The 53,778-nt window shown below is 42.2% G+C and overlaps 1 protein-coding gene across 3 annotated transcripts; it reads left to right on the top strand.

The window, feature by feature from the left end:
- Nucleotides 1–1,022: 1,022 nt before the first annotated feature.
- LOC117142849 (Down syndrome cell adhesion molecule-like protein Dscam2) lies at nt 1,023–36,838 on the top strand. Of its 3 annotated transcripts, none has more exons than XM_033307084.1 (35): nt 1,023–1,090; nt 2,478–2,621; nt 12,835–13,117; nt 13,794–14,013; nt 17,172–17,314; nt 18,771–18,932; nt 19,189–19,338; nt 19,496–19,616; nt 20,969–21,086; nt 21,501–21,724; nt 23,316–23,443; nt 23,542–23,642; nt 23,959–24,163; nt 26,056–26,187; nt 26,260–26,409; nt 26,504–26,649; nt 26,998–27,133; nt 27,447–27,566; nt 27,941–28,093; nt 28,158–28,680; nt 29,073–29,283; nt 29,431–29,686; nt 29,776–29,919; nt 30,667–30,975; nt 31,052–31,207; nt 31,549–31,728; nt 31,977–32,351; nt 32,781–32,906; nt 33,672–33,987; nt 34,528–34,691; nt 34,869–35,117; nt 35,301–35,528; nt 35,659–35,923; nt 36,224–36,487; nt 36,562–36,838. In XM_033307084.1, exons 3-35 carry the CDS (start codon nt 13,078–13,080, stop codon nt 36,581–36,583), a joined length of 6,237 nt encoding a protein of 2,078 aa, XP_033162975.1. In that variant the 5' UTR covers nt 1,023–1,090; nt 2,478–2,621; nt 12,835–13,077; the 3' UTR covers nt 36,584–36,838. The 3 variants fall into 3 exon arrangements, with proteins under 3 accessions (XP_033162975.1, XP_033162974.1, XP_033162976.1); XM_033307083.1 differs by having other exon boundaries at nt 36,651–36,838; XM_033307085.1 differs by lacking the exon at nt 36,562–36,838 and having other exon boundaries at nt 26,056–26,409; nt 35,659–35,932; nt 36,224–36,312.
- The last annotated feature ends 16,940 nt before the right edge of the window (nt 36,839–53,778 follow it).

The following is a 53,778-nucleotide window of genomic DNA, read 5'->3' on the forward strand; positions in this document are numbered from 1 at the left end:
GTGATTTATGATGTCACATGTCGCCGCAGAGGTGATGAAGTGCCCATTGCAGTCGGAATGCAGTAAAAGCGGATTTAGCATTCAATGGGAATTCAGCGAGATACAACAATATTGAAGACTGGTGTTTATACCAGATATACGAGTTTAGAAGCTGTGTTTATTTTATTTCCTCGCTAATGCCAGGCTGAAAGGTTTTAAATCAAATTTTGCTGTCAAAGCGCGGAATCAAATGTTGCGGTTACGTATTTATTATACTTCCACATCGCAACAATTCAGGCTTGATCTAAATATAAACCTTTAACGTTCTTTAAAAATCTTACAATATATGCTAACAAGAATTTATTTTGCAAAATATTAAAATTATGTTTATAACCAAATAAATAAAAGGTACGAAAATATATTATATATCTAAGTTATTTATATTCGTACTTTTTTCAATAACCATGCATACTAAATTCCATGTCATTTACTAAATCTCGCTCTGCATTCAATAAAAATCTTTCCTTTTTCAATGGCGTTTTTGATGTTGTAGAATGAATTAAAAGAAGACATGGATATCCCTGGACTTTTGTCATTTACAGAAATGTCAACAACCGCAGAGCAACAACAAGTGAAAGCCACCCACCATCCCCTCCTAGTGTTCTCTTTTATTTCTCTTTGTACTTTATTTTTCTCTTTTTATTTTCCCGAGGGACATTGCCAGACAGATAGCAAAGAGAATGAAGGTCCTGCGAGAGAAGAGAAATGCCGAAGGATGCGCTGACGCCGGCGCAGTGCCGACTGCTCAGCCGGCGTCGCAGTCGGCGTCGTTCGATTGTGGGCCACGAGTGGCAACAGTTGCAGTAACGGCCCCAAAAGTGGGAGGCGCTGGGTGGACGGGTGGCTGCTCGGTCAATAAAGTGGGGCGATGTGTGTGTGAAACGATTACGCTGACAGAGATAAGCCCAAGCGACAGGATGAGGGCAGCGCTGCGACGCCGCAGCGACGTCGTCAGCGAAGGACGATTTCAGGATTCAGTCATTGCCGGCGTTTCGAACTGTTTGGACGTGTCAAGCGGATGAAATCGGGATAGCGTCAATAGTAGCCAGCGGTAGTGTTTTAGTATTGGTTAAGCATCGACTCACACACACACACACACACACGCAACTACAAAGAACAGGATGAACTATCCGCCGGGTGTGCGTGTGTGTTAGGCACTATTTGGGGATTTAATGGAAAAAGCATTAATGGATGCTGCCTCGGGGAATGACTATAGTGCCAACGGTGATAGTGGCCAGTGCACGAGTGTGTGGGCGAGAATGTGTGGGCATAAAGGGATAAGTACACAGAAAGAAAGCATTCATTCAACTTTAAGATAAGAACCCAAAAAACTATTTGTTTCAGAACTAAAACCAACTAATATAAATTTTAGTTTTTAGTTGTTAGTACAAATGCCGACAAATAAATCTGTGAAATTCGGGCACTTAAATCAATTTCATATTTGTATAAGCGAATGTTGTTTTAAATCTATTTTGACTTACGCGCAAGTGGACTATCTACATATGACCCAAACATTCTCTCAGTGCACACGTCAATGCTTCGGCAACTGTGAGATTTTGATGTGTATTTGTGGCGCTGCCTAAAACTATGCAGCGCAATTTTGAAGCTGACATTTTGTTTGTTCGCTCCTACGAGTATTCGTGCGTGTGTGTTGGTGTGAGTGGTGTTTGGTTTTATCGTGGATTTTACTGACTTCACGGGTTATTTGTCCGCACGAATGTGTTCATAAAAAATGTAACAAAAGTGGATTTTCACTGGGCCGGCCGAAACGCTTACGCTTTTGTGTGCACGCGGGCTTCGAACTTCCCAACCGGAACCGGAAACGGAAGCTGCTGGTGCATACACACACATACACACAAGCACAAGCCCAAACCGAAAAAGGACCCCCCGGGCAAGTGGATAAAGTAAATTGAATAAAAGGTGAAATAATTTGAGCGCTAAGCAGGCCGAATGCTGGCTAATGGAAAAGTGTGAAAAAGGTTGGCCAAGTGAACCTCGATAAAAAGCGAGCGAAAAAGAAGACCGGGAAAACACCGGCGAATATTCTCGTTGGGAAAAATGCAAATGTAGCGGTGACTTTTTGTGGAAATTTATGGAGCGGCAAATTGAATCGAATGGCCACCGAGCTGTCAGCGATGACGTGCCGTGAAGCATGTGCCTTGCGATTATCAAAGTGTGATAAAAGTGCGGCAACAATGGCCGAAAGGAGGGGCGGAAAAACGCTCGAATTGGGAAGGGGGATGGAGAAACGAGTCCAAAATCGCTACCCAGTCACAAGTCCATAAAAATTTACCGTCTATGCACTGCGTATAATTTATGGCCGCGATTCGTTCTCCTTTCTCCAGCGAATGCCTTCTTCCTTTTTTTTGCGGACCACCTTTTGGCAATTGTTGAATGCAGCCGCAAAATCTGCCATGATGTTTTTTTCCGCCATCTAGCATGTGTAAGCTGCCAGACATATGTGTTAGTGTTCCGGGCAAGCTGCCAAAAATAATAAAATCACCATCCTATGTCAGACGACTTCATATGAGCGAGGGATCCTGCAGCCAGGACGAAGGATTTCAGAACTGCAAGATAACGAGGTAATTTCACTGAATGATTCGCAGTTTTCGCCGCTTGTTTTGTTGCTTAGTCTAAGCAAATTGAGTTGCTCGCTTGGCCAACGAGAATTGGTTTGCTTTTTCGGCCATGCTTTCTCGCATTTTTCGTTTTCTGGTTTGGTTTTTGCTTCTGGGATCCGCAAGCTGTTGAATTATGCATTGCCCGGAGATAAGCTGGAAATGTTGCACAAGGCTGCCAATTTCTGTTCGACCGGCCATCGGAGACCTTGGCTGTGGCTTTGTCGGTGGGGTGTCCATTAAATTTTAATCTCGGAAAATATTTGTATGCAGCGGGTGCGACTGTGAAGCCAATCTTGAAGAGTTATCCGGCATAGCGGGTGCACAAAGGCAAAGGAATGTGGTCAAGGGAAAAATTTACATTTTATTGGAAATTCTAATCGATTCGGTTGAGTTTCACAAAAAAAAAACCACACCTTTTTTTTGCCATTCTTCTGAGTGCGCTACTGCATTCTGCAATTCTGTTTGATGCCAGTTGGGTTTCTAGCTTTTATTAAAGGGCTTAAAACGGATAAAAGTAGCATATCTTAAAAGGTTTGGATTCGTGGATGAGTCAGCTTTTCACTTTCCATCCAGTCCACTGAACTTCCTAGAAGATATAATCGTCGCTGTCATTACAGCTGCATTTAGCGGTCTCATTACGTCTTTATGTCTTCCACATTCACGCCAAATTACTTCCTCATTCGACACCTCCAACTGCTATCAAGCGGAAAATTTTAAAGAGTTGCGAACAGGGTAAGCTGGCAGCGGTTGTACCAATTAAATTTATTTGTCAGACGAGCCAGCGATGTCACCGCCATGGCCAACGTCCTCGCAATACACTCAAGTCAACTTTATTCATAATAACAACAAGTACCCCGTGCTGCACGACAGCAGCCAGGGTGCACTGAAAAAATAAGGGACTAAAAAAATTCTATAAAATGTAAAATTTAACTAAAAACAGATTACCTGGATATGTTTTAAGGAAGGCTTATTTAATTTCTCATGGCAAATACCTAAATGTTAAAGAGAATAGTCATATGCAAATCTGAATTAGTTACTGTGCATCCAACAGCGACTAAACAAAGGCACTCGAAAACGCCAGAGGGCCAAGAACAAAGATAGAGGGACACAGCACAGAAAGCTCGGGGGCTTGTCAATGTGACAATGCAGCATCGCTGAACCGCTGGAGCCGTTGGAACCATCGCAGATATACTATGTATCTGTAGAATCCGGATCCCAAAGGGACGGTTGCAGCGCCAGACGGCGAACAATAGAAAGTTGCCATGGCAGAAAAAATATGCGCGCCCATTACATTTTGCTGTTGCCGTGCCTCATTTTTCTTGTTGCCCTTCTAGACAACCGCTGTTGTGCCCGAATTGATGTTATATAAAAGGTGGCCAAACATTTGTAGGGACACGCGATATCGGGGACGGAAGCGGGATGAAGCGGGGGCGTTCTCCATGGGTCGGCGAGGGCGCAATGTTATTAGGTGGCTCGTCGCCTTTGCATTTCCGGTGGCCCATCCCCAAGCACATTGAAAAAAATTGTAATTAATTTGTAAAAAAAAAAACCGGCTTTAAATTATATTTTCGTTTTTGTTTGCCAATATAATTACATTTTCTTAGAAGCTAATTAAAAGTTATTTTTTTGTGTATACATACAATTTACATTTGCTTACTGGACTGCTGGCACTTCAATAATTAAAAAACGATTTTATAATAGAAAAATTCACCATAGCTGTTAATTGAATAAGCTGAACAAAAAGTGTTACACAAAATATGTAAGCTTTTTAATGAATTTTATTTTGTATCACATCTATTAAGCATTGCACTTTTCAAACCAGCCAGTGGAATAGCTCGCATCAGTCTGTTACATTGCTTTAAGTGTAGTCTTAGCCTCATTTCAGTTCATCCTGAACTATTGTCCAGGTTGGGAGCACGTTGTTCCAGAGTCCGTTTTGTTTCGCAGCCGTACTTGGAGCCATAGCCCGGCCATTTACTAGGGCCGTGGTCCGCGACGGATGCTCTTTGACTTGCGGCCAAGAGCCTTTGTTGGCTATAACCAAAGAGTTGCACTTCAGTCTCGGCGAGTGCAAATGGATCCATTGTTCCGGGCATTTCGCATTAGGCCGCAGCACGGGGATCCAACCGTGGGTGCTGGCAACAGGAAATTGCTGGCGCTGCGAGGAGGGGCACGGCTTTAAGTCACCTTTAAACCACCGGCTGGCAGGAAGTCGGGCATATAAATTGCCAAGCTGTCAACCTGCGCTAAACGCAAACACATCCGCCCCAAAGTGCTGCGAATATGTACTCTACTTATACATGACCGTACATATATGCAACACCTTATGCATGCAAGAACAAAAAGAAGGCAAACAGTGTAGGTGACGAGCATTAAAACGATTCAACAGCTCCGTCTCAAAGCAAGAAAAATTATATTGCTTAACGCCTGCACCACCGCCAACCATCAGACCACCACTTGCCCCCCACTTTCCAGTTGCAAGGACCAACACTCACTCCTTTCACCGGATAAGGGCGTGGCAGCGGCGGATGCAGCAACGTTTAACCTCAGCTAGGACATGAGAGCTGCACTGAAAAAAATCAATGCAGTCAATAGATACAATCGCTAATTAATGTATGTTTCTTGTTCATATACCAAAATTAACAAACTTTGAAAGCCAGTTTTGTATTAAATACTGTGCCTATATGCGCTTTGATTTTCCTCAGTGTTCTTGGGATCAGGGGGTGATTTTCGCTCGACTGCCTCGGCAACACATGAAGGCATGGCCATGTTGCCTTTGAATTGTTGCCGTCGCTATTGCTTTTGCTGTTTGTTGTGGCGTTCCGCACTTAAAGCCTTTCACGCCACACAAATCCTGGAGTGGGAAACAGGAGGTGTGAAATGAAAAATGAAAACATCCACTCGTGAGCTCAAGGTGCATGCTGAGCAAAGGACTCCCAAGGAGTATCCGTTGCATTGGCGAGCTGCAGCAATGGCAAGTGCCCTGTTTTCGGGGATTCCATTGTGCAGGATTGATTGCCTGCTACGAATTGTTTCCACGTTGGCGAAGATGAACCTAATGTTCCTAATGGATAAGCCCAGTACGAGGGGAATAAGGAGCTTTATATCAACTTATTAGGGAGGGAAAAGAAAAATGTCAGCACCTTTCGGCATTAAAATCAACACTGCTAAATAAAGCTTTCCCTTAGGCACTTTTTTTTTTTTTTTTTTTTTTTTTTAATTTTTTATTATTTATTGAATCTTCCCTTTGTGTTAAGAGACTAACAATAAGTGTTCAAATCTTAATCTAACTTAATTAACTTTCACTTAGTGATAGTTTTTTTTTTTTTTTTTTTTTTTCATTAATGCCCTAATAAGTTTATTGCTGGGCTGGGAGGTCGTTGCGGTGCAGCCGGCTTTGACTGCATACTCGGATTAGTTTTCTTGCGAGGGGATTTGTATGGGTGGTCAGCTTTTCGTTATACTTCGTTTTTTTCTCAGCTATTACTTCGATTACTAATTTGATTTTTAGGTCTCTGTGTATGTTTTCGTTTCGAAGGTACCACGGCGCTCCAGTGATAATTCTCAGAATTCTTGACTGTGCTCGCTGAATAATGTCTATGTTACTTCTGGATGCGTTGCCCCACAGCTCGGAGCCATAAGTCCAGATAGGTTTTAAGACGGAGTTGTATAGAAGAGCTTTGAACTCCAGACTAAGTGGAGAGCGAGCATTTATGAGCCAGTGGAGGTTCCTTGCTTTAAGTTTAAGATGTTTCGATTTGGCTTCTATATGTTTGCGCCAAGTGAGCCGCCTGTCCAGATGAACTCCCAGATATGTTACCTCGTCGGCTTGTGGAATGCATATGTTATTCAAGACCAGTGGTGGGCATGTTTGTTTGTTTAAGGTAAAGGTAACCTGCTTGCATTTTTGAACATTTATTGAAATTCTCCAGTCGGCAAGCCATCGTTCTACAGATGTTAAGTGTCGGGATAGGAGTGCCGTGGCTTTTATTGGGCATTTCGAGCGACTGAGTATCGCGGTATCATCAGCGAACGTGGAGGTTGTTAGATTGTAGTCTATGGGGAAATCCGCCGTATACAGGGTGTATAAGATTGGACCCAGTACACTGCCTTGCGGCACTCCAGCTTCGATTGCGCAATCGCGTGAAGTGCTTGTATCGCATCTTATTGCAAACACTCTGTTATATAGGTATGACTTCAGTAGCTTATGTGTGTTTTGGGGCAACAGCTTGATTATTTTAAACAAAAGTCCATCGAGCCACACTCTGTCAAATGCCTGCGCGACGTCTAGGAAAATGGCTGTGCAGTATTCTCGATGTTCAAAAGCAGTACGAATTTCTGACGTGATTCTGTTGACCTGTTCGATGGTTCCATGTTTTTCTCTAAAGCCAAATTGATGTGTTGGAAGTGTGTTGTTTATTCTAAGATGAGGGCTAATCCGAAGGAGTAGCATTTTTTCAAACAGCTTTGAAAGACATGTTAGTAAGCTTATCGGTCTATATGATGATGGCTGCGTTTTATCTTTTCCTGGCTTTGGAATCATTACTATGGTCGACTTTTTCCATTTTTGAGGGAAGTATCCAAGCTTGGCGATTGCGTTGAACAACAGGCAGATGTGAAGAATAGCACACTTTGGGAGTTCAATGAGCATTCTTGGAGTTATTAGGTCGTAGCCAGGCGATTTTCTTGGGTTCAGTTGCTCTTTGATAACCTTTGCTAGTTCACATGGTCGGAATTCAAAGGGTTCTTGAGGATCTAGATTGGCTGCTATTAAAGGAGGGAGAATAAATGTGTTGGTAGAGGGATTTGGTCGGAATACATTTTGTAAATGGTCAGCGAAAGCACTGGCTCTTTCTTCATCACTTCGAAACCAGGTGCCAGAGGGACTTCGGAGTGGCATAATTGGCGCTATTGGAGTCTTTAGGTTTCTGTGAGCTCTCCAAAGAGGGTACTTAGTGCTGGTGGGAGAGAGTTGCTCGATATATGAACGTTGGCTGTTTTTTTCCTCTTGTTTGAGAGCATTGGTAAGCCTGCGTGTGGCTATCTTAAGCATGTGCTTAGTAATTGGTGATCTATTAGACTGCCAATCCCTTCGTAGGCGTCGTTTATCTAATACCAGCCGCTCGATTTCGCGATTAGTTTTGATGTAGTTTGGTTTTGCATACGTCACTGGCGGGGTTGAAGCCTTTGCAGCCGAAACTAAAATGTTTTCAAGAGTTTCCGTTGACTTGTCTATATCCTCCTTTGTAGATAATGCCGTCGTTAGTTCTATGTGTGAACAGACATACTTTTGATACCTTGGCCAGTTTGTTCTAAAATTTGTGAGTCTATACGGTGGGTCGACGATGTGGGGGCGAGTTAGCATATTTAGAAAAACAGGTGAGTGATCTGATGATAAATCTGCTAGTGCTTCGGCGGTGACCATGTTGCGGGGGACATGTTTAGTAATTGCAAAATCGATCAGGTCTGGGATTTTTCTCGGGTCTGCTGGCCAGTATGTAGGCTTACCCGGGGATACATAGTCTAGCTTGTTTTCTGGCTTCGTAAGCGCATTGTACAATTGCTTACCCTTTGGCGACACAAGTCGAGATCCCCAATGGGTGTGCTTGGCGTTATAGTCACCCGCTGCGATGAACCTGTCACCTAGTGTGTTAAAGAATTCCATGAATTGATCCTCAGAGATTGGAAAGCGCGGTGGGCAGTAGACTGCGGCTAGAGTCGTTGAACCATTGTTGAGTTGTAAGGCTATGGACGTAGATTGTAAGTAGTTTTTGTCAAAATTGTTTAAGTGGTGGTGTTTTATGCGATTTCTGATGAGTATTCCAGTGCCTCCATGAGCTTTACCATCTGGATGATTTGTACCATAGAACAAGTATCCTGGTATATGAAAATTGTTTTTATTTGTGAGGTGCGTTTCTGATAGTAGCATTACGTCGATGTTTTTTTCGTAAATGAACTGTGTGAGCTCTTGTGTATGCCGTGAAACGCCATTTGCGTTCCACAGAGATATCCGTAGGGAAGCCATTATGGGGATTTTGAAGATACAAGAAGTTGAATCAGGATATTTTGGTTTTTCATGAGCTCTTGCAAAGTATTTTGCATGAACGTCATGAAGTCTTTCATGCTTTGCTGTAGGGATAGCATCATAGCTTCGATGCCACTTTGTTGTGTTTGTTGGATGTTTGTCGGTGTATGTTCGGAATGAGCAGTTCTTGTCGGTGGGGCGGGCACTTCTAGTCCGGATTTTAGGGCGCTAGCGAAAGAAATTGTTGGAGTAGTGCTTGGGACAGTTAGGGGTGGTTGAAAAATCGGTTGCGGAGAGTAGAAATTGACTTTGTTGTATGTATGTGCTGTGGCAATACGTTTGTTTAGGCGGCTCTTCAATTCTTTGTACACCACACAGCCTCTGTAGTTTGCAGTATGTTTTTCCCCGCAGTTACTGCATTTCTTCACAGACTTATCGTCCTTGTTTTTGGGGCAGTTTGCGGTAGTATGAGGTTCGCTACAGACAACACATACGGACTTAAGGGTGCAGTATGCCTTGGTGTGGCCGTATTCTTGGCAATTAGTACATTGAACTGGATTGATACGTTTGTGCGGCTCCTCCACGGTGATCCTCCGATGTAGCAAGTACTGTAAATTGTATATTGGGTGCACTTCGTTTTTCTTTAGTGCCTGGAGCTCTGGTTCGAGTTCTATTTTGAATAGTGGCTGCGGAACTTTGTCTTTGTTTAAAATATTAATAGCTGTCTTTGCAGAAAAGTTTTTGGCCTTCAGAGCCTCAATTATCTCAGCTGGTGTCACTGTTGCTTCAATGCCCTTAAGTACTACCTGTAGCCCTTTGCAACTTTTTAATTGGTATGTGTAGTAGTTTTTACCAGCATCATTTAGGTATTTAGTCACTATACGGTGGTCTGCTTCTGTTTGGATCTGTAGTTTTATTTCATGAATATTTCCTTTTTTAAGTGGGATAATGTGGAACTTGCTGTCACCAATCAAAGCAACGAGTTTATTTACAAGTGCATTTGTACTTTGTTCTCGTATGAAAATTGGTGGAGGCCTGGTCTTTTTTGGCTCCCCTACCGTTTTTTCGTTGGGTTGTTCGGTCGCAGAATCAGCCAAGATAGCATATCGGTTTGAATTATTTACTGCAGAGTTTTCATTGCCGTTGTTGGTTCGATTGATTTTGGGTTGATTACCTGCCTTATTGTTTTGAGGGCTGAGCTTTCTCTTGATTTGGATGTAGCGATCCATGCCAGTCTGCACAGTCGAAATCGACTTCTGCTTTTGTTTTGATTCTTCTTTACGTGCATTATTGTTGTTGCAAACGGTCAGTGCTGCTGAATTATTTACAGCTGGCACAGCGATAATTAGTTGGGCCGCTGACGAAGTTGATGTTGTGGCAGTTGCCAGTGAGGTCACTGCACTCGTTATTGCAGTGTTACAGTTACCCGGGACGGTCGTTTGGCGCTGCGAGAGGAGCGGGGTAGGAGAGGCGGTCTCTTCGCTCCACGACTTGTGAGCCGAAGCAGGCAGAGAGGGAGAGCAAGAACGCGGTCTGTCGTTCGCTGAGGGCAAAAGTTTCGAGTTAGTTGAAGGTGAGGGTGCTCGATCTCCGATTTGCGGTGAGACGAAAGAAAAGTATGCATTGTTGCGTTGTAAAGAGAGCCGGCGCTCGTCTTGTTCACATTGTCGCTGAGAACGTATGTCGTTTTGATTCATTGTTCTAAGTCCACATATAACAATTACCAGAACAATATGGAATAATTATTTATTTTAGTAAATAATTACTATAGTCAATAATTGTTAGTTGTGCAAACTGCACTTTACACTTTGTGTTTAACTTTCACTATACTGTTGTAGTTTTTAGAACTTGCTATTCGTAGCTTGAAAGAAACACGTCTCCACCCGAAGACTGTGGAAAATAAAACTCCTTAGGCACTTAGGCACTTTTGATTTCATAATATTAGTTGGTTCAATTTGACAGATATCTTTTTAGATTGAATTAAAAACTTCGTCTTGCCAATGTAAGCTTCATGTATTTACATTTACTCAACTGATACTCGATGAAAAAAGAATTCAAGCATTTTTAATTTTTTTTGTTCAGCGGATTTAGTGTTATGCGAAAAAATCGCGAAACAGGAATACTATTAAGCTTAAAAAGTTAGATTCAAAATGTTTTATTCATTGTCAATTAGCAAAATGCTGGTAGCAACCAACACGCAACTGCACAACCGCCGAATTCCCATAACTGGATTATCAAAACAAATAAACAGACTTATAATAATGCCACACATCACACCGAAGTAAAATAAACAAGAGCTCAACTGCGCCAAACGGCAACACCCAGTTACAAAAAGCTTATATAATCCAGAGTGACACAACTAAAGCGCCGTCCACATATTTAGTGTCAAATTTGCTGACAGTTAGCAGTTATGACACCCGACACACAAGCCAAAGTAATCGCTTTGCGAGGGCGCCGGATGAAGGACGCAGGACGAAGGGTGCAGGATGTGGGGCGGATGCGGCTTGTATCCTGTCAGCTGAAGCTGGTCCACCTCCGCCGGCACAGGGATCCCGAAGTCAGACAGTTGGACGGCACAAAGGCGTGGAAAATAAAAACTCATTAAAAATAAAGAGCTAACACCAGCACACACACACACACACCACAGTCTTTTCCCGGCTGTGCGTGTGTGTGTTTGTGCTTTGCAAGGACTCGGAGAGAAGGATGCCGTCCAAGTGCTGAGCAAAGAAACGAATTGCTCGTGGCAAATCGCTCAACAAAAGACGCTGCCAGAATAAACAAATCATTTCAAATTCTCAATTAAATGCAAACAGATCCGCTTCCTCCGCCCATATGTGCCGTCTAAAAAGGTGTCAAGTTGCAAACATTCAAAGAACTCTTCAGTATGACCCTCACGCCTACTTTCCCGCCCCTCTGATGTCCCGAGCGCACACCATCCACGAAATTACACAGAAAATTAAGATTTGTGATTACTTTTATCGGTAATTTAACATTACAGGTTCTGAATTTACAGATCTTCGAATCTATAAGTGCCCAAACAAAACTATCTGAACTGAATTCTCTAGCTCCAGTTAAATAGATACATTTTGATAATACAAAAATGAATTTCAATGCATTATTAATTCTTGAAATTCTTGGCATATTCTTGCACTGTAAAACCCAATGCCTGTCGATTGTGTGTAATGGGTGTCATGATGATGTTTATTTAGTCGCTAAGCTAAGTGCCCGACTGGCTAAGGAAACAGGAAAATCGAGATGGGTGGCGGCAAAGGATTCTGCTCCCCGGCTGTTGAACCCCTGCTTCTCGACCTCAAAACATGTTTATGTCTTCTTCATTGTAGTCGGCAGCTCGTGCGAGGGGAAACTTGGGCCGGGGCATTCGAAATAAAATTTAATGATGGCAAAAGTCATTCATTTCGTATGCTCGCTCATAAATACACGTTAAATGTATTTGCCAAGAGCTCTACAGCAATGCAAACGCAGGATTTCCCTCCATTTATGTATGTGTTTTTCGGATGTGTGTGATGTGTGTATGTTTTCCGTATGCGAAGGTTGCTTCTGTTGGGCGCATTGCGAGGATAGGAGCTCCCCAATTCACAGGACTCGTGTTGATTTCTCGCCTCTGCCGTCATGTGTTTTCCACTTTCGGCATATTTATATAGCACTTTGTGTATGCTGTACGTCGAATTGTTGTAATTGTCCTTTGCATTGTTTACAAAGCTTTAGTGGGGAATTGTTGAACGGCGAACCTATGCGTCGAAAATCATTTGAACTTGACATGCAGGGTTTAGACGAAGCCTTAAAATTTAAATTTAAAACTGTTTAGTTCAATTCAAATGTGCAATTCATTGGAATTCATATTTTATTCTTTTGTAGACATCATATTACATTTTGTTGAAAGTCACTAACAAACGCACGTAACGAAATTCGACGTAACGACGACATCCTTTTGAGCGTATTTATTTTAATTTGACTCTCTCCAATTTGAAAGTTCATCCAGACTTGTGCAACACATAATTGCTTAGCTAACTTATTTTGGTTTAAAAATGCAAGCTTTTACAATTTCGGCAGCCAAACAATAGCAAGGATAACATTTTCATAATGCATATGTAAATTAAACTGTTGGCTTTCATCTTTCATGCATTTCAGGTGGCTGAGCAACATCAGAAGCTGAACTGCAAATTTCCAAATAGAAACAGAAATAATAACAGCAGCAAGGGGCTTAAACAAAGGCCAAATATAGGAAAAGCCACGTGGAAAGAGCAGTGTACGTTCATATTGGATAAACAAACAAGCCCGGATACAAGGAGAAGCTGCTGCAAAACTAAACTAAACGAAACGAAACTAAATTTAATTTTCTACCAGCCACACATTGAATTTTCATGCAACGAAATGAGTTTATTAGAGCCTCCTTGTCTAGTCCTGGAAAAGGGTAAGTTTCAAAGCAGGCATACCTCACACTACGTTTGTTTTATTCCAGCAAAAAACAATATGCACGGCAGACAAATTGGTTACACAGTACCCTGAAAATCATTTCAGAAAATGTGTGTATTAAAGCTAAACAAATGTTAGAAATATAGTATACAGAATAGTATTCAAATATACTGCTGTAACTTAAATACTTTTCTTTTAAAGTTAAAAAACTAGCTTGAGAGTTATTAAATAAAGTAGTGGGTGACTATAAGTCGAGCTTGCTGTTTGCGTCCCACATTACAACGTTATTATTATTGTTTTTGCCCCAGCTGCAGTCTTCAACCAGCCATAAGAGCAAACAGCACACAGACTGCACAAATTTATCAAAAAGTTGGCTGCAGGTTGCAGCCGCTAAACCGCTTTGCAAGTGGCTCGGCTCAGCAGTCAAGTGGCGCCCAAATGTGAGTCTGAATCCGTATCTGAATCAAGGGCTCGCTGGCGGCGGGTAAACGAAACCGAATCCAAATTAACCGCATTTATGAGTTGCACTCGAGTTGCACAAAAACACATACGCATACACATACACATGGTGGAATGCCGGCAGCTGCGGCGACATTAAAGTTTTAAACAAGCCATATAGCCACAATGTTGGTAATTAACCTGCCCCCTCTCGACATTTTCCCCCCCTTTTATAGCGCTGCTTTTGGGAGCGTTGCTGCTGGCCGTCCTTGCCACACCACTTCTGGCCACAAGCGGCTTACGGGTGCCCACATTCCTGCTGGAGCCCGCACCCCGGCTGCTCTTCGGCAACGACACGGGCGCCCAGGTCACCTGCACCGCCCACGGCAGCCCGCCGCCCCTCGTCACGTGGGTGCTCCGCGACGGATCGCTGGCCACCCAGGTGCCGGGCCTCAGGTAAGTTCCTGCGGTCTCCGCAACAATGCACTTGTCAAGTAATAAGCGGATGCACATCCTCCACTGGGCGAAAAAGTATGGCTGTCCACGTAATGGTTGCTTTGGTGTAGCATAATTAGCATTTATCTGGAAGTAAGGATTTGTATTTCCTTGAATTAGCAGAAAGTGTTTAAAGACATACAAAGGTATTGGTTACTAATTGATTTTCTTATTAACTTGCAAATAATTGTTCCCTTTAAAGGCTCTTTATGTTATTTAACTAATAATATTCGCATGCACCTTTGTAATTTTTTTATCATTTTTATAATTTCTCTATGTGTACCTATTATGGTTGCGAGTTGGCGGTTAAAAGTATGTGTCGTTTGGCTTCCTGACGGCGGTTTCGAAAGTCACACTCCTGCGGCTTCAGTTTTGCGGGTTGCCTTAATGTTATATTTTCCGAATTGCTTCGTTTTAATTGACATTGCGCAAAGACTCCGTCGCGAAAAGCTGTGAAAATCAATGTTAACAGACATTCGTCTCTGCGACCGACCTCCTCCTTCTCCTCCACAATCCTCATCCCAGTTGGTGGGTACATTTTCAATGAAAATGCTTGAAAGGCAACAAGAACAACACTGCGGGATACCAGACAAAAGATGCGCTTTTGGTTTTGTTGCCTGAAAAAGCCAAAGAAATTACACAAAAGTAATGCAACCAAGTTGCCGACAGAGCAATACTCATATACACACAGGCGGGGTCAAAGAATTAGCACTAAATAATTGTTTTACAAAATGTAAGATAATTTCTTATATTAGGTATATTTTCATGTGGCTTTACCCATTGAAAATATTACATTTTTAAAATTATTTTTTAAGAATATAAGAATCGTTTTATCAAAGTCGTAAGTAATATGTTAGTTTAAGGATAAGCTCTACTTACTAGAGCCATTATTTTGTCCCTGGGTGTTTATCCCTCTTGTGACTTTTTCTATACTCTGCATCTGTTAGCGACATGTGTGCTAGCATTTAAAATATTAAAAACGCAGACGTTCGCGAATGACAAGTTGAATGGGAAAGCACACACGCGTTTAGCATTAATCACGGAGAGTACATTAGTTTCTCACACAAGTAAGGCCTTAATTTGCGGTTATTTTGTTGAAATCCATTAGTAGAGGCAAACAAAAAAAAAAAAAGAAATTAACGCACTTTTGCCGGTGGACTGCGGGCTGTTACTCAAATAAATATATGTGCCACTATTTGTTTGGTTTAGAGCTCTTTTAACAAATTGCCGCTGATCCATTCTACGGGCTCTTAAACAGATTATTGCACAACGGGAGAAAATAATAATAATCATATATATGAAAATGACAGACAAACACATAAAGCAGATAAATCGTAAAAATAGCGCACGACCCAAAAATAAATACGAAGATAAAAATGTATAAACTCACCGCTCGCATATGGCAACAAATTTACTAAAAGAATTTTTATGTTTCGCAAAATGAAATGTCATTTCAAATACGTGATCTCCAAAAGCCGAGGATTCCAAACGGCTATGCGATATATATATCATATATATATATAAATATATATATACGAGTATATGTCGACAAGGACTGTCAGTCTGGCAAACCCGAAAAAGCCAAAAAGTAGACAAAACTCAGTTGCGTTGGCAGTGCATAGAAATGAAACAAAATTTATTTTAAGCTACTAAAGAGCATGGCTGAGTTCAAGTGACGAGTATATAGGACGTGTACTTATCTACTGCACCGACGGTTGGATGGATGGCTGGACTGACTCCGGAAAATGGAAAACGGACAGCACGGGGAACATGGAGCAGGAGCATAGAGCACGGAGTTATCTGGCTCTTTTTTTCAGTGTGCTCCATGCAAACGCAATAGACGTAAACAAATTGCTGGCACTTAAACATTTTTGAAAACAGCGCTTGATGAAGTTTTCCCTTTTTCGGTTGATGTTGATGTTGGTTGGCTCGTTGTCCTTCGCATCAGCATTCAGTGTGCCACACCAGGACAAGCCAAGCTAGAATCGCAACCAGCTGCACCAGGAAAAATTATGATAGTTTATGCTGATCCATGCTGAACGGTGTATGCACTATTCGTTGATCACTTTGATAAATTTCGCTTTTAAATATTTTAAATTATGTAAAATATTGCAAAGAAAAATAAGGTGCCAAAAAGAATTCAGCAAAAGAGCATCTTCGCCTTGGCTGCACTTTGAGTTGAAATAAATTGTTGCATACTTATATGTGCAGCTGGTTGCACGCTCATTTGCATGAGTATTAAGGGTAATTTAAATTTTAAGGAAATTGATATGGAGCCTGGATTTTCTTTATGTGCACCCATCGTTGTCATAGCTTGTTAGCCCGATGCAACTGCAGCTGAGATGATTAGCGGTACTGAGACTGCATCTGCATTTGGAGTGCGTAGCAGGGTAGGAATGTGTAGTTTCTGCGGCAACTTGCCTGACTTGTGTGATGGGAGGTTGATGTGTTTTGGCCTGATCCAAAGCCAGAGAGCTAATCAAATGCATTAAAGCCCTGCGGGGACTTAAAGTTTGATTTCGAAAATCATGTTAGGCAGCATTCGGATTCAGAAACAAGCCGCACTGACAACTGGATGACGGCAGAGCAACTGATGTTGTCAGAAATTTCTGACGGAATATAATTTGCAAACAACCGAAACAGATTCGAGCAACAATTTCTCGACGTCAGATTGAGGTAATATGGAAACTTCTCAGGGCATTGTTAATTATTTTGTTTTAGAAGTAAGTAAGAATCTTAAAGTTTAGTTGGTTCTACTATAGCATACTACGTTAAAAAAAGATTTCAACTATGAAAGGATTTTCTAAAAATGCAGGTGCAATCCTTAGATGCTTAGGCCGTTTCACATCATTTGAGATCAACATGCACACATCCGGCATTAAGCTTATTGCATTTTTATGTAAATTCACACTTTGCGCCCCATGTACCCTATTGCTATAAAAATACAAGCCAGCAAATGGCAGCCACTTTGCTGTCGCTTTTGTGGAGCAAATTTGTGCGCCACGTTCGCCATTCCCAAATGCAAATAAATAAATAAATATGTAGAAGAAACCTCGAAAGAATGTGCCCACTAAAATATTGCATTTCGCCGTTCGCCGGCGATGCTTTTGTACTTGCAGGAAAATATCAGGCAACGGCACCCTGCACTTCCCCCCATTCCTGGCCCAATATTATCGCACGGATGTTCACGAGGCCACCTACAGATGCCGGGCGAGCAACGAGGCGGGCACCGTCCTCAGTCGAAATGTTCAGGTGCATGCAGGTGAGTGTAATGTACTTTAGTGGAGCTATGGAATGGATCCCAGCTCGGGAGCGGGCGGAGCGCCAAGTGGCTAAACGCCCATTGGCGTGGAGTGCGGAATGCGCTGCTGCCATCAGTTACATTACTTACCCGAGCCTCGAGCTGAGGAGAGCAGTGTATCCAGCTCCAGCTATGGATTTTTTAGAAATAGTAGCCAAATAAATGTTAAACATATACGGTACAAAAATCTACTTTTTATATGAAAGTCCAAACAACTAATTCAGTTTTAGATATCGTTGAAATATGCTGGGTAATTTATTATACACTTCTGGGAATCTCTTATTTATTTCATAGGAAAGTGCTGCTGAAAGTAGTGTAGTGTTTAGTTTCAGTAGTCCGATCTGGCTGGAAAACAGCCAAGATGGCAAAGCTAACTGGCAGATAGATAGTGTGCATTGTGTTGACAACATTTTAAAACTGCTCACGTTCGTTGTCCTGGAATTCTTTACGGCTCTGCTTTCTGGCAGCCCTTGGGATGTCACCTGTGCGCCACTTTTCTCCGTCCTTCTCTTCCACTTCATGTAACATTAATATCCTGCGAGAGTCCTGCCAGCTCTTGAGCAGTGATCGATGCGACAGACTTGGCCAGCTGCAACTTTCTCGAGGCTCTCGAAATTAACTTAATTATTTTATGCACTCACTATTTGCGCTGCCTCTTAGTGCTTGACCTCGAAAACGCAGCTCGTCGGTCGAATTTGCACAGCCTGGCCTTAAGTAAACACAATTCCCGCCCCGCCAATCCAGCCCAATAGACCGCGGGGCCCACAGAAAAAACCAACGCTGCATGATAGTCGCTTAAAATCTCATTCAATATTTACACTTTGCATTTTCCATGTGTATCATCTGTGTCGCCCCGCTTTCCACTCAGCCAGTGCCAGTCGCTTTTCCTTCGAGTATTTTGGCTGCTCTTCAACTTCCGCTTTGCATGTAATTTCAAGCAATTTCATTCATTTAAACGGCAGCCATTCTGCATTGTTCCCCGTTTATTGGGCCCAGTGCCATTGGGGCTGCCAGCCATGGATTCTGCTGCCCGAAAGCGTTTTATGCGCTCATCTGTATGCGCAGTTTGCGTCAGAGAGCAGGCAGCAGTGCTGCCGTTTGTTGACTTTAGTTCCCCAATCCAGCGCTCACAGCAGCGGTCAAAACAATAGGAGCAAAATAATAATCAGTATAGCACGATGATTTGGCTGGGCTACCATAAATATTTAAGGTCTTCAGAGTTGAAAAAGACTTCGGCACCTTGAAGAAAATTCTTTAATTAATTAAAATGTAATTTATAATGTAGTTTTAATTCCTGTTTAATAAAAATGAACCAATCACTTGTTATATTTTCACAACCACAACTATTGGAGTCCAACGTGGAGTCCTTTTCTGATTCTGCAACTGTTTCGATTTCTTTTTTCCTTCACTCTTTCAGTGGTGCGTCGTCAATTCCACGTGCACGTGGAAAACACTGAAGTCTATTTGGGAAATTCGGCGTTGATTAAGTGCGCCATTCCGGAGTATGTGCGGCCCTATGTGCGCGTGGCCAGTTGGCATCGCGGCGAGGAGATACTCCTGCCGGATCTGTCGGATGTCGGTGAGTGTTGCCACATTTTAACGGGCGGGGGAGTTTATCGGCAGCTGAAATTTATGTGCCAACGATTCGGTTTTGTTGCTCGCCAGCAATGAAACTGCACTTTTTGCTGCAGCATTCGGGGCTGGCGGTTGGCGGCAACGGGGCGGATGACATTTATTGGCGAATGTTGCGTATACGCAGCGGGTGCCGGGCGGCGAGTTTTGATTTTTCCTTGCTTTTGTCATCTATGTGACCTGAGTGTATGATTTCCGAACAGCGGGTCGCTATGTGGTCCTCGCCGCCTCCGGGGATCTCTATGTGCGCTCCGTGCGTTCTGAGGACGGACTGATGAAGTTCAGCTGCCTGGTGACAAATACACTGAACGGCGAGCGACAGCGCAGCGATGCGGTGATGCTGCAGGTCAAAGGTGAGTTTCAAAAAGTATTTACACAAGAGCTCAAATAGGAGCCTGACCTGTATATTTTGTTCTTAAAATTACACTTTTTGGTACAACTCCAAAGAATAGACAATAATGATATATTTAAAGTGATCTGTTGCATTATTCATGCCGTAACCTTTCACAGAGCTAAGCAAGAATCTTGCTCCTCGAACCACCCAGAAACCGGTGATGGAGATTCACGTGGAGCGTGGAAACGACGTTCATCTGCCGTGCAACATCCAGGGCAACCCATTTCCCATATTTACGTGAGTCAACCGATTGCCAGGCCAAAAAGGCCTGTTGTTCTAACTGTGGAATGGGTGTATGGTATCTGTATCCAAGTATCTACGCAGCTGGCAATAAAATAACATCACGAGGTTCCGGTTTGGAGATTATAGACAGCCCTTAAGTGCATTTGAATGTTTGCCTGGGGATGCTGGTTTTATTGCATATTAGGGACTGATGTTTTAGTGCTAATTAGGTGACTTCATGGACGAAACGAGGCCATGTGCTAATAGCAGGGAGGAAAACAAACTAATAAAGGCACAGACTGGAAAGCCAATCCGCACAGTAACTTGGCTTTCAAGTAACTTGATCATCTTGTTTACCCACTCACAGTGGATTGACTTACTGGACCCAACACTTTGTTGGCCGAACAATAAAAAGCAATTCTCGGGTCCACGAAAGTTGGGCCAATAACACATATCAAGTAACCCCTGACTTCAACCCTCCTCACAGATAATTAGCAAAATAAAACAGTTTGCAAGGACCTCAATAGGATAGCATAACTTAACAGTCTGTTTCACTTAGCAGGGCTTATTAAAATTTCACGCAGTTCTAAGCACTTGATGAGCCCCTCACGAATATGTGGAAGTACATATATATGGCGCATGTGGGGGACATTTTCGCGACAAGGACGCAGACAGCTCGAAAAATCAAAATACACAAGACAAACATGCAAAGAGCAAAGTTCTTGCTGGAAAAACATAAATGCCGAGCCAGACGGGAAAAGCGCCTGAAAGGAGGGGAAATTCCCAGCTGATTACTATAATCGCAGAAGAAGGGCGATAATTTTGTTTTCGGCATAAGTTCAGGCGTGGCTGGAATAACGAACTAGGTTCCTTGGTTTTATTGATTTCGTGTGTGATTCTGTAACTGATTGAGTTTCCAGCCAGAGCCCAGTTTCTCTCCTTAATAGTACATTTCACTTAGTGAGCCAAAATAGAGTTTGTCTTTCTTTCTAGGTTATCACAAACCTATTTAACTTTTTGATTGATATTGCCTGTGCAACTTGAATTGTATTAAATATGTTTTTAGAACACTGCATTCGGCTAATTGAATCAAAATGTTTATTACTTTCAATTCAAAAACTGTTAGTATTTGTTCAAATAATATTTGTGCTCGGAAAATACCTGAGGGAAGCATTGAAGTGCAGTGCTTCTGTGCAAATAAAATTAAGTTTATTGATCTGAGCTAGCCAGCATGTGAGACAGATACTGTTTGCAGATACAGCTCGACGAGCAGCAGGCCCCGAATTTAAATCAATAAAGAGCTTGTGCCTTCGGCAGAGGCTTTGCCAACCAGCTTTACATACATATATACTCACTCTGATTTATAGCTGGTATCGCGTGTCCGACTCGGCAGCCCTCTATCCCATACCCTCGTCACAGCGAGTGATACTTTCGCGCACACTGCTGCTCATCAAAAATGCTGACGAACGCGATGCGGGCAAGTGGGTAAGTAACCGTCCAACTGCCAACCGCTGACAATCTGTAGCTCGGGCTACTGAATACAGTCAAACTTCGCTAAACTAAATTCATGCGATTGTAACATTTTCACCATAAAGGCTGGGCATGCTGATTAGGTTCTTCCCTCCAAACAGTTTGTATTCATGCTTAAGAAGTGCATATGACAAGCATTGCAATCTAAGATGTTTTTAGTTGGCCATATAAACCGATTACTGTAAATTTATAGTTCGATTGAACTTTTTGCTGCATTAAACCCAATAAATAATATTTATCGGAAATATAAAAATCTGGAAAATGCCATATTCCTCTACACATTACTGGCTATAGAAGTGCGACTGTATTCCTTCTAATTTTCCGAGGCTTTCCCCTAATCCATCTAAACCCCCTCCGCTCCCTTTGCAGATTTGCCAGGCCTCGAATCAGTTTGGGGAGCAGCGCATCGAGATCCGACTCAGTGTCAATTCGTATGTGTCCGTGCATATATTGCCGCAAGTTCAAATTGTCAATTCGGGCGGAACGGCGAATTTCAATTGTACGACAACGGGTTCAGCGATCGATGCCATCGACTGGATGCACAACGGCAAACCGCTGCAGGCGAATAATGCACTCACCACCGGCAGGGATAAGTAAGTATAGCCGTAGCCCAAAATATACATACATCTCTGGAATTGGGTATTGGGGCTTTCACGGCCGGGCTCCACTGGGGATTGTGTGAAATAGGAACAACGGGGCAGACAGTCAGACAGACAGACAGACATTCAGAGAGACAGGCATGCAACGCTGTATTGCCGATTTCGATTTATATCAGTTTTTCGCCAGTTGCGAAAAGCCTTCCGACCACACCGAAAATATGAAATAAAAAATGGAAAACAAACAGGAGCGTGGAAAAAGTCCATAGATTACGCTCCGCCGTTGTTAGGGCATTTCGACCGGCGAAAATGTTTTATTGTTACTGTTATTATTATTACTATTGATGAACGTGGGTTGGTGTCGACTGGCGGGGGATTTTTGTATTTTTACTGCAACCCCCCGACATTCAAATTTCCGTGGAGTCGAGTCCAGTTGAGTTCAGTTCAGTTCAGCTCAGTTGATTGTTTAAAAGCTCTGGCCTGTTTTGGTTGGAAAAAGCGAGACCATAGAAAAAAATGTGTATAAGGTCAGTGCTCAAAAGATTTTGATTGTTGGCGCTGTTAATGCAGCTGCATAAATATTTGTGAACAGTTTTGCGTCGATTGGTTTTGCAATTAGTTTGCAGCATGCCTCACAGCTAGCAGGAGATACATTATTTTTAATCAAGCCCTCTGCCGCCCTCGCCAATTCGTCCTTTCTGACTAATTTATGCAAATCCTGGCATTGCTTACCTAGGCCTCTGGGAGAAATCCTTTGCTTTGTGCATATTTTCGCCCGAATGGCCTGGACACATCTTGATAATTTAATGCAAATTACATGAAATCAGCATAATACGTTGGCAGGAGGGGCCTGGGCCAGAGCAAAACCGAAGGCAAACTAAATTCGCACGCAAAATTTGTACAGCAGCAGCTGGCAAACAATTCGGCCGGCAAAAACAAACATCGCATGCTCCAAACGCATGTATGTACATACTTCTCTATATACATACGTATGTAAGTGCGTACCTAACGTTGTATATATAGCCATATCTACATATGTAAATATATCAGCCTGGCCAGCTGTTGGCCAAGAAAAACCGCCCAAAGGATAAGCATGCGAATTGAGAATGTGTAATGGGAGACCGAGCGAATCAGCATTACAAATCAAGCAGAAATTTTTATGCTTATGCTAATAAAATAAATAACAAATTTTGCCCGAACGAGCCAACACAAAAGCACACAAACATCCTTTGCACTTAAAGAAAACAAAGGATGTTAATTCGTCAAGGGAAACAAACTTAACGTTAAAGGACGTTATTTAATGGGTATAATATCCTTTCAAGCCAAAGTTTCTGCCCACTCTCTAACAAATTTATAGAATATTTAGTCCCTTTCAGCAGGGTTTACATAATTCGTGCCATATTTTTCTGTCAGTGCACTCATGTGCCTGTTTTATGGCAAATTGTGGGTCCGCCGCTTCCCTTTTTGTGCAACGTTGTCAGTTTTCAGCAATAGAAGCTTGCCTGCCAAGCTCGGCATTTTTAACACTTTTTCCCGAGCAAACCCTTAACCCTTGCGCTAACCCTAACCCCTTTTGTCCCCCCGGCAGCATACGCTTCCTGTCGAAGAGCTCGCTCCTGGTCCAAAACGTTGGACGGCGGGATCGCGGCGTCTATCAGTGCCTCGTGGAAAACCAACGCGCCAGTGCCCAGGCGATGGCTGAGTTGAAGTTGGGCGGTAAGTTGACATCGGAGTGCATAGTTTATGACGCGGAGTTGTGGCATTTATCACGGCTTCGTTTCAACCCCATCCCGCTTTTTCACGTTATTTCGCAGACACTGTGCCGGAATTGATTTACACCTTCATTGAGCAGAACGTTCGTCCCGGGCCATTAACATCGCTTAAGTGCTCCGCCAGCGGTTCGCCGCCTCCACAAGTGAGTAGAGCACACTCTCAAATGCTTTATTGGCCTTATTATGCATTATTGTAACGCACAAGCAAGCACTGAAAAAAATTATTCATATGATATATGCAAAATAAAAAAAGAAATAATTTTAAGCTAAATAAGCACATATGTTATTTACTTTATTTTAAATATTATTTATTTATTTATTTACATAAGTATGTATTTCTCCGCGTGCTTCCACAAAATGCTACCCCCTGGTTAAGCCCGGAAATGATTGCCCTCCCGTTGGAGGCCACTCTTCGAGCTGCTATTGATTTTTGCGGTGTCCACCTCCATCTCATTGCAGTTCGCCTGGCTGCTGGACTCGCAGCCCATCATGGACGTATCGCTGCATCATCGGTTCGCGATCGGGCAATTTGTCGATATGTCTGGCGATGTGATAAGCCATTTAAATATCTCGCACGTGCGTCCGGACGACGGTGGTCTCTACAAGTGCGTGGCCAGCAATTCGATGGGCAGCGTTCAGCACTCGGCCAGGTTGAATGTTTACGGTGAGTTGATAAATTGGCTCGGAAAATCAATTACCCACACCCGGTCGCCTTAATTGTGTCCCACAAAATGGGTTTCTGCGCGTCCGTTTTGTTATCGCAAAAGCCGCCGAAAGGCGTCCTTTGTGCGCTGGCCAAACAATGCAAATCACAAAAGACGCCGAGTCTGGGCCGCGAACTTTGCTACCCGAGAAGCTTCAAAATCGGCAATCGAAACGGCAGCTGATTGGAAATAATGCCAAGGCAACGAAACAAAAACATCGTGGCGAAAGGAGTTCATGATATGGGGAAAATAACTCCGCTATTCATGGGGAAAATGCTTGGCTGCGCGTCAAAGAAAATCTCCTGGGGCAGAGACATTGGCAACAAAAGCAACAAGAAAGCCGATGACGATGTTGCTTTCAGTTCAATCATGTCGCAAGAAATAGAGCACATGGATACACCGAGAAAAATTCCTAAGTACATACATTGTTCTTATTGTATAGGTAAATAAACCTGTAACGTAAAAGCAAAGTTTGATTCCATTCATCAAATATTTTAGTTTGTTGGCTATTCAGTATTACCAAACTTGAAGTTATATTTCAAATTCAATTTGAATATTTCTCTGAGTGAACTGATGGCATTGCTAACAAGTTTAAGAGTGCGAATTGCCTGGCGAATGCCTGAGTATCTGGCAGGATAATCACTGTCACATCGGCGTATAAACTGCACAAATATACGAGTATCAGACGATAAGAGTGCCCTCCACTTTTGCTTCGACGTCTGAAAGATTCTCTTGACTGCTGAGCTTTTGCGTATTGTAAGCAGTTCCGAGAGCGTAATCTTAATGTGTTAATAATGCATAAGCGAGTGGATGTGGGACAGATATAAATCATACGCCCTATATGCCGAATGATTGATGATGGAGCAAAGGCAGCTTGAGTCTCAGTGTGCGTATACTTGATATTTAAGTGGGCGTGCGTATTGATGATAAATGATGATGTTTTGAATGCTGCCCTGCAGCGAGGAGATTTCACCAGAATCAAATTGAAAATCAAATTAGGTACCTACGGGCAGAGGTTGAAGATGCTGGGATATATGTGATTGAGTACATATCACCACCGATGGGATGCGTCCTCCGTAGTGGACAATCAATAGTCCTTTTGGCGCTGGTGGCTTCGCTCATCCTTCACTACGCGATTTTTGCCGAGATAATAATGATAAAATGATTTCGATTATGAACAGTTCAAGCCACAAGCTGATACACTCTGGTCACGCCCACAGTCCGCAACGCCCAGCTCACACTCACACACACTTCGGCCTGTTGAGGACTGATGAAGCCACAGGCTTCGGTTCGCCTGTTTAATTATGAATATTGCAATTTATGCAACGCATTCACCCATGCAACGAGTTGCATTAGCAGCACTAAAAATGCACAGGCACACACACACACATGCACATCTTGCCGCAGCATCTGCACTTTATGTACTAACGTCGCATGTGCGCCAAACGAATATAATTGGAATTATTCAGCATTCGTACCGTATTCCCGCCTAATTGCATTTTGTAACTAATTTAATAAATTTCACAATGCCCCTAAATAAGCACACACACCTAAAATAATTTGCGTAAATAATGTTTACGGGCCTAACTGCCAAAGCAATTGTATCAATAATCAAACTATCTATCTGCAATATACTCCAATTAAGTATAGAGGAACTAATATTATAATTTATTTAAATTAAGGAATAAACTAATAGTACATTTCTTATCTGGTTATCGAAATCTTTTGCCGGATAAATAATATTGTAAAAATGGGGTCACATTGTGAACCAAATTATTTATTAATCCATACAATTTAATTAATATTTATGGCGAACAAGTGAATACTTAATTTTTCCACTGCATACTTGCAGGACCTCCGTATGTGAGAGCCATTGGACCGATTAAAGCCGTTGCGGGCGAGGATATAATTGTGCACTGTCCGTTTGCCGGTTATCCCGTCGAGCAAATTAGATGGGAGAAGGCGCACCAGGAATTGACAACGAGTAAGACAAATTGCAGGGGGAGAACTCGGAGTCCTGAGGGTCTAACACATTATTGTCCAACCGCACAACCAGGCAACCACTACGAACTGGCTTCGGTGGCCGACGGAGGGCAGCTGGTCATCAAGAATGTGGAGCCGGGTCGGGATCAGGGCATATACACGTGCATCGTAAGGAGTCGGGCTGGCGAGGAGGCGCGCCGGGACATGCAGCTGAATGTGAACAGTAAGTAGAGAGGACTGTCGGCTCCTTGGCGATGTCCCTTTTATTTTGCTCCTTTCGAGCGACATTAATGTCTGGCGGCTAATCGCTCATCAAGGTCCGCCCGTCATCGAGCCCTTCAAGTTCCCCAAGAATCTGCAGGAGGGCGGACGGGCCCAAATCACCTGTGCGGTCTCCTCCGGCGACATGCCCATCTACTTCAGCTGGAAGAAGGACGACAGCTCCATCCCAAGCAGTTTGCAGGTAAGCCTGTCACTCTGAAGTGCAACGAAAAAGTTTCCTGGATATTTTTGTCCTTGCTATTCCGGAAATACCCGGTAGACTTTCTGCCAGTCTGTACTTCGATTTTTAAAAGGGCTTACGATTGCAGCGTTTAAATGCCACTTTTCATTAGCTGCTGCTTTTCTGTTCTGTTCTGCTTTTATATTTTTGGTTTTAGTACTTGGTTAAAGCTTTTTGTTAGGGTTAAGAATTGTGGACTTATTGCATATATTTTGTTGAAAACTATATGTTTTAATGGTGTAACTGGGTATCCAATAGTCTGTAATATCCAAAGCTCCCATCTTACTTGTGTTTCTTTCAATTTACAAGATTACCGAGAAGAAGGAGGAGTTCTACTCGCTGCTGGTCTTCAAGGATATCAGTGCGAGGCACAGTGGCAAGTACACCTGCTATGCCAGCAACGCTGCTGCCAAGGTGAACTACACGGCTGAGCTGCAGGTGCGAGGTGAGTGGGTGGGGAGCCTGGAGAGGATTTAGGATTCAGGACTCGGGATTCCGGATTCCAGATGGGTTGGAATGCGATGCTGGTTGTATGTGTGTGTCTGGGTCCATTGAAGCGATGCGCTGCTGTTTCTAAATAAATCACACAGGATTTGTGCGCCGTTGGCTGCGAAGTTTGCCCCTTTTTTTGGCCATCAAAACAAAGATACACATGCACACGGGCCGAGAGTTGTTAATTTTGTTGCCGTTTTCGTTGTTCTCTATTCCATGCCATTCCGTTCGTTACGCATTCGCCCTGTGGCCCGGTCACGTTTCAGTGGCGCCCCGCTGGAGCTACGAGCCCATGGACACGGCCATTATGCTGGGCAACACAATATCGATAAATTGTGAGGCGGAAGGATATCCGATTCCGACTATTACCTGGTTCAAAGGGCAGGGTAAGTTTGCCAATCCCAGTCCCAGCTGGCTTGGATTCCGTATACAGTTCATTAAATGGGTTCAAGGAGGCCAAGTGGATGCTGTCCTCTAGGAACCGCCCACTCTGTTCAATCAATTAACATTTCGAGACTTTGCTGACAGACTTATACAAAAAGAAAAAAAAAGAAAAGGAAAACCAATTAATTAAAAAATAAATCAGAAATTCTTTCAGAAATTCCAAATATTTTAAATCAACATTTTCTCATTTTTGTGTTAATATTCATACTCAAAATAACTTAAAGAAATAGTGTGTTAGTATTTTATACAATTATGAACGATTTATTATTTCATACCATTTGTAATTAAATACGAAACAACATTTTCATCTGTGTAGGCAAAGGGTCAAAGGACTTTAAGCCCCTGAGTATGCGTAATCACTCACTGCTATTAAATCTGGCGACGGACAATGATGAGGGTTATTATATGTGCCAGGCAACCAATGAAATCGGAGCTGGTCTCAAAAAGACCATTCGTATAAATGTGAATGGTAATGGCAGATAAAAATTTCATTGGGAGAAGTAATGGCTTAATAATTAAATCCGCCCATCTAGAACCCGCACGATTCGAGCAATCTGCCCGTAACATAAGTTCCCGTCGCAACGATCCCGTGACCTTGGACTGTCATGCCAAGGGCGACGAACCCATCACAATTGGTTGGACGCAGAATAACGGACGCATTGATCTGAATAACTTCCGGTTTAGCATAGCGGAGATGAAAACGGAAAAGGGCGTGGACTCCCAGCTGACCATTGGTCACTCGGACCGCCACGACTCCGGAGTATACCGATGCATAGCGGAGAATCCCTACGGAAGGGCGGAGCAGATTATATTCCTCGCTGTTCAGGAGCGCCCAGATACGCCTTCCCATCTGGAGATCTTCGAGGTGGGTTCGCGTACAGTGAAGCTTAGCTGGCGTCGACCCTTCGATGGAAACTCGCCCGTGCTCAGCTATCTGGTGCAGTACCAGGCTTTAAAGTACCTACAGTCCCATGGTTCCCTGGCCGCAGCTGGAGGGGATTGGAATGGGCAGAACGTCATCAACGTCAGCCTGCCGTCGACGAGCATTAGTCGCAGGTATGTGTTCATGCTAGAAATATTTTTGGCACCACAGTTTCCTCCTACACTTTAAAAATAGGCGCCATACTATCAATGCATATTATTGCATTATTATGTCCTATTTTATTTTGAAATAGCATTTTTAATTTGTAATATATATGTTTAAAGGACCAGTTCAATAATAGGACTAAAAGTTACTATTTCACTCTTGCATTAAAAAAATATTATGATTTTGAATTAGTTTGAAATTCATAATAACAGATAGTCAGTAGTCTTCCATTTAAGTTAATTATTAGACGCACACACCTACCTTATCAAAAACATTTCCATAAAAAATGAAAGTGAACTATTATAGCGCTTATGTTTGCGTTTTTCTCTGTATCGCCCCTTTTGTTTGCCCTTTGGGACAGCTATGACAGCGACCTGCGAGAGAGCGCCATTGTGGCAGGTCTGACCCCCGCGACCACCTTCCTGATTCGCATGCAGGCCATCAACGAAATCGAGCGGAGTGCTTACACCGAGGCCATTGTCCTCAAGACCCAGGAGGAGGCGCCCACCGAGGCCCCCTCCAATGTGCAGGTGCAGACGGGTGGGGAGAGCGAGCTGATTGTTACCTGGCAGGTGAGTGTCGGGTCTATTGATGCACTTGTGAAAGAAAGGTCGATATGGAATTAATGACTAAGAACTTAATTTGTAAGTTACGATAAAATAGTTCCTACACTTTTACCTCATTATGTAATTTGCTGCATCTGCACCACCTAATTGCAGATACCGCCGCGGGAATCCTGGAACGGCGAGCTCATCGGCTACACTGTGAACTGCAGCGAGGAAAAGCAGAATATCAACTTCATCAGCGTGGTGAACAGTTCGCTGAAGTCCACGATTGTCAGCGGGTGGGCGACAACTAAGGCGACTTTGAGGGGTCTCCGGAAGTACACCCGCTATGCGGTCACCATACGAGCGATGAACAGCTTCGGATCCGGTCCTTGGAGTGCAGCCATCTTTGGAACGACCGCGGAGGGAGGTGGGTTGAGAAGCTAATGAGACCGATGCGCAGACACTATGCATACATGTATTGCAATACGCGGCATGTGTATCTCAATCTTTTTCCAGTTCCCGAGGCAGCGCCACAGAACGTCAACTGCACCGCCCTGTCATCGCAGAGTCTGAAGATTTCGTGGCTGGAGCCTCCGCTGCAGTTCCACGGCGGCATTATACAGGGCTATAAAATTTTATATCGCCCGATTGTGCATCAAAGTGAGTATATGCGGCAAGCGCAATAATGGTCACAATTATAGGTTTAAACAATCCAACACTAAATACGAATGTAAATTTATATCCAAAATATTTAAATATTTAAATGAGCAACACAATCTTACGAAAAGGTATATATATAATTTATAAAAAATCAAAGGAAAAAGTACAATTTGAGTTCTGGCTGCTACTATTTTAGCCACTGCTGTATACCCCCACTTACTACAGCTGCGTCAGTTTGCAGTTGGCACTTTATGACGCTGATTTTGTTGATATTGCCGGAGCCTGAGAGCGCTGTGCAAACAGCTATAGATATGATACGATATCCAGGCAGCAAGATGTGCCAGGATGAAGTGGTCGAGGGAGGCGAAAGGGTGAAGAGAGTTGCTCAACTTTATTGGTTTTGGCGTAGGGTTCAATGGGTTGGCGCTGGGGCCCATTGATGACACTGCAAGTTGTTGATTTTGGCACTGATTTTTCAAATCTCATCAAATCAATAACGCCAACTGGCGCTGCATGGATTTGGTGTGTTCGTTAAAATTAACAAAGTTGCAAAGATATTTCTGTTTAATTTTGAAGAAAGAGGATTAAGATAAAAGCTTGTATGATAGACATCTTAACAGCAGAAGCTTAAGAAAAACACTTTTTGCCTTTAGAATTTATGTATCGTACGGAATTTATTAGGGAATATCTTTAGGAACAGATCCTTCTGTACTATATTTGCCCTATATTCTTATTATTTTCTACCAGTTGATTTTCCCGCCAAGCTGGAGATCAAGCGCACATCGAACCTGGAGACGTACCTGCATACACTACACAAGGCCAGCAACTACTCGATCCGCGTCCTGGCCTACACAGCTACTGGCGATGGCCTGGCCAGTCATCCGCTTTTCTGCCAGACGGATGACGACGTGCCCGATGCACCGGCGGCCATTAAGGCAGCAGCCCTGACGGCAGATTCGATTTTGATTTCCTGGCTCACGCCGAAAAATCGCAATGGGATCATTTCGCACTACACGGTTTATTCCAGGGAGGCGGGTCGCAAAGGCCAGGCTAAGAGTAAGTTTCAAAGAAATGGCGACCAGCGCGGGGCGCTGAAATGCATACTGACATTTAATTTTTTCGCCCGGTCCAGCTCACATGGTGCGTGTCGACGAGAACGGGTATCCGGTGACATTCGAGTCACGCAGCCTGGCCGAGAATCAAATGTACGAATTCTGGGTTTCGGCGTCGACATCCGTGGGCGAAGGGGAGCCCACATCTGTGATCGCCCAGGCCACCAATACGCGAGGTAGGTTGCACCCAGATAAATACAATATACATACAAATATTTGCACGCATGCACTCGGAGAACCAGACCAGAGTTCGATTTCAATGGACCATTTAAAAAACATGCATAAAATAATATTTGTATATATAAAGCCAAACTATTTACAAAAGAAATGAGTGTTTTTTCCGAGTGTACGTGTATAAATGAGCCGGTAAATGTCGCTTTAATTAAAAATTGACATTTATTCAGCGTGCGAGCGAAAAGCCGCACCAGCCGCAACATTTTAATTTCGCTCACCTAACTAAATGTCCTGCCTTTCTGTTGTTCATTTTGTGTTTTCCTCGGCATTTCCCCCGTTTCAGCTCCCGCCAGAATCGCCTCCTTTGGTCAGGTGGTGCGCAAGGCGGTGGGCACTGGACTGGTGTTGGAATGCCTGGCGGTGGGCAATCCCACACCCCGCGCACGATGGCTAACCCGCGATCGTCCCGTCACATTTAGTCCTTTTTACGAGGTGACCAACGAGGGCAACCTGAAGATTCACCGTAAGTGATAACTCAAATTATAATAAATATATTTCGAAGCCAGTATCAGATAACTAAATTTGCAATTCAATAGCTAAATAATAATAAATATTTATATGGCCACAGGGGATTAGTTCATATTTGGCAGGGTGGTGTTAAAACAAAGTTTATTAAAAGCTTATTAAATTAGTCTAACTATAAGCTAATAAAAGGTTTTTCCTTATATAGATTTACAACTGATTTTTCCATTTCCTCGTTACCCTTTGCAGGCGTCGAAGGCAGCCTCTCCGGAAATTATACATGTACGGCGAACAATCTGTTCGGCAGTGATGAGATCCAGTACCAGGTGATTGCCATGAAGCCACCGAGCGCACCGCAAATCATCGTGCAGTACGCTTCCGCCGACAGCATTCGCGTGAGCTGGGATGCCCCCGACGATGGGGGAGCTCCGCTGCAGGGATACACCATATCGTACCACACGGCCGGAGAGAGCTGGTCCATCACGGAGCTGCTGCCCGAGAATAATGCCTTTACGATCTCGGGATTGAAGTGCGGAAATCAGTACATTATAAAAATGTCCGCACACAACATGGTTGGCTCCGGGGTGGCCAGTGAGGAAATTAACGTCTGGACCAAGGGTAAAGGTGAGTCGGAACTGGATGGCAATTCCCAGTCGTCCTGTCCTGAATTCAAATTTCGTCTGTTGACCACAAATGGCACTCGGTGAAGGGTCATGTCGAAGTCATACAGTGGAAATGGGAAAAAATAAATGAATAGTTTTGAATTTTTGTTCGAATAATATATATACAATGTTAAATAAGCATACAAGATTTTTACTCAGAGCCACAAAGGTATTTTAAACACAAAGGATTTAAATTTAATTGAAGATATTAATTAAGTATTTTTTGTTTGGACTTAAAGGTTGATAATAATATATTAGAGACATTGCCACTCTATTTTAATTTGTATAACTATTGTATTATCATAGCTCTATTATTTTGACTATCATAGTACCTTCAACATGGCAATTTTCCTTCCTTCATTTCATTATCATTATCGATTTCCATTTGCAGCCTCTCAAGCTCCGAATGCCAACGAACTAATTGCCACAAATGCGACGTGCGTGAATTTGAAGCTGTCATCGTGGCAAAATGGTGGCTGCAGCATTCATCATTTCTCCATCGAGCACAGACCGCTGGGTGAGTCCAAATTAGTAATGAATGCATGGGTGGAAATTTCAGATGGCCACGTTCTCCATCTGAATTGTGTGCCCCATGTCCTTGAAAAATGATACCGTGTTATAACCGAAGAAGGAGATCACAACGTGTTATTAACCATATAAAGCCAATATTTATATAAAGTTAACAGATATAACTAAAATCTTTACAAAAATCCAAAATGTATAATTTATTTATAATTTAATAATAATTTATAATTATAATAATTTAAATTTAATAATTTATTTAAATTGTTATTAATGGTTCGTATAAAATGTTATAGTAATTAAAAAGTGTGGAATGAGAGATTTTTTTGTATTCGACGTTTAAAATATTAAATTAATAATTTTTTTTTTGAAGTTCAGTTATTTTATAATCTTTAACCGCACATATTTTAAAACATTCTTTTCAAGAACACGCGCCTCAACAAGCTTTTAATTACAATTTGCAATTGCTTAATTAAGGGTATCCACACGTCATCCTTCCGGCCACAAATGGCCTTGTGTCGCCCAGTTGCTGACGTTTAATTTGCTTTAAATTAAATACAGTTAATATAATTATTTTTGTTTTCAATTAACTGACCAATCTACAGCCATTTGTATTTATAAATATTTATCAAATTTATTCCGTAGTCCGTGCCGCGTGCAACGTGGCGTATGATGCATAATTTCCTTTTTTCCATCTCTCTTTTTCCGGAACGTGTTTGTGTGTACTTTGCGTGTGTTTTCCAACGGCCATTGCCCCTAGGCGACATACGGTGGACAGTTGTCACATCGGATATTTCGAACGCCGAGGAAAACCGTGAAAATTTAATCTTCTGCGACTTTCTGCCTGCCAAGTGGTATCAGCTGCGAATCTCTGCCACCAACGATGCGGGAAAAACGACGGAGCATTATCATTTCAGCACAACGAACATCGATGGCATCACCATTCCGCCGCCATCGGTTTTCCCCTCGGAAAACGATTTGATGAACAATCTGATAAACTCAACAAATCCGACCAGCGGTGATTGGTTCGCAACGCTAATTGTCGTCGTCATCATCACGGTTTCCATCATAACGATGTAAGTGCGTCCGGCTCTTATGCGAATTGGGGGCGGTTGGACTGGGTGGTTCTGGTCCCATGATTTTTCCGAGGAAAGAGGGAATTGAATTGGGAATTCAGGCCCGTGCAGGACGAAGTCGTTTGTCGTAATGGCTTGCGAATGTTAATTAAGGATTTATTAACTCTCTGGCAGGCGAATGGAAAAGTAACGAGCGTGAGCTCTTCAGGCATTATAAAAAGATACCCCTTAAGCCTCGAGTGAATTGAATCAGGAATTTTAACAAAAGGATTTCCTTTTATATTTTAATGGATACTTGCGCAGATTATAGTGAGTCAATAAAGACTTACACTTAATGTCACACTCATACAAAAAATAAATTTCATATTAATCTCGTTTATAAGGGTTTCTTAATAAATCTAAAAATGTTAGTTAGCTAACCAACTTATACTAAACAGCCTGTTCTGAGTTATTAGCAGCGGAAGTGGATAAGAGAAGCATAGCCCTATTTTTCAACTAAGGTCGTAATGAAGTCATAATTTTCTTTCCTTCGACTTCCAGAGCTCTGACCATCAAACATCGACGCACTCTATGCGGCCCCATTGCCGAGGGCTACGAATCCAGGACTTTACCCGGTGACTACAAGGAGGACCACGAAAATCGCCGGAATCAGCAGGTGTACAGTGCCTCGCCAGTGAAAACGGTAGACAAGGGAAATGAGTCGGGTAAGTCGATTAAGTCAGGAGCTAAACGTGCTTTTACTTAAAGGTGGCAATTAAACCTCCTATAACACACTTTTATAATTATTAAATAAATAAAAGAAAAAACAATTTATAACATTTTTAAAGTCCATCCTTCCTGAGTGGAATGTAGAATCTTATTTGCTTGCGTGTCTCACCTAGAAATGTACGAGATTTCACCGTATGCCACGTTCAGCGTGAATGGCGGACGGACAGGGGCTCCTGCCAAGACGCCCACACGTGCCGTGGCGGCTCAGACGCCCCTCGATTACACCATGCAATTCAAAACCTTCGGGCATCCGGAGGGGGAGAACTTAAACGCTACCGCCTACCCACTCCTGCCCAGCTCGGGATTCGGTCACGTGAAGAGCAAGTCCAGCTGGCACAAGCAGCGCTATTACAACACGGAAGGTGAGTGAAATCGGAAATCTAAAATCATTTGACCCTACCGCTTTAATTGCGTGACAGGAAATTTATGACTATCAAGAACCTATCAACTTTTTATAGTGCTAGAGGCTAGAGAGTTGACAAATATTAGAAGGCAAATTAATTAGTGATCCAATCCACTTGGTTGCGTTTTCTTGTAAATTTAAGATGAGTCTACGCTGAGCAAATCGATGACCATAGTGGCCGGTTCGCAGGCAGGACACTCAAAGAAATCCAACGGAGGACGAAGTGCCAAGAGCAGCGCAGCCTGCAGCGGAGTGGTGGCCGGATCGGAGTCGGATACGAGCATCAGTCCCAGCACCGAGTTCTCCAACATGCCCACCTACCGAGTGCCATGCAAGTCGTCGCGCAGCAGTGATGGTCGGGCGGTCGTAGGTGCGTATACGTAATATTTGACAGACATATTCAGGTCGCGTTGCGAACATTACATGACCAATTAAACAGTTATGATAATTTTACAAATATTATTTATATATACTTTATATATATTTTTGCAATTTTGTAGATATGTTCCGACCGGACTCCAGCACCGAGTCCAATAATGACCAGGGCTCGCCGGCGCCCGAGCGTCGCCACAACACCCCACGCCACGTCCTTGGGATGGGCATGGCCATGGGCTTGGGTGGTGGAGGTGGACAGGGCGTCGGTGGAGGCAACGGGCCGGCCGAGAAGCGGAGTGCCGGACAGCGCAGCCGGAAGCACGGAAGCGCGGCACAGCAGCCCAGCAACCAAACGTTGGAGCGAAGAAAGTGCCCTGGTAGTAGCAACAGGTAGTTCAGGTACCTAAACCCTAACAAATCCAAATTAAATTAGCGACAAGAAAAACGATCGAAATGTGTAGCTGTAAAGTTAGGCGAGATATTTACTTGGGCTTTTATAAAATGTAAAAGAAATTATATAATGAAATTATACCAGTAACTCGCAGTCTTCAACTAAGACTCTGGACTCAATATTAAAGTTTATATTTAGCTTTTATTAAGTAAATGTCTTGCCTACTGAAGATTAGACTAGCTTACAAGAAACTCTCTCGATCCCAAACTTATAAAGCCACATTCCTCGACCATCTTTAGTTTAGACAGTGAGGTCGATGCGGAGACCGCCGCCTCTCTGGCAGCCTCCATAGCCGCGATGGCGGGGTCGGGAGCAGGAGCCGACCTTTCAGGTGGTTTCCGCCCGCCGGCTGGATTCCACGATGGCCGGGAACCGGGCGACCACAGCGATTGCGAGCGGGAACAGCGGGCGCTGGATCTGGAGGTGCAGCGCGTGATGGAGAGCACCGGGGACTCTCAGCTGGCCAAGATGGACCGCGAGGAGTTGACCTCACTGTTGGCAAGGTAACGTATATGACGCTTTGAAATTACAATGCCGCCCAAAGTGCTTGACCGTAGCTTGTGTTGCATGCCTGTAGCGTCTACCTACCCCGAACTTGAACTTGAACTTCAACTTGTTCTTGATCTTGAACTTGAGCCAATACTAACCAGTACTGCGAACCTCTAGGTATCACGAGAAGAAGGAGCAGGAGCGCCAAGAATACACGATACACGTATAATAGTGATCACTGTACATGGCAGTGTCACTCAGAAAAATACACACACGATGACATACGAAATGTGGCATTTAAATGCATTTAGCTAAGATCTTAAGCGTTGTTCAATAAGTGTACACTACTACCACGTTTATAGGGCTGACATGTGGCAAATAAAAAAAAGCTGTAAATAGTAAAAAAGGTCTCACAGGGAACGATTATAGAAAAAAGAAGCATTTTAACCAGTTACTTTATTGTTCTTTAATTACGAGCAATATTAATGATTCGTTTCCAAATTTCAAATGTCATAAAATCGTGGCTATAATTAAGAGCCCCAAAGTAATTAAATTTCATGCCGAGTAGTCAAGCGCATAAACGTGGTGTATAAAGAATTTAGTCTGTAAGATGGCACCCAAAGTTCTCGCACACTCGATCGAGCAAATTAAAGACTATATCTAGAGACTATATCTATAGAGATCTAACTGACTACTGATTACTGATGCTCCCAACTGAGGTTGCCAGCGATTTCTATTGATATTTAAACTGATAATCGTTACGAGACGAGTTGAACTGTATCTGCTAGCTAGTAATAGTACCAATATACATATATACACACGCATATATTTAATTCAATTTGTTGTGATAAATTAAATTGTTCTGAAGTGCGCGTTGATGCAAAAAGCATGTCAGGTTAATGAACTGCGTAACTTGATTGACACTTTCGCAGCACTCATAAATGCCGGCTATTTAATCGATGTCATTTGGTTTGTTCGAGAGACTTTTTCATTCATTTGTACAATTGACAAAAATCTGTTACTGCATTTATTGGAAAAGTAATAATTATGGAATTTAATTAAAAGTAGATAATCAACAATTAAATTGTATTGCTACCATAGGTAAAATATATACATACGAAATACACCTAAATTAATATATATGCGGAGATGAGATGCGGCAGTGAACGAAAACCAGTACGGCAAATCAATTAAATAAAAGAAGTGTAAAAATAAACAAAATCAAACTGTGGTAATTTCATTAAAAACCAAATTTGCCCAATGCCAGCCGGCTGTTGGGCAAAAATGCTCCACTTATCTGGTCAGTATTCTATTTCCTCTCCCTGCTCCAGAGCTGTGCAAATATTTATGCAAGCAAATGAGAGCAAACCAAATCAATCAAATACAGTGCAGTCTAACCACAAGCCAGTGGTCGCCATCCAGACAAACTCCGCCATTCCATTCCCTACCATCCCATCACCAAATCCCACTGGGAGATGCAATATACACGGATGGCAAGGGAGAACGCACGTCATTTAGGCAATCAGTGGAAGTTGGAGTTGGCGATGGTCGCCGCAATGTGGCTTCAATTTCACTAGGTAAACTCAACCACAAGACGCTTTTGACACACAGACACACCAGTACCGCATACCGAGCACACAGATACACTGGAAAAAGTACATAAATCTGAGTAAAATCAATCAAGCTGTAGTCACATTTCTGGAATAAGATCTAGAATAAAAAAATACTATTAAAAAGAGTGCTAGAAATGAAAACTCCATATTCTTTCTTTGAGGAATAAAGTAAGTACAAGTAAGATTTCGATATTTTTAAGTAAAGAAAATATATTTTTTAATATAGTAATTTTCTAAACTAAAAAACTAATTATCATTTTTTACGGTGCACCAGCTCACTCAGAGTGATATTAAACATGCATGGCATGGTGCTGCACTGTTTACCAGCTGTTTGTTGCCGACTTGAAACTTTGTCAATTTTCACAAATGTTTTCAAACTTTTTTGAAGTCATGTCAGTAAGGTAACATCCGAGTTGTGTGCTTGTTTGTGTGCGTGGCATTGTGACACACAGCCAGTCAAATCTAATGGGATTACGAAAGAGTTCGAGGAACATACAGAGGTAAAGCATAAATGCTTGCATCGGATGTTGCGTATACGCATCGATGGCCACTTAACAATGCAAACGAGACATTCAGCCGCACGCCATTCAATTTAAATGAGGAAAAGCTGTGTCCTAAAAAGCGTATTGGTTTCACACAAACATAGCAGTCTTATTATAAAATGGCGAAAATATAAATCCAAGTTATCTGATATCCTTTTACGTATTGAATCATTTAGATATTGAAGTTCAGGAAACTATTCGAATTAAATGATTTTACAAATGAGCTTAAACAGCATTAAGGAATGAGTTGCCAGGCAACTTCAACTCATTGTTAAAGTCATCGGAAAACTCAGTTTAAGCCGAAACGGTTCGATTCATGCCAGTGATATTTGCTCCCCAATGAAATCCAAGCACTTAACTCGATGCCTAGATTGTTAAATCTAAGCCAAGCGCAAAACTTCTGCTAATTAGCATACAACCAATCCCAAAGCCTACAATTCACGTATCGAACTGTTTATGGAGTCCACACATTTTGGAGGCGTGTGCATTTGGATAGGCAAAGTTTTCGGAGCTCCCCCCTTATACCTTACAAGAACTTTCGTAATCAAAGCAGAAATGGAGTGCATGTTGTGCCATTGTGCAAGACTGCTTTTCTGCTCTGTTGCTATTAATTATGGCAAGGCCTTACGCTCTGTGGCTTCGATTGCCATCTAATTACGCATGAAAACACACGGCTCTGCAGTAAAGTACACTCTAGAATATTTTGACATTTTTAATTATAGTTTATGAAAGTGAAATAAATTATATGGACATGTTCCTTTTCTATTGCAAGCAGTTGAGGTAATACTTTGGACATGTGCAACATTTAAATTTGGATCTTTTTCCATTTTCCTATATTTTCAATTAAATGCATTCCTTTTATAAAATTAAGCTCCATTTTGTTCCCCGTGTGGCAGAGTGGCATTCTACTCTGCTAGTTGAAAGTTGAAGTGCACTTAAGGCACATGCAAGTTTTATTACGCTCTTGCTTCATTTGCAACCGAATGCGAAAATCCCCAAAAATCGATTTGGCAACCGCAATCCTGACAGTCACTTTGCGTTTGTCGTATTCAGGCTTAACGCTGACATGATTCTCGATTCCCGTCGAGCGAACTCGGAAACCTTCTGGCCGTGTCCTTATGCGTCGCTGGCTAAGGACTTGCCCAAAATCGATTTCAATTAGTTAAAGCTGCAAGCCTGGCAAGTCTACAACAAATAAGCACAAAATTGCAAGGGGATAAATTTGAGCAGCAAACACAATGGAAGGCAATCAGATTCTGGGGGCGCCACCATCATCAACCCACAGCACCACAAAAACAACAATAGCGCACAGAGCAGATACACCAGCAGCAGCAACAACAAGGACAATAATGCAATTTAAGCAAATTCAAAACCGAAAATTGCAAGAGGTTAGTAGTACAAGCGGCCCACTTGCTCTCATGTAGTTGTAATGCACACAGGAAGCACCCACACTGCAACGCACTTGCAGGATACACATGCACTTGGAGAAATATTTTGTATCCCAATCAACAACCAGCTAACTTTTAAAATTGTTAAAGAAAGAAGAAGTTTTATATCCTCTAAAGTTAGAAGTAATTTACATTTAACCCTTTTTCGTATTAAAACAATGATCTATTTCGGCTCAGTGCACAGGACACACAAAAGCAGGATGCTAGGCAACCGCACTCCTGATGCACTTGCATTTAATAATGACCTCGATAGCCCAGCCTTCGGTCTTGGGCACACAGAAAACAGGGGAGTGTTTTAAAAAAGGATTTTCTTCCAAAATCACCATAATCGAAGTAATCTAAATTGAGTAATTGAAAATCAGCATGAACTAGTCTAACACTTTCAGAATAAAAGCTATTCAATGTTTTAATAAATTTACAAATACAAAGTAAGTGAGTTTTTTGTTGTGTGTACGCCAGAGATAGTCGAGTTCGGCTGTCCTCCTGGACGCAGGGCATTATCTACAAATGCCGGGCAAATGCAAATGTCCTTTGATGCATTTGCACATGACGCCCAACTGTGTGACCCCTACCATCGCTCCTTTAATCCCCACCGCCCATCGAGTGCGTAGATTGAAATGCAGCCTGCTGTTGACCAGTGCCTTTAATTAAAATTCTCAAATTACTAAAGGTAAACCCAGTGCACGTCTTGTCATAAATTGCTGCAACTGTTTTAATACGAAATGACAGGACATTTCGTTGCCTGTGGCTGGCCGACGACGTCCTGTTGATTTATTCCCGAAAGAAATTGCAAAATACATAGCCATACGATGGCTGTGACTGTCTAACCATAAATATTATTCGAGTTTCGAACATATTTGATGTGCCCCCCAGCCGTCGAAATGGAATTCACTCAGCGTAAATGCATGCATTCAAACGCATTCCACTGTAATTGCATAATGAATTTAAGCAGGTTTAGTGCAAAAAATTAAAATAGTTAACTGATAAATTGATATGTGTGTTAGCATTGTTTATAGTATTTATACTAAATAAATGTGTTAAAAACTTCAGTTGTTAAAAAGTCCTTAAACTTACTGTTAATATTATTGCTGAACCATTGTTAAAAGAATTTCAATTCGTGGGCCAGCAAATGAGCCCGTTTTAAAGCAAGAAGCAGCGCCCAGTCGAAGGCAAAGCTAACCCAACGTAATGAGCAGGCGTGGACCGTGGGATCGGGATATGGTGTGAAATGAGAATCAGAACCGGAATCAGAAGCTCCCGCCACAGAGACCGCCGCAACCGCCGCCACAGAAATGCCAAACAGCTGCTGCCAAAGGCACTTGATGGTGGGGATTCTGGGGATATGGGATGGCGCTGCTGGCGGAGATGGAGATGGAGCGCCACGAACCAAAGAGTTGACTGCCTGTGTGCATCCCTCACAAAGACAGGGCATAAAAAATGCAAAGAAGTGTTACAAATACAAACAGTCAGGGGAGCCAGACGGCCAGACAAACATACAGACGGCGGTTAGAGGGACGCACAGCCAAGTGCAATTCATGTGGGACTCACTTAAATAAAGTGCTTTTGCATTGCCTGGCTGACTGGCTGTCGGGTTGCGGATGCGGATGTGGATGCGGATACGAGTGCGAATGCGAGTGCGAAGCGAATGCGAATGCGACTGTGAATGCCGGATGCTGCCGCTCCCTGATTATTTGAATTATCACAGGTTTATCCATCCACAACGAGCAACATGTGCGGTGTTGGATTCATTATAATTCCTGGCACCGTTCAACTATTTAACACAAAAGCCTTTGTCGCACTGGTTGGTCCTCGTTTAAGCATTCAATGGAATTAAACTGTTGCAAATGGCAAAGAAAAAAAGGGGATGCGTCCCACAGTGAAGCACCTTTTCGGAGTGAAACTTTTTTGGAGTGCTTAAAAGTTTGTGCGTGTATCATTACCAACCAAACTGGATCAGATGATGGAATAAATCGATTTCTTAGCTAAACGAAATATAATAAACATTGTTTTGATTAACATAAGAATAAAAGGACATTTTTAATACGACGAATCATCGAAATAAATTTATAAATAGACGTTTTGGAATGCTTTTAAATCACTTTCACTTAGAATTGGTAATTTGCTCCAGATTTTTTTATCTTCCGCCAACTTTTCTTTTATGTCCTGCACTTTTCACCCCTCTACTCAGGCTATTGTTTTTGCTCATTCGAACGTTGATCGCTTCCCAGTTTCCAACTCTCAGTTCCCAGTTCCATGTGGGTTCGCCTTGTGTGCAGTTGTCATCGATGATGCAGCATCTGGGAGTCGTCTCGATTGCCTGGGGTGCATGGAAATCGATTCAACTGGAAGTAAAGCCAATTGACTGTACAGCGACTAATTCAACTTGAAAACATTTATGACAGCAGCTTATACACCATTCAGGAATGACTATGGGGTTAGTTAACCCAAAGAACTGTTCACAGTACTCGAACCTTATTAGAAAATGGAAGAAAAGAGTAAGTTACTCAAGGTACATTGCATCTAAGGTTTAAAGATAGATTCCAAAAATAAAATCTCTTGTCAAGAGTCCCATGCTGGGTCATTTTATCCCTTGATCCACTCCATTAACTTTAATTTCATGAACGGTCTGGCGAACTATGCTTTTACCTTGCCCTTTAAAATCCCTAATTAATTTCGGTTCGATAAACAAGCTGCACAATCGGGGGAATGTTTTGTAAACGCCAGCTCTGACCCTTCTATATCGACCCTATCCTGCGGCGCTTTTGCAATCAATGTTATTATAATATTGCCCACGAAATCATTATCGAAAAAAACGGAACCTGTTTAATTAAAGCGGCACTAAATTAATAGACGGTTGCAGCAGCAGCAACAGCAAAATCTAAGAGGAAGGTAAGTGGTGCCGGAGGGAACGGCTTTGTAATCAGGTCAACAACTGCCCGGTAATTTGAAATGTGCATTAAGTCGGACGCCGGGGAATAAAGCAAACGGAGCGACTGAATGCGGCTAAAGATACACACGCAGTATCAGATACAAATACGTAGACAGTTATCGATAAGACGGATATCCGCCAGATACACTTTCCAGCAATCATTTCTTATTTATATAGTTGGCCTTGCACATCTTGTTTTTATGAACAGGATTCTAAGCACCTAGAAAAACGTATTTCAGTTCTTTTTCCTTCTTTTACCGAAATATGTAAATGAATACCAGATTCTTTCCTGCAAATAAATAGTTCAATAATCTTATAATCTGTATAGTAAAATCTACGAGATAAACGCTGTTTTATGCTGTGAACAAATTTACCAACAGCAGATAAAGCGATGGACGTATGTCCGTATAAAAAATTCACGAACGGAAATGAAAATTCATGAGAATAAAAATCTAATCAGAAAAAATGCGAAACAAAGGGACACTCACTCACTCCGAGGGAGAAGAGGAGATCCCCGAAGAAGACCATCGAATGAAGATGGCGCTGTGGAAACAGGAAAATAAGTTGAAAGGCACTTTTTGCGCTTGAGTGCTGTTGCAAAGCGTGTCGCAGGCCACCGGAAACGGAAATTCACAGCCGGGCCCAGGACTCCGGCTACTTACTCCGCCGGACGAGTGGACCTAGGGATGGTCGGTTGGACCGACGGACGGACAAAGTCCCATGTCAATAGATAGCGACTGCCAAAGAAATACAACGGAGGCAAAAGTGAAAAAAAGTGTTGTCAAAGGCAGAAATGCAAATTCTAAGAAATTGAGAACGAGTCGCAATGTTTTTAAAAGCTAAATGCAGAAGGCCTTTGTATAAAAGGTTCTTGAAGGGGCTGCCTATCCTGCAGGCTCCGATTATCTCCAACGCTCTGAAGAGTCCTTATTTCATTACATGCTAATAATATGCATGAAATATGCATGCAATTACTCAAGCATTATTCGCATGCCAAGTCGGGCCGTACAAAAACGCTTAAGTGGGATGCAAAAGCCGGAGGACAATTATTCCGTTAATTGCCAAAGCTCTCCCTGAATTTCGCATCTCAAATTGACAAATTCTGCCTGCAACCGAAAGGCACTGGCCACAGTCACAGCCACACGCTGTCATTCAGATCCAGAGACGTTGTCTTGATTTGCATAAACGTCCTGGCTCCGTCGAGCGGAGATTTGCAGGTCAATGCGGTTGGCCGGTTCAGCTGCAGAGTGCAGCTTATTAATGCAGCTTCCCCTGCCGGGCTTTAATTAGTCTAATTAAACGTTCGACCCACCTGGTCGAGATGCTGCGGACAGCAAGTGCACGGCCAAAGGTGCAAAGCTGTGCAGAATGCGCATGCAACTGGAAAGTATTGGGTGCCAGTCCTTAATTGGGGATGCAGCAGGAGTCGGTCCATGCTGCAAATGCATTTGCGGGATGAAAAATCAAATTAATTTGCCAACTTATTCCGTGCTTCAACAGTGAACCAACTAGCAGAAAAATAAAAATGTTTAAAAATGTACAAAAATTAATATTGCTATGTCCATTTCTTATTGGTTTTTTTTAAACATATGACATATTTTCGAGGTGTGCTTACGTCCTCACGTAATCATTTATAGCAAACTGCTTTAAGACCGCTTACGATTGCCACTTATTTATTCCATTAGATTTCCCTGCCAGGAAGCAGGATGCAAGGCGCGCGCTAGCAAACTGTAAATTGGCCTCAATCAAATCGCAGCATTAAAATCGCATTAATGGCGCCAGCAAATCTGTGAAGATTGTCAGTCAGTCTGCCATAACGCAACTATTTTTCACGCGACTAACCCAATGGGGCCAAGTCGATGCAGTGGGGCGTTAACGATAAAATGATTAGCTGCCGCAGCACCTCACCGCACCATCGCACCACCCAACCATCCAACTATCGAATCGCGTAGCCACCCAACCACCCAGCCAGCCACCCCTTTAGAAGCCATCAATGTGGGTCGTTGGAAAAGACAAGTTGTTAAGTAGCTGGGCGTTTGCACAGAAAAAAACAAATGAAACTTAATGAACTTTGGCGGAGGGTGGTCGTTTGTTCGGTTGGGGTGGTGATAGGGTTGGGTTGGGGCTGACTAGCTGGGTTGTGGCTGCTGGCTAAACAAAATTGACGCCAGCGAAATTCATCCGAACAAATGGCAGGCACTTTGCAGTGGCAGCACATAAGCTCCATCCAGTAAATTGATGCAAGAACTCGACCCAACAGCGAGTTTCGAAAGCATAGAGCACGCGTACACTCTAAGTAAGAATCAACAGAAAAAAGAAAGACTTCCGTCAGTAAGTAAACAAAATTGGCAACAACTTATCTGAGATTCTGCAAGAAGCACAAAAAAATCGAACATATTTGGCACGTAATCAAAATAAATTAAAAGGGACTTTAGCTATAAGTTAAAATAGACGTGTTTATTGTTGTATTGGTAATATAATAGTAACATTTTACTCATCACTATCTCTGTTTCTTCAGAACTTAGTGAACTTTAGGTATCCTAACAATATTCTTTATTTATCCTAACAATAATATAGATATTTCAAATAATATTTCCTGGGCTTCTCTGCAAAATGTCGCAGTTTTTCTCTGTGCGTGCGGAGCAGTCGTAATGGCTGCAATAACCGCAACCGAATAAAATTCAATCTGTGGAATGCTCTACGCTCTCGCATTTTCTGCTGACAATCTGCAAACATAAGTGCAGCACAGCCAGCCAGTCGCTTCAGCCTTAGCACCAGCATCAGCATCAGCACCAGCATCCGCATCCGCATCAGCATCAGTGGTACCATCAAGTTAAAAAGCACTCAACGCGGGCAGGAGCATCTCGTATGTAACTACTACGGAAATGGCCAAAGACATAGTCCCAGCATTCGGCATCGGCATCGTCATCTGGGTGCCCTTGCCCCACCTCGTAACCGACAACTCCCAACTCCATGTTACCCATTTTTCTATCCCGCAGACAGCAGGGAGTTTCCAGCGCCATTTGCGCCATGCACTGCATCAGCATCAGCGCATTATTGGATGATTTATTGACGTCGATATGCTTAGTTGAGCAGTGTGCAGCAGCCATTTTTAGAGTGTGTGCGTGCGAATCGCAGACACGCAAACCAACAAACATAAACTAACCGGATAAAAAGCAACACGACTATCAGATACCCAGGGCTTAATTTAGTAACTAACATAATGGAACATGTTGGGTACAAAAACAATTTGTAATAACAATGATAACATAATTGACAAAACACAGGTTTTTTGTAATCAAATAGGTTTTTCTAGTATTATTTCAAAAGCTTCATAAATTATGGATTGTAGTATAGTAAGAAACTCTTTCTAGATCAAAGTCCTTATACACATATCCCCAAGACTACCCTGCTTCTAAGAAACGCACAAACACGACGCTACATTAGCCTCATTAGGCGAATGCATCGGGGTCACCATCGCATAAAACTACAAGGACACAGTCTCTCAATGTAACGTCTCTTCTACTCGCTTCGATCCTTTTGGCATTTTATTTAGAATTTTCGTTTTGTCAGCTCTCAACGAGCATATGGGTTGAATGTTCGATTGGAATATGCCACATTAAAGATTGGGCACGCGCTGCGCCGCAAATTGCATTTCGTTGAGGATGGCAAAATCATCCAACTATGCATATGCGTTCAAATATTTTTTAGCCACGACTGCCGGCGGCGATAACGCTCGCTTAGGTATATTTACGAAAAATAGATTTAAACTTATGTATATGTATGTATGGGGCTTAGTGAAGCCGATGCATTTTGCTGGCAGCGCAAACTAATTGCATGCGAGGTTGGATAAATGGGCATTTGGCCGACGATCAATAAGGGCCAAAGGGCTGGCAGTCGATTGCTTTATGCATGCGGAATGCTTGCGTCTTGCCGGGCTAAATGAAATACATTTTCCAGATGCTCCTGGCCCAAAAGGAGCAGGACGATCCAGTGTACGACACACATCCGCTTGCCAAATATTTGCTTCCGTCAAATCAACAAATTCATACATTTTTGATGGCATTGCAAATGGAGCTTTGTGCCGGAGTTTGTCTGCCAGTGTGCTGTCAGCAAATTTCATTTCTTATTGTCAATCGAGGAGTGATATGCTTTTAGCAATAAGCAACAAACGGAAATGCACACTTGCGTTTCTGCAGCGGAAGCTGTCGCTGGAGCAGCGGAAGTGGATGTGGATGTGGGTGTGGGTGTGGCAATAGCAATGGAAGTGGCTGCGAGTCGGCGAAATTCGTTGCCATTATTTATGCAACGCCAATTGTGCAGCGGGGCATTTGAACCATCTAACTTTCGTCTATTTAGAAGCCATGTTGGTTTATTAAGAGCTTTTTGATATTTTGTATTGCGTGTAAATATTTAAAAATTGAAACTAGCAGCGGAAATCATCAAGTTGGGTATAACTTAGTACTAAAGTACGATTTTAGTGCACCCTTTAGAAAGTACGTACAAAAAACTTCAGGCGTAGTTAAATTTTTCGCTTCATTGCCTTCTAATGAACAAAGTCGCATTAGCTGCAACAATGGTGAATATGAATTTTTTATTAATAAGTGTTACAATGGAATAAAAGCGCTGTGCAACGCAACAAATTGTAGCCCATTGTTCGCAGGCAGTCAGTTCGTGTAATTGCCAAGCAAATGAAATAACTCAATTTGCTTTTAGAGCTGGTCAATGAATTGGATTTGTATTTTATTTAAATGCAATACTGCAAAGCGAAAAGGACAGGACCTACTAAGGACCAAGTGGCACCCAAAGGCTTCCGGGGAAAATTGGAAAAAGCACTCACGCTGATTGCGTTACTTAAGTTGCCTAGAAGAAAACGGCGGGCGAGTCCGACTGCAAGGACGTCTGATTTATCGTCGACGAACAAAACGTGAGATACTTGCCACTCGGCATTGACAGAATCTATATGGAAGTACGAGTGTTTGCTGCAAAGACAATCAAAGTTAGCACGTGTCGTAAATACGTTTATATACCAAACAAAAACGAGCATTAGTATGTGCATATTTATGGGGGCCACAGCACTTAAATCGGTTCACTTTCCAGGCGAATATGTGACACGTTCTGGGCCAAAGTTGAATTGAAAAGTTTAATTGAAAAACATCGTTCAAATGCAAGTAGAGCAACTGCTGGTAAAAGTTTGTACTCTGAAAGGATTCGATTGAGTCCTTATTAAACAAACATTTACTCTGATTAAAGGTAGTTTTCTCGGGGTAAATAATTGTGTGCTAACTATTTTGATGTAAAATAACCTTAATTATAAGATTTAAAGTGGATCTGTTCAGCTACTTCTTTAAATTTTACTTTTTTCAATGTAATTACTTTAAACGACACCTTATATATTCAATACATACTTTTCAATCTTTCTAATGATTGTGGTTGATATTAATACTATTTTTGGGAAAACTTTGCTTCGTGGCCATAGGGGGGCCTTTTAAAAATAAAAGTACAAATTGTGTGGGAACATTTCAGCTTCCACTTGGTCTTATTGATGTTCAAGTCCCTGGGTTACATTACCACTCCCAGTGGATATATCCTTGTAACCCGCATGAAAACAGATGCCTATTCCCATATCGCACCGATTTGTAAAACCCGACACCTTTACGCAAGAAGCATGTCGCTTATACTCGTGGTTGTTGCCATTGTTGTAGCTCATCCTGGAAGACAAATAACATTTTCCGCCTTTCAAGATTTCATAACGCTTCAATAAACCCAAATGCTCCGCTGCCACCGAAGGTTTTCCTTGGGTTCTCGTTAGCAAATGTCGTGGGTTGCGTGTGTTTTTGGGGTCTTGTTAGTTTAATGGTTTGATTCATGTGGCGTCTGTTCGGTGGGGGTATTCGCATCCCGCTCCTGCTGTCAGTCCAAATAAAACTCCTGAAAGTTGTTCATAATGAGGCGCCCAGGTCCCCAACACTTCAAGCACAAAAACGCAATTAAACTTGGGCCAACCGAAGGAACCGAAGTAAACTTTCCAGCAAATTGACAGCTAATTAATTTGCCAATGATCTTAAGGTTATGCCAACGAGGCAACGAGGACCAGGACACCTGCGAAACAGACTGACTTATTTGCAAATTGGGCACTTAAGTGTCCCGGGAGGATGCGCTTTATGACAGCGACAATTGAAGCTAATTAAGCGGGATTATGCAGCCGGCTTGTTGAAAACGCTCTTCACCGAAATAAATGAAATTCGTGAGTTGTTTGCCGAGCACAAATTCCTGCATTAAAAGGCTCATTGCTCAGCGAATGGCTGCCGGACACAAACCAGGAATATCATGGATTTTGGCAGCGGAAATAATGGATGGAGAATCGAGAGGCTGCTCCGCACAATTTACGAGTCGTCGGGTGTAATAAATTAGCCAAACTTGTTACGCAAACTGAAAATGCCAATAAAAAATGCGTTGCGAAAAACAGAGGCTAATAAATTATTGACCTCCACCCCCGATTGCCTAACTCAACTGGGAGTTTTTTGGCGGCGATTTCAAGGAGGAATTACACTTGTTCAAGAAAAAGAGAAAAAATGCGATTTAAGACGGCAGATAACTTTGTTTTTATCTTTAAAAAAAGTTGGAGATAAATCAATAGGTATTGTGTTTGCATCAGAAAACATTTTGTATTCTCAAACTGACATTTTGTGTATTTATCCGGCATTTATAAAATACTTAGCCTGGATTAATTCTGTTGGAAACTAACTACTATTAGCTTAATGGAAAAATATATATCCAAAACCGGCAACGGCAAAACCGAGATTCAATCAGTTTAATTAAGGCCTGGATTACTCTGTAACCATTCAACTTTTCAGAGAGCACATTGCATTAGTTTTATTTGCACTGCGCTTAAAAACGCACTGCGCTCGAAGAGCAAATCAATTGAATTGGCGCAATGTTGCCAAGCAACTTTGACTGCAAAATCAGGATAAAAGGTGCAGCAGCAGGAAAAGGAGCAAAGCAGCTGCAGCACAAGGATCTCATTGTTGCGCACAAACTTTAAAAACTTTTCTAGTGCCCATCCGACTTTATTCACTCACTCAACTCGCCCAAGCCCTCCAGTTGGCTTTGAGTGGCTTTCGGGTGTCTTTAATCTACTTCAGTTCAGGCAGAGAGACATAATCATTCCGCATATTCAACGGGTGGGAACTTATGGGCTTCGGTTTACATTGAAACTCAAATCAAAGTTGCTCGTTGTGCTATTTGCATTCGAAATGCGTTTGGCTGGCTCTCATTTGATTTAAAAATTTGATTTCTCCCCTTTTGGCCAGCACTTAAGTCACGTTAAGCCATAAAAGTTTGGCAGTCTTTTTGGCTTTTGAAAGGCTTGATTTTGCCAGCCTAAGTTGCCAAATATTCAATATGCTTTTACTTTCTAACAGCTCATTCTTTTCTGTATCTAAGCCCAAATTTCTATTATGCTTTTAGTTTCAGTTGACATCTGATAAAAAAATATTTTTTCCGTCCATTCGCTTAGCAACTAAAATTTCAGTTACTAAAGCCATACTTTTGATAGTTCAAAAGACGATAAAAACGAAATATCCTGCAATTCATTAATTTAAGTTTTCAGTGAAGATTATTACGACAGCATTACGATTTTAATTGCCAAATACTTCACAGGAGGCTTTTCATTAAATCGAATTTATCAAATATACACGTTTTACCTGAGAAAAACCATAATCACAATGGAAAATGCAAGCCCTGCCATTTTCATTTGCAGCTTAAGTCTGTGCACAAAGTTAAACAAATAGTATTTGGAAATATAAAATAAAGACGCTTTAAAGCAGCTTAAGTCGAAATGAAAATAATTCCCTTCGGACATCTGTCGATATTCATTAATCCTTTTGGCCTCGATATCACGCAAGTCACACGACGAATTGATTGTATATATTGTGTATACGCACTGTTGCCCCAGCAGGGAGTCGTAATTAAGTGCCCTAATGCACAGGAATATCTACTTTCAACACACACTTGCACACGTCGCACACGAATGGGATTTTTATTCAGTTAGGTATTAAAGGGGCCATAAACAATAAGTGAAACTGCAGCTGACAGCACGTAAATATTTATGAAATTTTCACAACAAACAAAATCTAACTAAGGCAAATAAATGCTTGCAGGCATAACCGTATTATGAACTGCAATCGAAGCCTCTACGCATACATACAAAGGGTGATGGGAGAGAATGGAAGGATGTTAGAGAACTCCGGGAAAATACGATTCGCAGAGAGGGCAGGACACGTGCCGCCCTCGAGGACAATGTGACCGATATGCAAAAGTTCCGACCACAGCAGCGGCAAAGTTGAACGAAAGGATGTGCTGACATTGTCCAGAGACAGTTACCTGTGATATTTTGTGAAATTCCAAAGGAAAACACAGGACCAAACCGAGACAGCCCCAATATGCATCGGCTATTGGGCGATTGGATGGGCGGTTACCATCTAGACACACAGGCACACTCGTATAAACAGGATTATGTGTCTCGGGGGGTTATGTAAGTAAGCTTCCGTTGTAAATTGATTTTGTAGCAAAGCCGGACACACTGAGGGAAAATGAAAAGGATTTTATCCACTTATTGTTGCCAGGGGTCGTATGCCTGGCCACCACCTGAAATGAAAACTACACAAGTTCGTTTGCACAACTGCCGAACCTCGTTCATACAGCAGAGGAAGTATGATTGGGGAATTGGAATGATGTTGCTTTACTTATTCTGTTAGAATATTGAAACTTCAACAACTAATGAATATCGTTGTCATCAACACAAAATAACTTAGCGAATATTTATTTTCAAATCAGAAAGTAAAATTTTCATGACCTCAACTGTTTATATGGTACATTACAAATTTGGGTCGAAGAAAGGCGGTCCGAAAGTTGCATGAATGACTGATCTTCTGTGTGGAAATATTTTAATTTTGCCATAGCTCTGATTTGATTGTGTCCGGCCGAGGCGAATCTTTCTCTTCGTCCTGAGAATGTCCTGTCCATTTTTTTGTACATTCTGCGGACTGGAGACAATTTTCGCTTTGTTCGGTTGACATTTGCCGGATGACTGAAGGACGGGTTGACTATCTCTATTCTGCCCTCTGTCCGACGTCTATGCTTTTGATATTGATGTCCTTTGAAGTGTTTTCAATTAGTTTGCATTTCGCTTGTCGTTTCCTTCACTTCTTGGTTTCTTGCACCGTTCTTCTTTCTATGCCCGGTATTTGTGGGTAAAAAGGTTGAATATAATTGTATGCATAATGGGGGTGGAGCCTTATTAAGTAGTTGGAAAATCAACATAACAATATAACATTGAAGGGAGCTGTAATTTTCTAAAGAGTAGAACTTATGAATATAAATTTAATGTGGAGTGGTCATACAATCTTCTTTATTTATTTCGATGGCTTATCTGTGGCTCACTACTAGAATCTACACGGTATCTAATTGTCGATACGCTTGGTTACTTCCTCTTTTATTTGTGCAGGGACCAAAAAGGCCCGGGTCATATTAATAAAAGACAGACGGCCATGGGAATGTCCTGCGACCGTCTGCTAATTGAACGACGAGCGTCGGACTATCCAATCCTAGCAGGACTTGTCAGCTTTGCGCCAAATGAGTTTCAAAGGTAAACGGGGAGCGGAATGCCGGCAACTGGCAACTGTACAAACTGTCTACATGTGCCCCAAATTGGCGCTCAGTCGGATTAGCTGCTTTTTGCTACAATCTGCAACTGCTCTGCTTTTTTCGCCTTTTTGCTGCATTTTAGGGGCGCTGACAACTGCGAACAGGTGGCTGGCAAACATTTACGTAAAGTGTTCGTACCATTACTGCCTTTGGGATGGTCATAAATATTTGCGCTGGCTAGTTCACTGAGCATCTGTGTCGAGCGGATCTTTGACATGGCGCTACATAGCACACAGCATAAATTGGGAATGAGGGAAGGCTATCCCGCAGATAGCTTTTATTCAATTCTATTCCTCGCATTTCCGCTCGCCGCCATCAGCATAATTTACTCGGACTTCCGTTCGGGCTCACTCAAACCCCAGCGTGCATATTTTATGCCTTTTATCATAATTTATGCGTTGATACAGCAAATGCATAAAATTAAATTCAATTCACACAGACATACAGACTAGCCCATCCTTTTTCAGTTTTCCGAATGCATTCAATTTTGATTTAATGTAATTCCCAATGTGGCCAAGCCCCTTCCAATGCCAGTGACCATTTTTAGCTTAGAGCAAATGATGGCAGAAATTTGCATAAATTGCATTTAATACTGGCTGCATATCGATATGAATGCTTCGTTGAGATCGGGTTATGCAAATCAAACTCATTCGTGACTGATTGGATAATTGTCGGTAATCAATGGCAAAGCGATTTTCTAAGCTGTACGAATGTCTCACTAATGCATCGGCAAATTGATAAAAATATGCCAGCATTTTAAATTTTAATTTGGAAATGGAAATATTGGTTATTTATCCGAATCTTTCAATCAAACAGCTTGTATAGCATTGTATATTTTACGAAGTATACATAAACAACTGGTGCTTTTTAGACAGCAAAATTTAAATATATTTTCATTAAATAGCTTATGCTTACTCTTACAAAGAGAGTGCCTTTACAAACAAAATTTGTTAATTGAATGAATATCCTTGTGGACTTCGAATCTTAAAATCCAAAACCTCTATCAAATCCATACAAGGCCAAAAATTATTTAATTAAGAAGCACAAAGCCCCGGCGATTTCATT

The sequence above is a fragment of the Drosophila mauritiana genome, chromosome 3R (assembly GCF_004382145.1).
Source record: "Drosophila mauritiana strain mau12 chromosome 3R, ASM438214v1, whole genome shotgun sequence".
NCBI classification, from domain to species: domain Eukaryota; kingdom Metazoa; phylum Arthropoda; class Insecta; order Diptera; family Drosophilidae; genus Drosophila; species Drosophila mauritiana.

Bases quoted from the DNA above. Each gene is read 5' to 3' on its own strand.
- LOC117142849 (XM_033307083.1), top strand. From the start codon at position 13,078: ATGAGTTTATTAGAGCCTCCTTGTCTAGTCCTGGAAAAGG. The intron at 21,725-23,315 runs GTAAGTATAGCC...TCCCCCCGGCAG, and splicing joins CTCACCACCGGCAGGGATAA to CATACGCTTCCTGTCGAAGA. The intron at 27,567-27,940 runs GTAAGTTTGCCA...TCATCTGTGTAG, and splicing joins TACCTGGTTCAAAGGGCAGG to GCAAAGGGTCAAAGGACTTT.